This window comes from Myxocyprinus asiaticus, chromosome 2 (genome assembly GCF_019703515.2).
Source record: "Myxocyprinus asiaticus isolate MX2 ecotype Aquarium Trade chromosome 2, UBuf_Myxa_2, whole genome shotgun sequence".
Classification (NCBI taxonomy): domain Eukaryota; kingdom Metazoa; phylum Chordata; class Actinopteri; order Cypriniformes; family Catostomidae; genus Myxocyprinus; species Myxocyprinus asiaticus.
Genome location: NC_059345.1, coordinates 8,381,216 through 8,450,547, shown reverse-complemented (window position 1 = coordinate 8,450,547; position 69,332 = coordinate 8,381,216). Strand labels below are relative to the sequence as shown.

The window sequence follows — 69,332 nt, the reverse complement described above, 5'->3', positions numbered from 1 at the left end:
CTGTAAGTCCATACAATGCAAGTGAATGGTGACCAAAATTTTGAAGCTCCAAAAGCATAAAAGTAATCCATACGACTCCAGTGGTTTAATCCATGTCTTCTAAAGCGATCTAATCGATTTTGGGTGAGAACAGTCCAAAATGTAACTCCTTTTTCACTGTACATCTTGCCAATGCCGTCATTCGGAATGATCATAATTTCAAGCCTGATTGCACTTCCTAGTGCTTGATGCATGCACAGAGGGCTAGATGGCACTAGGAAGTGTAATCAAGCTTGAAATCATGATCACCAAGGAGTCTGCAGATGTCAAGGTTTACAGTGAAAAAGTTACCGTTTGCTCTGTTCTCACCAAAAATCGATTCTGAAGACATGGATTAAACCTCTCTGGAGTCGTATGGATTACTTTCATGCTGCCTTAATGTGAATTTTGGTGCTTCAAAATTTTGATCACCTTTCACTTGCATTTTATGGGCCTACAGAGCCTTAGATATACTTCTACAATCTTCGTTTGTGTTCTGCAGAAGAAAGAAAGTAATATATATATATATATATATATATATATATATATATATAAGATGGCATTAGAGTGAGTAAATGGTGAGAATTTTCATATTTGGGTGAATTGTTTCTTTAAGCACATGTCTCTGTACCGCCTCCGACAGGCTGACATGGGCATGACCTACTCAGAGCTGTCTGTGATTGGCAGACTCAGGAAGATCTCCAAGTGTGGCCCGTACAGCATGTTTTGCAAGCTCATACACTCATGGAAAGAGGCCTTCTCACCTTCACAGGTCAAACATGCCCTCTCACTCTGCTGCATTACAGAACATGCTTGTAATAATTGCAGTAAGAATTCTTGACAAGCAGTAAATACCATTAAACTTTGCTGTCTGCACTGTGCAGTGTTGAATACATCTTTCTCTGGCTATGGTAGGTGGCTACTAAAGTCAAACACTTCTTTAGGATGTACTCAGTCAACAGACATAAGATGACAACTGTTACACCCTCATATCATGCTGAAAGCTACAGCCCAGATGACAACCGCTTTGACCTTCGTCCTTTCCTCTACAACACACGTTGGGCTTGGCAGTTCCGCTGCATCGACAATGAGGTCAGCGTTTCTGCAGGATAAATAGTATATTACAACAAAAGTTATCATTGCAACTTTACACAGATATATGTCTGCATTATTTTGATTATAGTTTTTCATTGCATAGAATATTAAGTATTTTTATATAATGCATTCTATTTTATGTTGTATAGGTGGCTACAATGGAGGGACATGCTGGTTAATGTAGACCTGTTATCTCCATTGATCATTGGTCTAAAGATTTCCCTCATCCACTGATGCAATATTAGTAGTACTTAGTAGTACTCTACACTCTTTCTGTCTTGACAGCATGCAGTACTTACTTTAACGTTCTCCAAAAATCTGTAGAAAGCTGCAATGTTATTGTTTATCTTTTAAATTCGTTTTTAATTTGTAAACCCTAAATACCCCTGCCCTGCAACTTTATATGTCACCATTTGCATTGCAAATAATCAGGTGTATAATTATTGATATACTGTATGGATGATGGATGTTTAAAAATTAAATGAACAATATCAAAATGCTGTATAGATTTACTGGCGGAGAAAAGAGATCTTTATTGTGAATATCTACAGTATCTTTCATTCAGAAATTTGCAAAGGAAGCCACATAGTACGTGGATCAGCAGTCTGAGGCATAAGTGTAAAGCACTGTTAACTATCGGGTTGAAAAAAGCCACACTAAATGACAGAAAATGTTCCCCCAAAACAGACACTGTCATTTACTCACCCCCATGCCATCCCAGATGTGTGTGACATTCATTCTTCTGCTGAAAACAAACAAAGAAGAATATCTCAGCTCTGTATGTCCATACAATGCAAGTGAATGGCGTCCAAAACTTTGAAGCTCCAAAAAGCACATAAAGGCAGCATGAAAGTAATACATAAGACTCCAGTGGGTTAATTCATGTCTTCAGAAGCAATATGATACACTGAAAAAAAACAAAAACATAAAATAATGGTAAATGCATGGCAGCGCAGGGTGCCAAATGTTTACCATAAACTGAAATAAAAGTTTTAGACTGTGAAGTGAATTAACATGTTTAGACTGCAAAATAAAAAAAAAAGGTGTTTCAACCATAAACTGAAATTACATGTTCAAAATGTAATTTGAAAAAACATGTTTCAACTATAATATTAAATTATAAACTGTTCATTTAAAAAAAAAAAAAAAAAACATTGGTATAACATTAATTAAAAAACATGTTTTGACTGTAAATAGAAATAACATTGTTAGAGCATTCTTTACTCAATATCTTGTGTCTTAAAATGTAGCATCAAATTAAGAAGACTTCAAAACATAACTTTAGAAATAAAATCTGTTTATTTCAATGAGCAATATTTACTGAAAAAATGTGAATTTGGAGTGAATAAATGTATTTATGGGGATGTTAACACTTTTATTGAAAAATGTGGAATGAATGTTAAATTATACTGTATTTTTCTGTAAAAATACATTTATTTGTTTACAGTGTAGGTGTGGGTGAGAACAGACCAAAATATTTACCGTACATCTTTCCATTGCAGTCTCTAGGCACGATCATGATTTCAAGCTCTATTACACTTCCTAGTGCTTGACACATGTGCAGAGGGCTAGGTGGCGATAGGAAGTGTAATCGAGCTTGAAATCATGATTGCTAAGGTGACTGCTGATGTCAAGATTTATAGTGAAAAAGGATATTTACACCTATTAATTTAGCAGACACTTTTATCCAAAGGGACAACATAAGCGATTCATCTTAAGGAGACAGTAACACAAAAAGTGCTGCATTACAAAGTTTCAATTGCATCAGAAATGTACTTGCCAAGACAGAGATTAGAGTGCAACAAGAATTATTTTATTTTTTTCATGAATAATTTTTTGGTTAGTCTTACAACCTGTCTACACCGGACACGGACGCAGGGTTGCCACCCGTCCCGTAAAATACGGGATCGTCCCGTATTTATAGATGAAATAATGCGTCCCGTATCGAATCAATATGGGATGCGATTTGTCCAGTATTCAAACCTGGTCAGATGGCATCACGGTGAAATTGTTCCAGATTGCTAATTTAACATTGATATAAATTGTACATTTTGCCTGGGGTGGGTAAGGAACCGTATGTATACATAAACAAGATAAAGAAGATAAATAATCGAAAAAATTATATATATATATATATATATATATATATATATATATATATATATATATATATATATATATATATATATATTGTATATAAAAGATGTTTTTTTTATAAGTCATGGATCAGGAAAGTAATAATTATATCATATAAGAAACCATATACAGATTTTATTATTAATAACTCACATTTAAAAATACAAACGCATTTATTGCAAAATATGTGGAGTATGTGGTAAGGGGCCGTGGTATACTTCATAAGTGGCAACCCTGTGCGGGTGGCGCGTCGTCTCAAAAGCAAAAGAATCCCATCATAATCAATGAAGCGTCCGTTGTAGACAGGGTGTCATGGATTACTTTTATGCTGCCTTTATGTGCTTTTTGGAGCTTCAAAGTTTTGATCACCATTAACTCGCATTGTATGGACCAACAGAGCCTTCATCATGTCATACACATCTGGGATGGCATGAGGGTGTGTAAATGATGAGAGAAGTTTAATTTTTATGTGAGCTATTCCTTTAAAAAATCTAGTGCAATTGTATTGATGCACATTACTTCATTTTTATGGACCTATATCCATATCTGAAGATATGATTTGATTACCCATATGAGTCATATCAGCTTCAGGCAAGTCAAAGGGGTTTGCTGCTGTCTAACATGCAAACAGAAAGCATGAGGGCGGATGTGGAGGAGTTTGGTTTTTGACAAATGACTTCCTTTTGTATGTGTGTAACGGTCAGGACACATTCTGACTATCAACTCAGCCACACACACGAGACTTAAGAAAGTTTTTTTTTTTTTTTCTTCTTCCCAAAGCTTCATTGTAATTCAATAGTATGCTATTTAACTGTTCTTAGACCAGACCGTCTCAAAACCGCTCGTTAAATTCCCACGCTTGCTCAGTCACGCGATATGACGCAAATAAATGCACCATGGAAAACTTAGCGCAGACTGAACATTGTAGGTATTATTCTCTAATAGATTACATTTTAAAGCCAAAGATAGAAACGGGAAATTAATTTAAGCTACGGTGTACGATACAAGGCCAATACCTGCGCTGAAAGGAAGGTGCTCTGTAGCATGTCCGAATCGTTCTTTTGATTTGGTTCTTTTTAATGATTCGGTCGAACCGATTCGCACTGCGGACATGTAGGGACCATAAACAACAGCAAATTTACCTGTATAAACTACATTTATTTGATTATTGGGGGGTTCATACTGTGTATCATTCAGATAACACTGTACATCATAATAGCAAAAGTAATAATGATGTTATTCGATAAATGTAATTGTTTTAAGCATATATATATATATATATAATTTTTTATTTTTTTTTTTATTTTATTTTCTGGAATTTGTTTTAAATACTAAAATCCATTTAACTTCTTGTTCACTTCACATGATGATGTCAAACCACCTGTAATATATTCACAAACACCTTCTTACACATCATACACAACTTGTATTTTGGAAATATGATTTTGTGTATTTTTTTATGAATTTTTGAAATGTTCAAATCCATATAACTTCCTGATCATGTGACCTGATGATGTCAGACCACCTGTAATATATTCACACACATCTGATACATAACTTACACGACTTGTATTTTGTAAATATGATTTTGTGTATTTTTTTATGAATTTTTGAAACATTCAAATCTTTATAACTTCCTCATCATGTGACCTGATGATGTCACACCATCTGTAATATATTCACAACACTTATAACACATCGTACATGACTTGGATTTTGGAAATATGATTTTGTGTATTTTTTATGAATTTTTGAAATTTTCAAATCTATATAACTTCTTGATCATGTGACCTTGTGATGTCAGACCACCTGTAGTGCATTCACACACATCTGATACACAACTTGTATATTGGAAATGTGATTGTGTATTTTTTTTATGAATTTTTGAAACGTTCAAATCTATATAACTTCCTGATCATGTGACCTGATGATGTCACACCATCTGTAATATGTTCACGAACACTTATAACACGTTGTACATGACTTGGATTTTGGAAATATGATTTTGTGTATTTTTTTATGAATTTTTTATATGTTCAAATCTATATAACTTCCTGATCATGTGACCTAGTGATGTTAGACCACCTGTAATGCATTCACACACATCTGATACATAACTTGCATGACTTGTATTTTGGAAATGTGATTTTGTGTATTTTTTATGAATTTTTGACATTTTCAAATCTATATAACTTCTTGATCATGTGACCTAGTGATGTCAGATCACCTGTAATATATTCACACACATCTGATACATAACTTACATGACTTGGATTTTGGAAATGTGATTTTGTGTATTTTTTATGAATTTTTGACATTTTCAAATCCATATAACTTCTTGATCATGTGACCTAGTGATGTCAGATCACCTGTAATATATTCACACACATCTGATACATAACTTACACGATCCAACTTTTGCCTGTCAAGTAACATTACAAAAAGAGAAATGTTACAAATTATAGGAACATTAGGAAAGTTATCTGAAACAGCATAGAGAGAAGTGTGTAAAAAAAGAAACTATAGCCATTTTCTGTGTCCAAATGCTAAATTAATGATTAAATAAACTCATATTATCCTATGTCTCCTTGTAAAGAAAAATCTAAATGTTAGTACTAAATCTCTGGACACTGATAGGTGAAAATGCTCTTTATTTACCAAGAAAAAGCAAAAACCATGAGTCTTTGCAAGACTATACGAGGAGACAAAGTGCATTGTGCAAGTGACAAATTGCATTTCTAAACAATATCAGTTTACTCAAGGAACTTAACATTTTACTTGTCTCTAGATTATAGTAGCTGAATCCTACGGTTCTTGTGATTTCTGGCAAAGATATCCACAAACTCATCCAGATTTAGCGATTTTGCTCTTCTACATTCTATGCTCAAAATCCCCAGATCGCTCAGCCTATCTTCTGCCATGCTGCTTCTGAGATGAGTTTTGATAAGCTACAGGCAGGAAAAGCTGTGTTCACATGCAGCAGTACTGACTGGAATTGCAACTGCAGTTTTACACAGCCTAAAGAATTCCTGGAAAACATCCTTATATGGCTCAACAAAAACAGCTAGGTCTAATATACTGGATGGTTTCTGTATCCTCTGTTTTACCTTTCGATCCAAAATTCTCTTTACTTGGTATAGCTCATGTCCAAGGTCTTCAAGATCAGACCCATACATGCTAGCAAATGGAAACAGAAAATCCTTTTCACAGAATGTTTCACTAGATGGATTTAGAGCTTGGATATCCCTCATTATGTCACAGTTTTGTTCTGAAAATCTAGTCCTCAGCTCATTTAGCATCATGTCCAAAACCTGGTAAAATATCCCTTCTCTGAAAAACACTTTGCTGTTCAGAGCTGCTTGACTTCCTACTGTGGACATGACACAGGTTGATTCTAGCTTAGAGCTTAGCTTCCTCTTTCATTTGGGAATGGTTTCCGTACATATATTATCAGCAATACCCAAAACTGTTGTCCAGACATCATCAAATACTGCTCATTCCTATACATTTCAAATGTGCAAATGAGTGCCACTAGGTCTACTGCTTTTGCCAAATCAAGACATGATTCACAAATAGTTGCAAATTTAGGGACCATCTCTAAAGATACAGGCAACTTTGGAGCATACATATCCAAAACATTTACACACATTTCCATAACAGAGTATACAACTTCAGTAACATTTGAAGCAAATGACTTAAAGTCCTACAACCAGCTCGAAAGTGCGCATGTAGGTGTCAGCAATAATGCACACCTTTTAGATTTTTGATATAATAATAATAAAAAAAAGAAATGTCCAGTTATATATAAGCATTTCTATATTCATCAGTATCGTAATAGGCCTTAGTGTCGGGATCTGGATTTAATTTCTTGGAAAAGTGGATCAAGTTGGGTTCTGAACTCGCGACTACATTGGTACAGCTGGTAAAAACGTGCATCAAATATCCACCCCAACCCAGCCTTATTTTTGTTTGTTTTTTTAGATATGCAGCTAATAACCTACAGACAAGGGAGTCTTAAATAATGCCTAAACTAAAGACTCTGCTAACTAAATTCAGCTGACTCGATACATGTGTTAATGGACTATGATGATGGCCTCCTTGGACATCACATTGTTTCCTAGAGCTGGCAGAAAATCCTCAAACATACACAAGCAGCGTATCTATCAACCACAAATAATATAATATTGAGCAGCAGCCAACGGAGTTGCATTGGAGTGACATCACCTCCTCTCTTCGAATGACTGGCTAGAGGAGGAGCTGTCGATCAAGAACTAGTGGACCAATAGGGACACAAAACGCCCCCCGATTTACATGAAACTCTTCTCACAAGCGCAGAACTTGGAAACAAAAGCAAAGATAAATACAGCGTAACTGTACAAAAAAATGAAAATATGAGAACAATTGTCAGAGAGCACAAAAAACAGTAATATAACCAAGAAAAACATGATTTTGTTTGCAATTCTGTTGAATTTGCTTTAAAAAAAAAATTTTTGCAGCATATTTTAAATGTGTTTATATATTTTTGATTCATGCTTGTTATTTTTTTGATCTGCGCTTTTTATTTATTTTTGCGATTATATTTTTTTTATCTGAGCGTATTATTTTTTGATTCACGTTTATTATTTTGATTCACGCTTATTATTTTTTGATCCGTGACCACAATACATTTGGCGGGATTTTGATACCATACACTGCAATGGTCATAATATGACGTCACACCTCTACACACAGAGGTTTGTGCCATGTGGGCGGTTCGCAGCTGTTCAGCCTGAATAGCGCAGACTTTTTGCATCATAGAGTGGCGAAAAAGTCACCTGTCTGTCAGTGTTGTCAAAATTGCTTTGCACAACAGGGGTGGCCAAGCTACAATCAGGGGTGGCACTGGCCACCCATGGCCACTGCGTAGCTACGCCCCTGTGCATCACACATTTCTTTGCCTAACTGTCCCTTGTGGATGTCACATTCTCTGAATGAAGAGCTTTTAAACAACCAGGGTCGGGGAGTAAGGGAATACATGTAACGGGAATGCATATTTAAAATACAAAATATAAGTAACTGTATTCCACTACAGTTACAATTTAAATAATTGGTAATTAGAATACAGTTACATTCAAAAAGTATTTTGATTACTGAAGAGATTAATTTGCATTTTATTGTCATTTGTTTCATTTAATATTTAGTCCTTTCAGATGGAAAACATTTATACATATAAATGATGCGATCCAAAGTGCATTTGAACAGCGGTGAAACACTTTCTTATGATGTGTTACATTCATTCGAGCAGACAGAGAAGTAAGTTTGAAGTAAGTTTGGAGCAGAAAAAATATAAATAAAGCTTGTGTAAATTGTCAGCTTTACGCTAAGCTAAAATGCTATTTCTATCTATTTTACATGCACGTTACCAGGCATGATCATATTTTTTTTATCAAGAAAATTCATGTCAGATCATAATTTCTTTTTTTCTAGTAAGACCTTTGATATTAGGGCAAAAATCATATTCTTGATAATAATGTTTTTACTGTTTTCCTGTAAAAATATCTAAAAATCCTTAAAACAAGATCAGTTTGATTTATCTTGTTTTAGAAACAACACTGCATAAGATATTTAGGTTTATCAGAGAATGTATTTTTAACATGTGTATTTTGTCTTACTGTACTGGCAGAGTTTTTATAGTCAAAACAAGTGAAAAAATCTACCAGTGCTGAAGAAGTAATCCAAAGTATTTAGATTACATTACTGACCTTGAGTAATCTAATGGAATACATTACAAATTACATTTTACCGCATGTATTCTGTAATCTGTAGTGGAATACATTTCAGAAGTAACCCTCCCAACCCTGTTAACAACACTGTTTAATTACTACATATACATGCACGGCTAAACCAGATACAAAGAAAACATTATTAGAGGTAAAAAGTATATTTCTCAGTTGTTTCTAAGTCTTCACTGAATTATTGATGCATTAATACAGATTTGATGTTGCCGGGTTTCGACTCAGAAGCAGATCAGTAAATAAAGTTATACTTAACTGTTAATTAACTGTTTGTTATGATTTCTATGCCAATAAATCCAGCACATAGGAAAAAAATTATTGCTTATTTTGGTGAGGCAAGTGGCTTATTTTGGGCTTGTTTTTCCAGACCATGTTGCTTGTTTCTCTTGCAAGATCTGGCAACACTGCAATTGGTATTTCACCCACCATTAGCACAGAGTACTGTCATTTTTAAAAGAACCTTATTAACTGTTCTTTTATTTTGTTCTAACCGGTAACCTTTTGGAAAGGAGGCTGCGGGACTTCTGAACCGGAACGAAAAAAATACAGTTTTTGCTCAGAACGAACCGAAATAAAAAACATTTAGTTTTTAGTCCCTGGTTATAACATCATTACATATCCAAGGGAATACGCCATTTATGGCTTTAAATATTATTATTATTATTATTATTATTTTATCATATATTTCTACTTATCTTGTTTGACCATATTAAGTTACATCTGGATAAAGCTACACATGTTTTTATAGCCACAGAGTAATCTGTTTTCACCGGCCTTTGTCCGTTTCACACTTTAGAGACACTCCCTAACTTTGCCTGCCGAATGTAGAACGAATGTGCAATATAAAAACAACTTTACCGCAGTCGTGCTTTTAAGTTTGTCTCTCGTCACTTCTGTACAGATTGTCTGGATGGAAGGTGAGCCGTTACTGGCGGGGAGCATAAACCGGGGTTCATGTGACTATGGATCTCACGATAGTGGTCAACAACATGAAGAATCGCCAAGATTAAGACGACTGTCCCGTCACATTGAAGAGGGTATGTTCAACAAACACACACTCACCTGACACAACTGTGTCCAGACGCAGCCTGTAAAAGTATAAAGTCATTTTCTTTACTCATATTAACAGACTTTGCTTTAGGAGTGTTGTAGCCTACCTGTAGTTTCGTTTTTTCCCTTCTATTGTCACTGTTTATACTTCTTTTTCATGCCATCAAGTTTTTGCAACCCCATTCTGTTAAAGTTTCCATCAAAGTTTAGAAAACTTTCTATGTGATACTGTATTGATCGTATTAGTGCTGATTTTTGAAAGCTGCTTAATAAAAAATAAAATAAAATAAAAAAGTTTTATATAGGCTACAGTAGCCTACATACTGTACATTCACTCAAAAATGTTAGCCTATTTTTAACATTAACAAATATTATTAAATGCTGTAAAAATATGTTGTTCATTGTTAGTTCATGATACCTAATGCATTAACTAATGTATACCTTATTGTAAAGTGTTATCATTAAAGGATAGTTCACCCAAAAATGAAAATTCTCTCATCATTTACTCACCCTCATGCCATCCCAGATGTGTATGACTTTCTTTCTTCTCCTGTACACAAATAAAGATTTTTAGAAGAATATCTCAGCTCTGATGGTCCTCACAATGCAAGTGAATGGTGGCCAGAACTTTGAAGGTCCAAAAAGCATATAAAGGCAGCATAAAAGTGATCTCCTGTGGTTTAATCCATGTCTTCTGAAGTGCTATGATAGGCGTGGGTGAGGAACAGATCAATATTTAAGTCCATTTTACAATGATTCTCCTCCCTGCCCAGTAGGTGGTGATATGCACAAATAATATGAATCACCGAAAACAAAAGGAGAAGAATGTGGAAGTGAAAGTGGAGATTGATAGTAAAAAGGGACTTAAATATTGATCTGTTTCTCACCCACACCTATCATATTGCTTCTGAAGACATGGATTAAACCACTAAAGTCATATGGATTACTTTTATGCTGCCTTTATGCGATTTTTGGACCTTCAAATTCTGGCCACCATTCACTTGCATTGTATGGACCTACAGAGCTGAAATATTCTGCTAAAAGTTTTAGTTTGTGTTCATTAGAAGAAAGAAAGTCATGAACATCTGGGATGGCATGAGAGTGAGTAAATGATGAGAGAATTTCCATTTTTAGTTGAACTATCCCTTTAAATCAATTTCAAAAATGTAATTTATTTTTAGTAAAGATTACTCAATTCAGTTTGATGGAAATTTGTTATGAAATCGAAATGCGTAAATCTTAAAAAAACGTAGTGTATATAGACCCCTATGTAGAGCCTTTATATATACTGTATGCAGATTGTTAGATGTCTCAGTTGCCTCCACGTCTGAGACCGTCAATCCGCACATCTTATCACGTGACTTGTTGAGCGTGTTACCGCGGAGACGTAGCGTGTGGAGGCTTCACGCTATTCTCTGCGGCATCCACACACAACTCACCACATGCCCCACCGAGAGCGAGAACCACATTATGGCAACCATGAGGAGGTTAACCCAACGTGACTCTACCCACCATAGCAACCGGGCCGATTTGGTTGCTTTGGAAGCCTGACTGGAGTCACTCAGCACGCCCCTGGATTCAAATTTGCGATTCCAGGTGTGGTAGTCAGCGTCTTTACTTGATGAGCTACCCAGGCCCCCCACGCCATTGTCTTCTTAAGCAGTTAATGTGCAGGTCATCTAGTTTGACTTCAAAATGTTGCTACTGCTTTGTTGCATGTATCAAATAACAAATGGAGATTATTGCACTGGAGAGGTCGAGCAAGGGCAGATGGTGATACGTTCAGTACTGCAGTATTACGTTGTAAAACAAAGCAGAAATCGGTTTTTGCTCTTGATATGGTACAATGGATATTTATTGTATCTCTTTTCAATCTGGATGAACATTTTATGTTAGAAAAGTTCTGTTAATACCAGTCCAGTGCTGTGTTGCACATTTTAAGCAGTTTGGGAATGGGAACGCCTAAGAGTTGATGTTTTGAATGGAGGTGTGTAAGTAGCATGATCAGACTTTTTTGGATTTTGTTTTGCAACACATTTATGAACATTATGTCAGGCTCACCTTTATTTTAAGCTGACTAATGTTCCGCTATAGCATTTCAGTAACTTCTTTTATTGCCGTCTGAGCTGCATTCATCCAGTGGTTCCAAAGTCAAAGTTTGGATCTTTATTGTTCCACAGAGATCAGTCACACAAGCATGGTTTGGATTTGCTGGGTCATATCCTGTTGAGAAGCTCAGGTTTGGCAAGGGACTCCTAGATATCCTGTGACACTTAAGACTATGAAGGATTCAGTGGGTTATAGTTTTAATTAAAAAAATATGCATTCAGTGTCTTAAAATTCTGCTAAAGACCCAAGCTGGGTGGGAAAAGGGTCATATGTTGTTGTCAGTTGAAGCCAGCCATAGAACATGATTATGACATTCACAATATCTTTTCAACTCAGATTATATCTAGTCTTAGATTGACCCTGTGACTTGTGACCTAGATTTTGCTCTGTGACCGGTTGATTCAGTTTGAGAGTGATGTTTGTGGCAATAATACATTTTACTGGAGTTCTGTTTAGATTACAGAGCTTTTTATATTCCACAAAGATTCAGGTGCTTTTGTCACCGACAGACAGATCTCAGTAATGTCTTGATAGCAAAAGTCTAGCTTTACGGCAATTAAAGAGGGTTTCCGTTCAGGGGTATTTTTGCACAATCAAAAGAAATGCTGTTTTCTGTTAATGTTTTCTCCTTTTACTAGATGGAGACCTCTATATTCAACAGGCGGTTGTATTTATTGAGGATGCAATTCAGGTAAAAATTCTCAATATTTATTATTACTGTATATTAAATGCAGTATTTTTTTAAAATGTTCCTATGTTTGCAATGTCATTTCCACAGTATCGATCCATCAATCACAGGGTTGACTCTGGATCCTTGCGATTATATCGATGGTATTACTCCAGCATATGTCAGTGGTAAGCAAACAATAAGTGATGGCTTTTAAAGCCGAAGTGTGTAATTTCTGAGCCACTAGTGCCACCGAACGTATTAAGCTGGGATAGGAGAAAGTATTTTAACACCAAAATGTTACTTCCGCTTTAAGGGTTTTTAGGCTAGTCTTTTACAGTTCATACATAGCTGTTTAGATTAACTCTTACAGGAATGCTCTGTGTTTAATACAACTAAAGCTCTGTGTTAAGCTGCATTTCACAGATGCTGTCAGTCACCACAGAAAATGTTCACGACTTAATGTGTAGACACAAATAAAATCTAATATATATAGTAATGCTCTTACAATGGAAGTGTATGATCAAAGCATTATAATGGGTTTAAAAGCAGAAATGTGCAGATATATATATATATATATATATATATATATATATATATATATATATATATAGTAATATTATAGTATTTCTTACTTATATTATTGTGTTATCTGAGCGTAAAGTTGTCTAAACCTTTGAAGGATGAACTTCTAATTATGTGTTTTATGTAAAAACAGCACCGTTAATTTTGGGCGAATAGTTGCGTCATGTCTCTTTTCTGGTATCCTTGAGTGTGCCATGCAAAAGTTCTTGGCTTTACATGAGTCATGACATGAGTTGAAAACAATGCCAGATTGGGAGACAAAATTTTACTGGGAAGATTCTTGCGGCCCAGTGAACATAGGTTTCACCATAGATATCTAATATACAGTACTGTGCAAAAGTCTTAAAATTTGTCTTAAGTACATTTTTGCATTCGACCGTGCTGTTTTTTAATTGTTTTCCTAAACATGCGCTAGACGGACGCCTTTAAACGTTGTGCCGCGTCTCGCTGTTGTTCAGTGTCTCGTGCAGGAACGCTGCATTTTTTTAGACACCGTGACAAGTTAAAAAGATCTTACATTTTTAAAAATGCCTCTCAGTACACCTGCGTTCTTTTCTGTTCTATTCGTTGCGCTACGTCTTGCTTTTTTGTAGCACAAGGACGCATTCAGTGTAAACAGCCCCTTTCTCGATCCTCTTTGATCCGGTGACAAATATGGGCGTGTGAAACATTTAGAAATGTAGAATGAATTATACAGCAACAAAATAATATTTTAAAGGAGATTTATTTGTTTAATTGGCTATTTTTTTTTGTTATTTATTTTTTATCATAATATGCATCAGCCTGCTAGCTGCCCACCGGGGAAACGTACCGACTCTCTCGATGGCCAATCTGACCCTGGTTGAAAAACTGGCTATAACATTAAAAAGACAAGTTTAGCAAGCGATTCACTCATATTAATCTCCTATAAATCTTGTGGCTTTTGAAACCTGTATTTTAACATTTATGTATTTATGTATTTTAACAAGTATACCAGTGCAGTTCTTTGTCCTATAGACTAGTAAGTGCATTACTCTATTTTCTGTTTGTTTTACAAATAGGAGAATTTTTGTTTTTTCCGGGGTAAGTGACAGCATACCCCAGATGTTGTTGATAGAGCTTAACTTGTATTAAACCCAAAACATAATAAGAAAGACCTGTAGCTGCATGTTTGGTTAACTGTACATGTTCCTCTTTGCCTACTTGAGCCAAACACAGATTTGTCATTTAAACTGTGCTTTCACACACCACCTCTCTCTCAAAGGGGTCTGGGGTTCACCATTGCCATTGTGCTGGCTCTGGCCTTCATTGAGAGACCCTCCTCTCTGACCTACACCTCGGACATACGTTTCAAACCCCAGCCCTGGCAGCCGCCATGTGGACTGACGGAGGGTATCGAGATGGTCTGCCTTTGTGTCTTCATCCTAGACGTCACAGTGAAGGTACACTGAAAAACATAGGAAAACGCAGGTTGTCCGATTTACTAAATCATATTATTTGTGATCTCTTCTAAACTTGCTTTCTTTGCTTTCGATGAAAGTAATTCTTTAAAATGTGCACTCTACTAGAGTACATTATGTAGGGTGAATGTGAGCTAATCAAGTATGTTCAACAACATGGGCAACTGGATGAGGGCAGGGAATTTGTAGTTCTCAGAATGCTTTGCTTCGGAGTAAAATTTTTGAAATTAAGTGTTATTTTATGCATTTTTGAGCAAGATAAGTTAGAAAAGGGGGTGACTTAATAGTGTTTAATGTTGTTATTTTAGGATTTTGTTACGCTGGGTCACCACTGTGAAAAGTGGAGCTTTTCCTTAGGTTGAAGACGGGTACACAAACAACATGCTGTATGTTGCTTTACTCAAGGAGCAATTACTACTTACCATTTAGCATGTTAATGTATGCTTTTGCTAGCTAAAAGTTAGCCAACTAGCATAACCTTACAACATAAATCAGTAATGTGACACAAACATAGTATGTAAAACTAAGGAAATTAATCATGTTAGGGACAAATATAAAATCACTTTGAGGCTACTTAATTGGGCGATTTTATTCCATTATGTTGAAATTACGTGAACTAATTATGTTTCCTGACAAAGAAATAAACAGTTAAACAAAGAGAAAAAAAATATGTTGATGCAACTTAATTGATTCATGTGGAACAGATATACATGATTAAATCGTGTAAATTCAATGCATTTTTTTTCAGCGTAGAAGTTCTGAAATTATTATTATTTTATTATGTTATTTTGACTAATGTGTTACCCTCAAATATATACTATAGTTACTGCTAAAACTAATTTGGTAATGTGGCATAAACAAATATTGTGTTGCTTTATATCTTTTTGTAATATAAGGCCTCTATTTTGTTCTGCAGAGCTATCTGATAGGATGGGAGGAGTTTCAGATGAATAAATGGCTGATTGGCTATGTAATAGTCATTGCAGCATCAGTTATTGATTGGATGTTGAGTGTTAGCATGATGTGCAATGAGGTGAGTTAATGATACGTAACTGTATTACAAACCTGTTGGAATATTGACAAAACCAATAACCAGTACATTTCTCTGTGATGCCAATTTATATATATATTAGCATTTTTATTATTTTTTTACTACTATTTATTACTAGGTCTACTAATAATGTAGGTTAAGGCTTTTTTTTTTTTTTTTTTTTTTTTTTGCTACTGTACCTTTAAGACTTAATACCTTCTAAACTGTTTTATAATATACTTCAAGAGTTGCTGAAGTAAAAAATAAACTTGAACAATAAGCTCTTATTTAAAAAAAGGAAGGAAAATGAGATTTTTCATGATTTGACCCATTTAGAGTTATGCAACTAAATTTAACAAAAGCTAAAAATACTGTATTGTCTGTCAGGATCTGAAAACTGTCAGTCAATGAACTGCTCAACCTTTGAGATATGAATTGAATCAGTCAGCATTCAGTACCAGCATCACTAGTTGCAATCTTGTCATTTTGATCCACAGAGTTTAAGAGTCAGACGACTGATTCGCCCATTTTTCCTCTTGCAAAACTCCTCTCTCATGAAGAAAACTCTAAAATGTGTCAAAAGAACTCTTCCAGAGATAGCAAGGTAATATCCTCATTCCTGTAAGAAGTGTTTTTCTCCTTAAAATTACTCCAGTGAATTCCATATATACTGTAGGCAACATTTTTCTCTTCTCAATGTGTGCGGTCTCATTATGAGATTGTAATATGAAGGGTTATGAAATAAACATTGACTCAAAGCATTCTCTTTCTTTCTCTGTTTCTGTTTCAGTGTTATCCTACTTCTTGCGCTACACCTTTGCTTATTCACCATGACTGGAATGCTGATCTTTGCTGAATCAGATGCAAGTGCTCATATGCTTATCATTTTTGTGTTCTGATACGGGATAGTTCACCCCAAAATTAAAATTCTTTCATTACTTTTTCATCATTATGTTGTTCCAAACCACTATGACTTTCTTTCTTCCGCAGAACTCAAAAGTAGATCATAGGCATAAAGACAGTCTCAGTCAACATTCACTTTCAATGGATTTTTTTTTCTCCCACACACAATGAAAGCGAATGGTGACTGAGACTAACATTCTGCCTAACATCTCCTTTTGTGTTCCACAGAAGAAAGAAAATCAAACAAGTTTGGAACAACATAAAAGTGAGTAAATGATTACAGAGTTTTGATTTTTGATTTAACTATCCCTTTAATAGAAGTAATTTTAAAGTCTCTATTCCTAACCAATTGAAACTGTATGTTTTTGTAGGACCCTAAGAAGAATGGAGAATGGAAAACATATTTCAAAAACCTGCCACAGGCCTTGTCCTCTCTGCTAGTGCTGCTCACCACAGCCAACAACCCTGATGGTACATCTTGGTTTGCCTTTGATCATTACAACTATAACTGCTTTAAAGTTCCTTAGGAGGTGTGAGTCTCTGAATGAGTCAGTAACGATATGTATGACATTTTAGCACGGCTGTGTCAAATGTTCTGTCACCTCAGGCTCGTTGCTGTAGACACTGTGAGACATTTGGTTTAATCACATGACATGATGTCTTGTGGCTTGTGAGAATGGCCTGTTAAAGTTTCACAAGTATCTGTATGTATATTAAACATGAAGCCGCATGATGAGCTATCACCTCTCTTTTAATGTCCCCCTCTCAACAGTCATGATTCCAGCGTACTCTCTGAACCGCGGCTATTCAATATTTTTCATTCTCTTTAGTGTGTTTGGTAAGTTTTAGAGCACTCAAATTAGATTTTTGCATAAAGAATTTTCATTACTCCATTATTCTTAATGGTATTCTCATCACTGTAATACAAGGATTATTTTTATTTACATCAGCATAAATTCCATAAATTAATTTCATAAAAACAGTGCAGTTGTCATGATGCAGAAAATGTTAATGGTCAAAAATAGGCTTCATTTTCTTAATGCATTTACGCATTGATGTATTTTCTTATGTTTTTCTTTTGATGTTGGGGTGAAACATGATCCAGACATATTGTGTTCTTGATTCACCCACTATACAGATTGCATTATATAATCCATGCATTCAGAATTTTACACCTGAGGTAAACACATTCATTTGCTTTTGTTTCTTTTAGGAACTTATTTACTGATGAATTTAATGACTGCTATTATTTATAACCAGTTCAGAGGATATCTTTTGGTGAGTGACATATATTTGACACTTGTCTGATAAAGGAATAGTTCTATCAAAAATAAAAAAAAAAACATTTTGTCATCTACTCATTCTCATATTTTTCTTCCTTCTGTCGAACACAAAAAGAGAAATTTTGAAGAATGTTCACATTGCCCTTTCCCATACAATAATAATAATAATAATAATTCCTTACATTTATATAGTGCTTTTCTAGGCACTCAAAGCACTTTACATAGTATAGGGGGAATCTCCTCAACCACCACCAGTGTGCAGCATCCACCAGAACACCCACCACACACCAGCTATCAGTGGAGAGGAGAGTAGAGTGATATAGCCAATTCAGGGATGGAGATTATTTGGAGGCCATGATAGACAGGGGCCAATGGGGGGAATTTGGCCAGGGTTATACCCCTACTCTTTACAAGAAGTGCCCTGGGATTTTGAATGACCACAGAGAGTCAGGACCTCAGTTTAACATCTCATCCAAAAGACAGTGCTTTTTTACAGTATAGTGTCCCCGTCACTATACTGGGGCATTAGGACCCACACAGACCACAGGGTGAGCACCCTCTGCTAGCCTCTCTAATACCACTTCCAGCAGCAACCTTGGTTTTCCCCAAGAGGTCTCCCATCCAGATACTGGCCAGGCTCAACCCTGCTTAGCTTTAGTGGGCAACCAGGCAAGAGCTGCAGGGTGATATGGCTGCTGGCATATAGGCACACAGTGACCAGGGGCTGTCAAGTGTTAAAAATCACAACAACAACAACAAAAAAAACACCATTCAGTTACCCCAAAAGTAGTCCATATGACTTGTACACCATATTCCAAGTCTTCTGAAGCTATACAATCTTTGTGTGATGAACAGACCATTATTTCAGTCATTATTCACTGAAAATCTTCCCCTTTACTGTAGCCCCAAAATCTAATTTGCGATAGGTCTTTTGCATGTAAAGTTTGAATTTCCACAAATGATTTTTGAGAGCAACACCGGTTTAAATTTAAGTTTGTTCCTCACAAGCGATCATATGGCTTTCTGGAATATAGTGCAAGAGTCATATGGACTACTTTTATGATGCTGTTTGGTCCTTTATGAACATTCTGCTAAATGTCTTGTGTTCCATGGAAGAAAGAAAGTAATATGGGTTTTAGAACGGCAGGAGAGTGAGTAAATTAGGTCACAACTTTAATTAATTATGGTATCTCTGTCAATCTGTTTAGATGTCAGTTCAGACATCTATAATTCGGAGGCATCTGGGTATCCGTGCTGCTTTTGAGGTGCTGTGCTGTCCAGGACGAGGACACACCAGTAGTCAGTCTGAAGGCCATGTGTAAGATTTCACTCATTCACCCTGTTTAGTGCAAATATTCACTCACGTTTATTATGTGGGGTTTTTCACCTTTGACTTTACTTCTCCTGTTGCTGTTCAGGGAGCGAGTGGCAGTAAACACCTTTCTGCAGGTCATGGGTAGAGTTCACATGAAGTCATATCACAGACAAGCTATCATTAAGGTAAAGAGATATTTAGGATAGTTTATTAAAGTAGCAGTGTATGCTGTGAGTGTTTGTTTGACCAGTGTTTTTGTCTCTCTCAGGCTGCTCAACGGTTCCCAGACGGCTTCATCGACGGCAAGGCCTTCCAGAGGCTCTTCAGTGAGCTGGACAAGGACTTTCTCAAAGAGGTTTGCCTCTTTTCTCTCTGAATCACAAAAAAACATGTGGATCAGTTTACATCAAAGTCTGAATTTTAATGAAAACAAAAAACAGTAATACCAATCTACTTTTTTGGTACTTTTTTGTTAGTGAAGTAATTTGTTTATTATAAAGAAAATATATATCAAACTGCATTTAATAAAAACCAAAATTTCCTAATAAATTCTAATTACAATAATGTATCCAGACCTTTATTTTTTATTTTTGTAATTCCCATTATTCTTAATGGTGCTTCTCATTCTTACTGTCTTACTCTCTAATGTGATACAATGATTTTTATTTATTTAAATCAGCATAAATTAAAAGCAGAACAACAAATACCACCATTATATTTAAAAACTTAACAATTTAAATAAGATACATGTGAATACATGTGTGGTGTGTGCCACAATGAAACGACTCCGGGCGGACACACCACAAAGATTCCGCCTTTCCAACCAATGTTTATGCTGGTTTATACTTTATTAAAGGAACAGTTCAACCAACAATGAAAATTGTCTCATCTGAAAATTCTCTCATCATCTACTCACCCTTATACCATCCCAGATGTGTATGACTTTCTTTCTTCTGCTGAACACAAACACGAAGTTTTGAATTTTTAGAAGAATATTTCAGCTCTGTAGTTCCTCACAATGCAAGTGAATGGTGAACAAAACTTTGAAGCTCCAAAAAGCACATAAAGACAGCATAAAAGTAACCCATAAGACTCCAGTGGTTAAATCCATGTCTTCAGAAGCGATATGATAGGTGTGGGTGAGAAACAAATAAAAATTGAAGTCTTTTATTACTATCAATCTCCACTTTCACATTCTTCTTCTTGTGTTTTTAGCGATTCACATTTGTGCATATCGCCACCTACTGGGCAGGGTCGGAGAATATATAGCAAAAAAGGACTTAAATAATTCTAACTTAAATTAGAATCATATTGCTTCTAAAGACGTGGATTTAACCACTAGAGTCTTATGGATTACTTTTATGCTGCCTTTATGTGCTTTTTGGAGCTTCAAAATTTTGGCAACCATTCACTTGCATTGTGAGGACCTACAGAGATGAAATATTCTTGTAAAAATCTGTGTTTGTGTTCAGCAGAAGAAAGAAAGTCATACACATCTGGGATGGCATGAGGGTGAGTAAATGATGAGAGAATTTTGATTTTTAGTTGAACTATACCTTTAAAACAATGAAACTTAAAATGCGTAAATCGCAATTAAGAAAAATGTAAACTTTTTAAATTAATAGCACGCATTAACGTGTTAACATTGACAGCTTTATTATTATTATTATCATTATTATTATTTTTGCATTACAAATAGATGAAATAGTTTTTTTGTATTACAGATTTACAGCAAAGAGAGTTTAGGTTGAAAATGTGCTTAATTGTCATAAAAAATAATGCAATTATCACGATGCAAAGGATCTCAATGGTCCTAAAATAGGCTTCATTTTCTTTAAGCAAAACTTAATTTCTCATTTCTTGCTTTTGATTTTGGAGTAAAGTATGGCACTTTTATTGTAAGTGAAGTCACTTCATTTGAATTATTTGTGCAAATCAGTTACCAGGAAAATTAGAGTCATTCGTTTCCTGTGCCAGCTGCTGTGGTGCATAGAAACTCAAGTGTTGTGTCTAATTTTGTGTTTTTTCCCACAGCATCCGCCAAAGCCAGAGTACATATCTTCAGTCATGCAGCAAATCCAGTATATCTTCAGTCACTACTATATTACTGTGTTTGGAAATGTTGTCACTTTGGCTAATGTCTTGGGCATCTGTGTGAGAAACCGGATTTTCTTTTACTTACCCACCACATACACCATCTTACACGTACAACCCTATCAACATAAATAGATTATTTCTAACCCTCCATCCTTACAGAGTTCGGAGGATTAAACAGGGTTTTTCCAACAGGAGGTTCGCTGACCTCTAGGGGTTCACGTTGTAACTGCAGGGGTGTTTTACGATAGTGATACAAATGCCAAAACCAAATTAAAATAAATAAAAAAATGATCATTTCAAAACATGTGTAAAATCAAAACATGACAATTTATTCTGACCTTATTTACTAAAATATAATCATTATATTGTGTATTAATTTTATTAATTGAAATATAAGAAACTTACTTGAAATCTTCGGGAGTACTAAAAGTAAATAACTGGGGTCTTAGGGTTTCCTTTGACAAAAGGGGTGGGAACCACTTGTGGGACAACATGTAACCGGACATGGAACTTTCTGTTTATTTGTGAAAGGGTGCCACCTTGTGGACAGTATATGATTAACACTTGACTAGAATTTTTGCTATCCACCTGACACAGTATACTGAGTGATTGTTCTGGTGCATATCTAATATCTGTTGAATTCTTTCTGCAGACCATCTTGGTTCTGGATTCAGAGAAATCCTCATCAGAGAGAGATAACTACTACATAGAGGTGACAGTCTAATGCATTGAATACATGAATCACTGCAGAAAGAGAACAGTTTCATATTGGCTTTTTAAGGGAAACTAAACCGTAAAGAAAAATTCTGAGTTTAATGAAAGACTTGTGCTTTCTTTTGTGTAATTATAAATATTTTTTATGCTACATTTTACACAATATTTTGTGTTTTTCGTATATTGAGTGTAGATTACCATATATAGCTGAAGTATAAATGCAAATACCTGTATCTTTTCTGTCTTTTAGATCATCAACTGTGCTTTCATTATCTACTATTTAATAGAGATGTTACTGAAAATAGTGGCTTTTGGTTGGAAAGGTTATCTGTCTTATACTAGTAATATATTTGATGGATTCCTCACTGTTCTCCTGCTGGTAAGACATCTTATATGAGATTTAATTATATTTAACATCATTTTTAAAAGTTTGTGCTCAGATGCTCAAGCAACAGTTTTTTGTTCTTTTATTCTCAACAGTCCCTTCAGATTGCCACATTCATCACATACAGAATTCCCGACTCTAAAGTGTGAGTGTGTGGAATTTATGTTATATGCATAAAAATGGATTTATTGTACAATTGATACAACTCAAAGAAACACATCTCCCATGCTGTTGTCTAAATGCTTTGGTGTCAGATGATGTTAAATATGATTTTTCTGCCCACACAGGGATCCGGTTCCACAGCATGTGATGTCTTTGTGGGAGATGGTTCGATTGGTCAACATGTTGATTGTTTTCCGCTTCCTCAGGATAATTCGAGAAATCAAGGTTGGCAACTGGGTTCATACATGAGAGAATTTTTAGACCTTGTTAAGGAATGCACACATAGAGACGCTACTACAGTACTGTATATATACTGTAATGGAGGTTTCTAAGGCAATCATCACTATTAATATTGTTTGTACTCAGAGTTAGTGATTTGAACATACCCCTAATGATAAGTATTAAACGGCGGTGCATAACTTATCCTGCGTTATTTGCACTATGAACATGAATGATACCAAAGTCCCTTTAAGGCAAGTCACATCACTCAGCGGTCATATTCGTAACCTATATTAACTTGTATGCAAGCACAGACTATCTACTTTAATGGGGAAAGACCGAAATCTCCAAAAGTGTTGGTCAAGATTAGGTTTAAATAACATATTTCAAATTATGAAACAATATATTAACAATGGCATCATAAGTCGTGCTTCTTTTGGTCAGTTCTAGCAACAAAACACTATTTATCAGGCTGGTCCAGCTAATACACATGTGTGCTCTTGAATAAACAAATATAGTAGGTGATTGGCTCTTTTGGGCTCTTTTGACTTTTCAGTAAGCAACAATCTAGCAATCACGCAGAACACCCTGGAACTGAAGTCTTAAAGGGATAGTTCACCCAAAAATGAAAATTCTCTCATCATTTACTCACCCTCATGCAATCCCAGATGTCTAATACTTTCTTTCTTCTGCTGAACACAAACAAAGATTTTTAATAGACTATATCAGCTCTGTTGGTCCAGACAATGCAATTGGATGGGTACCAAAATTCTGAAGCTCCTAAAAGCACATAAAGGTAAAATATAAGTAATCCATACAACTCCAATGGTTTAATCCATGTCTTCTGAAGCGATCCAGTTGGTTTTGGGTGAGAACAGACCAAAATATTACTCCTTTTTCACTGTACATCATGATTTCAAGCTTGATTACACTAACTAGTGCTTTACACATGCACAGAGCGCTAGATGGCGCTAGGAAGTGTAATCGAGCTTGAAATCATGATCGCCAAAGAGACTGCTGATGTCAAGATTTATAGTGAAAAAGGACGTATACATTTTGATCTGTTTTCATTCAAAACCGTTTAGATCGCTTAAGAAGACATGGGGTGTTTCTCAATTCTAAGAACACAAAGAACGGCTTGTCTTGTCAAGCCACATTGGAAGAACGAACATGGGAAGGACAGGAGGACATAGAGCGCATCTATTGTGAAAATTGAGATGCGCTGCAATCTTCCTGTTGCGCATTTAACCGTCACAGCACATTTGAAGGCAGTGAGAGAACTACTGGCATTATGACACCAGTGACCACATTATTATCATTACACCAGTGAGGTTTTGCAGGACTAATAACACGTTAAAAGAATAAAGTCTGTAAACACTCGCCTCCTTCATGTGTTTCTTACGATATTAAAATGGTGCCCTACAAAACAACAAATGTTGACTGAGTATTACGACTCTAACGAGCCGTCAAACTTTCGTGAGCTTACAGCAGGAAACTCTTGAGGTAAAACTACTGATATATCAGTGGGTAAAACACAACGATAAATGTTCTTTGTCTGACACCGTAGCATCTGATGCAGCTCCGATATTTGGCCTGATCAGGAACACATTTTGGGGTAATTTTATGCATTCTCTGTACTTGCAATCTTGAGTTTGGAATTGAACTTCGACAATGGATGATGACGTCAAACGAGTCCATGAGAACGTTAGAATGCAAAAGAACGCATATTGAGAAACAGACATGGATTAAATCACTGGAGTCTTATGGATTACTTTTATGCTGCCTTTATGTACTTTTTGGAGCTTCAAAGTTCTCGTCACCATTCACTTGCATTGTATGGACCTACAGAGCTGAATATTCTTCTAAAAATCTTCGTTTGTGTTCAGCAGAAGAAAGAAAGTCATACACATCTGGGATGGCATGAGGGTGAGTAAATGATGAGGGAATATTCATTTTTGGGTGAACTATCCCTTTAATGTCTATGAAACAATTTCAATTTGTTTTTCCTTTAGTTGATGGCTGTGATGGCCAGCACTCTTGTAGACATGGTGAAGAATTTACGGGCATTTGCTGGTATTCTATTGGTGAGAGAACAGACTCCCTTTTCAATGTAACCAGTGGGCCATTATTATTGATTGTGAGGTCATTCCCCTCATATCTGCATGTCCTCTTTGACACAGGTGGTATACTATGTGTATGCAGTTCTTGGTATCTGGCTTTTCCAGGGAGCTATAACCGCCCCAACAAATATGAGGTATTGTTGTTTACCATCTAGTTTAACAGGAAACATCATTTTTGATGTCTTTTTCAATACATATGTAGTTAAAGTGTTGCATACAGTATTGTGGATAGTAATGAGTAACAAGATAACACTTAAAGGGATAGTTCAACCCAAAATTTAAATTCTGTCATCATTTACTCACCCTCATGTTGTTCCAAATCTGTATGACTTTTTTCCCCTCCGTGGAACACAAAAGCAGACGTTAGGCAGAATGTTAGCCTCAGTCACCATTCACTTTCAATGAATGTGAACGGGAACTGAGGCTAACATTCTGCCTATTATGTTGCTTAAGTATTTTCTGATGATTCTCTAATGAATGTGAACCTCTTCTCAATCTGTGCTCTCTCAGTGAGAACTCCAGCTTGGAGAATGTCACAGGTGCCTTTACCATGGATTGTGGCTCTTTCGAACAACTGGAGTACTGGCCAAACAACTTTGATGATTTTGCTGTAAGTTGCAGAAAGAAAAGTTTGAGCCCCAGACGGCACCTCAACTTATCAGGTTCATGGATCATCTGATGCATATTACACACAAAAATGGCAAAAGCTTTTCCAAATTGCAAGCTTGAGTCTTCTACACAATTTCCGGGAGTTAAAATGCATAGGATTTAATTAGTCTTCCTGGTAACAAAGTGAAAACAAATATATTTCAGATTCACCCGTCCCTAAATGGCAAAAGCAAAAAAAAAAAAAAAAAACGAAACTGTCTTTGGTCACTTTGCATGCCAGTCAGACAGTTTCTTACTGTGTAAGTGATTGTTTTTTGTGCAATGTGGACCAGACTTTATGCGGATAGCCAAAAGTCTGGCTACACAAGATACCTGGCTACACTGAGAAGTTCTTATGGGCTTGCCGAACAGGAACGCCATTTTTTAAAAAGGATAAAGAATAGAAATCAATGTCTTGCTCTTCTCATATTTTTGTGTTTACTTCCTATCACGTTCCCATTTTCTTCTAGGCCTCTTTGGTCCTGCTTTATAACATCATGGTGGTGAATAACTGGCATGTTTTCACAGATGCGTACACCAGATACACTACAGAGTAAGCTAGCAGCTCCAACAAAACACAAACACCTCTCTGTCTCAATTTAACAATTTAGTTTGCTTTGGCCAGGAAGTGTTTCATTATATTGTAACCATAATATTCCCATCTCAGGTGGTCTTTGGTGTACTTTGTGGCTTGGTGGTTAACATCGTCAGTCATGTGGGTCAACTTGTTTGTGGCCCTTATTTTGGAGGTATGATGAAGGTTTTTTATTCAGACAATTAAATATTTGTTGGTAAAAAACATTACTAGAATAAACACACTTCTGTTATACATAATGGTCTCTTAGATGTCTTTTTTATTAGTCTGATGAACAACTGAAATATTTATAAAATTATTAAATTAAATCTGTTGCTAAGCGTACTAGTTAACCTTGTTGCTTTGTCCTGTGTTCAGAACTTCACATATAAATGGGACCGCAGTAATGCGTTGTCTGTTGGGGAAGTGGAGAGGATCGTCTACCAAAGCACGGTGCAGCTGATGTTCAGGTTGGATTTTTGTTTCTTTGACGACTTGTGCTGTCTGGACTTTGATAAGCTCTTGAGCAACGGCGATTTTATTATTTCATTTTGCTTTGTGTTTTGATGTTTTCTATGTGTATGTGGGCATATGTGGGTATGCATGAGCTCTGATATTTAGAAAATTCAAATTCTGTAATACTGTAATTTACTCACCCTCATGTCAATCCAAACCTGTGTGACTTTCTTATGTGGAACCCAAAAGGTAGAAAATTATATTGAATATACCAGTCTGCCTTTTCAATACAATGGCAGAGGATAGTGACTCACTTCAAAGTTATAAAAGGACCCAAAAATATAATAAAAGTAGTCCATGTGGCTTGTGCATCATATTCCAAGTCTTCAGAAGGTTTTTGATAGGTTTTGGTGAAAAACAACCAGAAATTTAATAATATTATTGCCCATCACACATTTATGAGCATTATAAGTGAAGCTTGTCCACAGTATAGCTGTATCAATACAATCAAATATTGATATGTCGCAATATTTTTTCATGATATTGTATCGATACTTTAGAGCCATGTATCAATATTCATATTATGTAAACAAGCACAAAGTTGGGTGTCTGTGACAAAAACTTGATGTTTTGAGCTACATGCTCTTCATCAGACATCAGTATATAGCTGAAATATACCCAAATGAATTGGATTTGAAATTTGGAATTGATTCGTAATCGACTCAAATTATGATATAGTGATGTATTGCAAAATATCGAATCGTGACGTGTATTGCAATATGTATCGTACTGTGAGGTGCCAGGCAATACCCAGCCCTAGTTCACAGTCAGTAAGTTTACATGCACTTTAAAAGTTCGATTTTATCGAAATCTCATCAGTCTGATTTTTGCGAAGTTGGACTAACAGACCTAGATAATGCGATTTTAGCTCCAAAAGGGGACGCACTGCGTGTATTTAACACTTTTTCAGCTGACATCCTTGCTTTAAATACTTGATTACGCATTTTGTCAAGTATACTTGGACTGGTGGATGAAGACAGCAGCTCGATTCAACTACGCGAAAATGCACGGTAGCTTGATCATAAAAGCACATATAAACATATTGACTGACATGCATGTTTACCTAAGACCTTGTGTAGTTTAGCTACAGTTTATCCACCTTATTTTGCAAAACGGATGTTAACAGCGGGTGTATTTCTGGTGAATGTGACAAAGTTCCGCTGTCATTGACCGCAATGTAAATAACTAGAAGGATAATAATACTAGAATTTAGTGATATAAGTTTATAAACTATCACACAACCACAGGATGTACAGCAGAATAATGTGCCAATGTTGGATAATTTTCAAACGTCAGAATTTATAGTAAAAGAGTAAGTAAATCATTCACTTGTTGCTGTGTGTTGTGGTATTGAAGAGACGGTAATAAAATCTGCTTCTTTCTTTACCGAGATTGTGACGATGCAGTGTTTCTTGTCTCCATGTAAACATCTGTTCATATGTACATGCATAACCTCCGATGATGCCTTTATTTATTTATTTATTTATTTCCAAAGGCGATGTTTCATAAGCCATGCTGAATGCGTGATCTGCGTGTCTGTTTACTATACACCGCTAAGAAAGACAGAAATCTTTCTGACGAGAACGGAGTGTAAAATGCGTTTATTATTTTTCCAAAATGAAACAAGATGCAGTTTAGATGTAAAGAAAGATGTATATGTACAGTATATATATATATATATATATATATATATATATATATATATATATATATGCATGTATCTCGAACCCCCCAGGTGTCCCAGTCTGAGATTTTTTTCAAAATCTGGTCACCCTATAGTAAACGCACTAGCCGTGTCTGGGACTTCAATTATGACACATTTGAACCTTTATTGGAATGACTGTTCATTGTGTTGCCAATGCATGATGTTAAAACAAAGAGAAAAGGTACAATATCCAGTAATTTATTCTGAATCCCTCTCTCTCTTCCACACACACACAGTCTTTTCTCTCATTCTGTCTTACATCGTCAGTCAGTGATTTGTTTTACGTTTCATTTAGAATTGCTATAGAGTTTTGTTTGATATTCAATTTTCAGAGTTGCGACAAGACTTACTTTCTCATGTCAAATGCACTAAAGAGGACTTTGTGGTTAAAGTTCGGTAAAAAAGAAGCATTCTTAAAATGGAGTTATGTGTTTTCTTCTACTGTAATATCAGTAATGATTTTTAAGGATTATTTACAAACTGTACATTTGGGTGTCCAGCTATATGACCCACGTTGTACAAATGCCTGTTTTCCCAATTCTATATGTATAACTTGATATAAAAACTAAAACTAAAATAAAAAATAAATGTAATGAACTAAAACTAAACTATAAAATATTTAAAAACTAAACTAAATCTAACAAAGAACTAACAAACTAAATGAAAACTAAACTAAATTGGAGTGAAAAATTTCAAACGAAATAGAATTAAAAAATGTAAAACTATTATAACCTTGGTTGACGTCAACAGTGCGGCTCAGTGACACTCAGACTCGGAGTTCAACTGAATGACATCAATATTAGATCAATAACTGTGATCAGACGGCCTAGCCAAACCCTAACTCCAAACCTAGACCTAAGCCAGAAATTTGATTGATAGGAATGTTATTCCAGGAACATTTCGTACTTGAGTAAATCATGTTGTGATTTTGAAACAGCATATCTTTAGCATTATGTTATCTATCTTACTTCTCCCTGTAAAACAATGTCTGTAATCTCAGAATTGTTCTATCCTCTTTTCAGAGAGCATGTCCAAGAGCCGACAGAAGAAGAATTACTAGCTAAACTCCAACAACACCCTCATCTCCACCTCGGCTGGTGACCCTCAGCACATACACCCTAATTTTCATCTCATGTGATGCCTTTTATACATACAAGGACATAATTGCACCAAAACACACCCAGAATCCTCCAGGACTCCATCACGTCTGTGTAGGCCTCATGTTTACATATCCATCAATTTCTGAGGACCTGTTTTCCATTATGGGCTCTGTGGTGCTTCAGGTTTGCCTGGGAAAGGATACATGTGGAACTTCAGAGATCTTGTTTTATGCTCAAGACATTAGTATTCAGTTAGCACTATCAGTACGAATATTTTTTGTTTTGTGAGAAAGCAATCACATTTTCGTAATACAATAATGATACCGTATGTTCCTTAATTTATTTTGGTGAGCCTGTTACAGTCTGAAAAATGCAGAAATGAATTATTTTAAAACCATTGAAAACAAAGGGATTGTGTTAAATGCAATATTGTTTTAGCTGTTTTATTAAGTCCTAGATTCTAGTTTTGACTGTGTGCCATATCTGCTTTTATTTACAATTTACTGTGTATTTTTCTGGAATTTGAATATGCCATTTACATTTCATTGACCTTGGTTATTGTTGTAACTCTCAGCAGGGAGCATAGTGGCACAGTAGCTATATTTACAAAGTTGTAGTTTAGTTATCAACAGGTTTTGCTGTACATTTTTACATAAAATTTGCCAAAAAAAAAAAAAAAAAGGTTGAGTTAGACCACTGCGTTTTCTTTCTTTTTGAGTACGTGTTACATGGGCTCTGTAATTTGTCTACAGGCAAATCATGTTTTTAGGTTTTAGTTTTCTGGAGCATGCTTTACATCAGACAAACTATAGATGACATAACATATTACCATAAAAGCACACAGACATATATTGTACTTTAGTTCTTACATAACTATCCCATTACCCTGTAGCCTAGTTGGGAAAAATCCCAGGTGATCCTACGGTGTTCCTCAGTCTACAGGAAAGTTCAGATAATTTCAAGATGAACACACACTCTTTCAACAGTTGATTTAGAGCTAAATATACAAACAAACCCTCTCACACAGGGAATGTTTTTCTCAATCCAAATGTTGTGGTCTTTCTGACCTTGTGTTAAACACACATCAAAGTAACAAGGCTACCTCCTCTTCCCCATCCGCACACACACAGCCATTCCCCCAATCTTCCTAACATATACACAGAGTTCCCCTTCCACTGTTTATTTACTTCTCCTTTAGGTTTGTAGCTTTAGTGAGGGGGTCTCCCACTACTTCACGTTATAATGAGGTATAACATGTATTTTGTTAAGCTCCGTTACTAAATGCTAAATAGGATTTTACTAATGACCTCTGTTAAAACCAAACCATATAGTTATAAATTAACTGAAAATTAACTGCTGTGAACTAATTGTGAATTAACAGAAATCGATGCAAATTATAAATTTGATCATTCACCAGTCTCAAATGATTTGATATGGAATTCCTGAAAGCCAGGCCTTTTTTGAATTGTATTTTTTGCAACAAGAAAATGGCTTTGCCAAGAAAACAATCACAAATGAGATTTCCTTTTTTTTTTTTTTTTATCGTCTTTTTCTCCCAGTATGGAATGCCCTATTCCCATTACTTAGTAGGTCCTCGTGGTGGTGCGGTTACTCACCTCAATCCAGGTGGCGGAGGACAAGTCTCAGTTGCCTCCGCTTCTGATAGAGTCAGTCCTCGCATCTTATCAAGTGGCTCGCTGTGCATGACACCGCGGAGACTCACAGCATGTGGAGGCTCATGCTACTCCGCGATCCACGCACAACTTACTGCGTGCCCCATTGAGAGCAAGAACCACTTAATCACGACCACGAGGAGGTTACCCCATGCAACTCTACCCTCCCTAGCAACCGGGCCAATTGGTTGCTTACAAGAACAAATGAGATTTCTTAAATATATTACTGGTAATTGTTTCTTCTAGAAAGCAATAAGATTAAATGGAGAGCAAATCTGAATTTCACTAGAGTTTCGGAAGAGATCTCAACAATGTCACATACTGTGCTCAGATTTGCCTAGATACCAAAGTCTGAAATCAAAAGTCAATATTTCTCATAATCTTCTTCCAAGACCAAGTCATGTGAGGTATGCCATCCACAGTAAAGGGATAGTTTACTCACCCTCATGCCATTCCAGATGTGTATGACTTTCTTTTGCTGAACACAAACTAAGTTTTTAGAAGAATATCTCAGCTTTGTAGGTCCTTACAAAGTGAATGTGTACCAAATTGTTTAAGTTCCAAAAAGCATATAAAGGCAGCATAAAAGTAATCCATATGACTTCAGTGGTTAAATCCATATCTTCAGAAGCGATATGATAGGTGTGGGTGAGAAAAAGATCAATATTTAAGTCCCTTTTTATGATCAATCCCCACTTTCACTATCTTCTTCTTTTGTTTTTGGCAATTCGCATTCTTCGTGCATATTGCCACTTACACGGCAGGGAGGAGAATTTATAATAAAAAAGGACTTAAAAATGCATCTGTTTCAAAATAGTTGTGCGTTCCCTTGTGTAACGGTAGCCAGCTGGTAGGTAGTTGTGCAATGTGTGAACCTCACTCCCCTGGCCTCAAGAGGTGCACTAGTGACTGACACTAGAAGCCTCCTCGTTAGTGTGCCCCCCTCCCTTGCCAAAGACCCCAGTTGAAATCCTGCTTGGAGCAAGACTGGTTACAGTAGTGCCGTGACCCAGATGGGAGTAAGGTTTGGGGTCTGAGTGTAACGGTAGCCAGCTGGTAGGTAGCTGTGCAGTGTATAAACCTCACTCCCCTGGCCTCAAGAGGTGCACTAGCAACTCACGCTAGGGGCTGTAGGGCCCCTCCTCATTAGCACGCCTGCCTTCCGTTCCAGAGACCTCGGTTCAAATCCCACTTGGAGTGGGTCGAGCAGGACCGACTGACGCTAGGGGCTGTAGCGTTTAGCCTCCTCATTAGCACACCCACCTTCCATACCAGAGACCCCGGTTAGAATCCCGCTTGGAATGGGTTGAGCAGGACCGGTTACAGTAGTGCTGTGACCCGGACGGGAGTGAGGTTTAGGGGTCTGAGTGTAACAGTAGCCAGCTGGTAGGAAGCTGTGCAGTGTGTAAACCTCACTCCCCTGGCCTCAAGAGGTGCACCACCGACTGACGCTAGGGGCTGTAACCTTTAGCCTCCTCGTTAGCGCACCTGCCTCCCATGCCGGTTCGAATCCCGTGTGGAGCGGTTAGAGTAGGACCAGTCACACTCGCAATAAGTTTTGCATCGCCTCGAAATAGTTTTGCGTTCCCTCTAAATAATTTTACCATGGTTTTACATGGTTTTACTACAGTAACCATATTTTAACCTTGATATTCATAGTATAACTATAGTAATAATACAGGAAAATGAAAACTATGTTAATAAAATTAATAATTTTGTGGTTATTATGGTTTTACTACAAATACCATGGTAAAACCATAGTAACCACAATATTAACCCTGGTTAATCCATAGTAAAACTCACAGTTACTTCAATCACATGTACTACAGTTTTACTATAGTAAAACCATGGCTTCTGCCAAAAAACTATGGTTACTACAGCCTACAATATTACTATAGTAAAACCATGTTTCCAGCAAAAAAAAACAAACCCAAAAAAAAAACTAAACAAAAAACAACAACAACATGGAACTGTCATGGTTACATATAGTAAAGCCATAGTTTTACTACAGTAACCATAATTAAACTATGGTATTTGTTTAGTAAAACCATAATAACCACAAAATTATGATTTTTATTACCATACTTTTTGTTTTCCTATATTATCACTATGGTTTCACAACTAATAACAAGGTTAAATTATGGTTACTGTAGTAAAACCATGGTAAATGTATTGCGAGGGAACGCAAAACTATTGCAAGGACATGCAAAACTTATTGTGAGGGAATGCGAAACTTATTGCAAAAGCATGCAAAACTATTTCAGACAAAAAAAAAAAAAAATGTAATAGGCTCCGTAGTTTCTCACCCACACAAATCATGTTGCTTCTGAAGACATGGATTAAACCACTGGAGTTGTATGGATTACTTTTATGCTGTCTTTATGTGTTTTTTGGACCTTAAAAGTTCTGGCCACCATACACTTAAATTGTGAGGACCTACAGTGCTGAGATATTCTTCTCAAAATCTTTATTTGTGTTCTGCAGAAGAAATAAAGTCATACACATCTGGGATGGCATAAGGGTGAGTAGATGATGAGATAATTTTTATTTTTGGGTGAACTGTCCGTTTTATACACTTACTGTGTCAACAATAGTCTCATTTGGTTCTATTTTACCCCTAATGAAATTTTAAAAGAAGCATCAGAGACAAAGTTGATACTTGAATGAATCATAACTGAGAACCCCTGAGCTACAAAAGAGCAAATTCTGAGAGATAAAAATGTCCTTCTGGGTGGAAAACTCATTGTGCGCCATGGTTTAATATGGATGAACTGGTCGAAAAACTTTTACTCTGTACTAATCATCCGTCTTGCACTGAGAATATCACAGCTTAACTCGGGACTGCCATGGTCAGAATTGCCCGGTGTTGCTTCATCAATGGCCTTCATTGATGACATTCAAAACTAAGTTATTGATTCTTTTAGGTTTAGTTTACACAGCCTGATTGTGCAGCCTTTAAACAATAAACAAACTGTTCTGTCAGAGGAATGCCCTTGACAGCTACGAGGAGATCCATATTGCTTTGGAATGTTTGGAGCTGCCAAAGAGCTTTTCACCTCAGTTGTCAAATATTGCTTCTTATGAAAGAACGGTTTGCCTAGATAATTTTACTAACCATTAAATGTTTTGCACGGATATTATCTGGCCCCAAATGGTACACATTTGCTGTATGATCACCCAGACCAGTTTTACTTTTGGGATGTGATAAAAATACTGAACACACCTTTAAAATTAATTTAATAACATTGCTGATATACCCTATTTCTTAAGGCCAAAACACACTGACCCAACAAACATAGTTGAAAAATGTCATCCAGACAATGGAAAGTGTCGAGACAATTTGAAATATGTTTCATTAAATACTGAAAAGTATTAATTAAAATCATTTCAAATAATTAAAAATAAATTATTTCACCCAGTATTTGTGTGTGCAGTGTATTTTGATGCTTAACCTTAACTGTAACCTCCTAAATGCTTTTAAACTGTCAATAAAAAAAAAATTACTCAGAGGTCCTTAGAGGACAAAAATGTCCGCGTCAAAAACTGCCATAATAATATTATATATTAATATTATTTTTCACTTTCAATGAGTAAATTTTTTTAACCAACATCAGTCCTGATCATAACTACCAAATATTCATTCATTTTCAGGATTTCAACCTTTTAAATGCCAGTTTGTTTATATAATGTCACTATTGTTTTTCACACACACATGCACACCCACACACACACACACACACACACACACACACACACACACAAGCACCAACACACCCACACAATTTTAGCTGCATCATTTATTTAACTGGCCTGCAGTGCTCTATAATACAGCAAACAGAAAATAGGAAAAAAGCATGTATTTTCTCCATAGGCTAAACATGAGAAAAATGGCACCATCTGGTGGAAAATATTAAAAATGTAAATTTTGAAGCCAGGTCTCCGGAATGAAATCATAATATCACAGAATTCATGATTTTATGCTTTAATGGCACTGGGATCAAATATTGCAGTTTTAATGGGTTTCAATGGGGAAATGTTTGTCCTGAAGGTCCTGAGTGTAACTATTTTGTGTACACAGTGTATTATAGATGCAATATTGGAACTGAAGTTGAAATATCAAAATTCCCCCAAAAATACACACCTTTGGCAAAATTTATGCCATTAACACAGCCAAAATGATCGAAAAAGCAAAAATAAAAAAGACAAAAATGTCCCGAAGGTCGCACAAGTGTTAATACTAGAGTTATCAAATAGTTAGTTTAGCAGCATGCTAGGTCAAACTGAGCTAGCCAAGTTTCTTAAGTGCTTATTAATCATTTATTTTGTGAAGTATTTTGGAGAAAACTGAAAAATTATTTCCAAAAGAAATCCAAGATTGTTGTTAATTTTGAAGAAACTGATGAAATGTTAAAATTGTTTTTTCAACTGACAATGATAAAAAAAAACATTGTGCATGTACAGTATGTGTGATTTAATTATTATTATGGCTCGTTATTATATAGGCTACATAAAGTTAAATGGACTGAGAAATACCTGTACTTGAACAATTAAAAACTGAAATGAAAACATATTTGGAAACGATGTCTAAAAGTACAAATCTGAAAGCAATACGAAATATGCAATGGTTTATTATGTACAATATTTTTCTATAATGTAATTTGTGCTGCTTCACTTTCATATAATTGTTCCTGATATGTTTATTATATATCTATTTTTAATAAAAATAAAATATCAAGTTCTTCACGTGACGCTCGCTATTTCTGTTCCATGCGAACGCAGCACTTCCGATATGCGAATGAATCACTCGTTTGAGTCAGTTCTGATCTATGATTCGGTCAAACGGATTAGCAAAACGTTCTGAATCAGTTCGGGATTCAGTCAGCATCATTCGAACAGCTCATACACTCAGTTAATCATTTGTAGCATTTTCTCATACAGTAAACAGAAATGGAAAACTTTATATGGAGAGCAAATAGAGTGCTGGACAAAACAAAAATCGTTTGCCAGCGATGAAGTCTTTCGCCTTCAGGACATTTAACGCCTGCACGTGCAGCTTGTCAATGACACTACTTCGGGTAAGGATATTTTTTTCAACTAAAATAGTACACGAAAAACATTTAAAGTAGGCATTACCGTTTTTTTATTTTTGTTTTTTTTACCTTGGCAATTCTATGGTATTACCGCTAGGGCCGTAGCAAGGTAATCTGGCCCCCTGACTGTACATTGCTCTGTGCCCCTTTCCTATTAAAACATACAGTTTAGAATTTGTTGCAGGGTCCCCTGGACCTTTGGGCCCCTAGAATCGTTACCACCTTTCACCCCACTAGCTACGGCCCTGATTACCACCTGATACTATCATTAGGGTACCGCCACAATAGGCTACAATATCAAAAGGTAATTTTGAGAGAAACTTTTAAATTTGACATCTGGTTTGTTTCTCATCAGCTGTACTGTACTAACAAGCTTACACATAAAAATGAGTTTAGACTGAAGGGTAACCAAGGCCTTTCATGGAAGCTTCTCAGACCATTGAAGACCAGATAACATGTCCATGCTTCTCTTTTAGCTTTTCTCAAGCTCAACAGGTGGCAGTAGTCTCTGTGTTATGGTGTGTGAGTATCTTGGCTTACTCAGTCCATTAGTCTTCCTCTCAAACAGATGGAAGTCAATGGGTTGGGTTCCCCCATCATTTGTTGGTAGACAGGTTAGAACAATGTTGACAGCTGTAAAAAGTGATGTCAGGCAGAGTGGTATGTAAGCTATGTGGCTGTATGTTAGTTCTCCCATGCTTATCTTGCCTCTGTGAGCTGCTTGTTTGATGATTGAGATTTTTCCCATTACTACTTTCTTTTGAGGTGTTTGCATGTGGAATTTGGAGCTTGTAAGTCCTTGCCTCCCACTGCATTCTTTACTAGCACACACAGAGAGTTCTCATTACATAGCGCTGTATTTCAAGTGTCCTGTCTTACTTCTGTCAGCTTACAGCTGTTTGTGCAGAAACATTTTCTTCATGGCTTGATGACGGTGTTTAGAGGCAATACAGACCTTCAAAGCTGATGTATGCTGCCAGAAGGGTATTTATTACTTCATAATACTTATTTGTAATTGTACTTGTAAAAATGATCCGATTACAATAAAACAATACCATCTGATGTGCGAACATCGTCATTACATAAACATTTGGCATTATGTATGTAATGTCATTACATAAACATACATTATAATTTCTCATCCAAAACCGATTATATCTCTTCAGGAGACATGGATTAAACCACTCGAGTTGTATGAATGACCTTAATGCTGCCTTTATGTCTTTTCTGAAGCTTGAAAGTAGGGCTGTCAACAAGGCTGAGAAAGTAAATTGGAAATGTACACTTACATATTACCGTGTAAGGGGGTTCAGTGGAAAGGAGGAGGCGAGAACCGGCTTGACAACTTAAATAATAATTTAATAAACAATTTAAACAAAAAACACACAACCAAAAACACACAGTACAGCTGCCTGCAATTCTCTCTCTCTCGAAATGTCGTCCCCGGCCGCCTTTATCCCTCGCGCGCCCTATCAGGCTGATTGGGGACCGGGTGTGTCTCATTCCAGCCCGGCCCCGCCCTCCTCGGCTCTACACACCAAAATTCTAATTATATTCAAATTTTAAAGACATTATTTCAGGTAGGGGAAAACATATACAAGATTTTTAAATTGACGTCGTCTCCAGTGTCCACAAGACGGTGCAATGAATCAATATAAACCAATCAGCACTGTGTTATAGCTATTGTTTTTTTTTTGCAAAGAACATATCTGGCTGTTAACAAATGTGCGTAAAATGATAAAGTCAAAAAGATTTAGCCAGCACATATTCTCAAATTTTAAGTAAAAAAGTAAAACGAGAAAATAAATGCTTCAATAGACAATTTTATGTTAACTTAGTGTTGCACAGTAGCCTGTACCGGTGCCATAGAACTACCATATCCTCAAGCTTCATAATACTGGCAATACCACAGTGTTTTTCATTAAATACAGTTGTATGTACATACCAAATGCTTATGCAACAAGACACTGATGAGAGCAATGTATAGTCAAGACACAGCCGCCAGGGGCCGTTCACTCGGAATGTGTCCGTCTTTTTCGCTGCGCTGTGTCTCGCTGTTATTTCAGCGTCTTATGCAGGAGCAATGCATTTTTTTTAGATGCTGTGTCAATTTAAAAGTAGATTCAACGTTTAAAATGCATCTTGAGACATTTTATTCGTTGCCCTGAGTCTGTTTTAGCCCAAGAATGTGATTGTTCTGAATGGCCCATAAGTCATCGTCAATGGTTGGCAGACATATAAAAATGTGCATTTTTATCTTAAAATTATCTTGAATTTCGAATTTTAACCCTTTAATGCATACATCTGGTCTTTAGTGACCCGGGACCTCATTCCACCCCCGATACCTCATCCATTTTATGTCCACACCTCAACCTTTCTGTTCTGAATCATGTAACAAAAAAAAAGCTTTTTTATAACTGCTTAATTAACAAAAGTGTTTAGGGTCATTACGACCCTAGATATGTAATAGTGTCAGGTTTTTTTGTGCTTCCATAAATCATATTTTTATGATAATCTCATAACTATAGTTTGCTATAACAAGATATATATATTTCTTTGTTTATTACAAGACAAATGAGTACTATACAAATGACTAAGTCACGTTGATTTTCTGTGTGACACTGGTGTATTATCAGTACATGTGTTCACATACATATGCTATTTCTTACTCAAGGAGGCACTAATGTGTCGGTAATTGACTTGATTTAGGCCACATTTGACATTGCTATTTGAGAGGAAGCAATGTGAAAGTAAACTATAGCAAGTACAACACATGAACAGTATGATTTGGCTATTGCCAGTTGGGTTTACTATTGAAAGTTTTGCATCTATTTAGACTTAAAAAGTGCCTGATAAAATACATAGCCTATGTGTAGCTTATGTGTAGATTAGCGTATGTCTTATGTGTAGCTCAGTAGGTGTTTGACATCCAGTAGCGTCTCATGAAATTTCAGCATGGAAGTAATGAATCCTGTTTTATATTTGTTGCATCATCTCTTTGATATATATAAATCAAATCTGTCAATCGATAACATTTTTTAATCAAATTAATTACATGGTATGCCGATTAATTAATCAAATTACTCGCATACATAAATATTTGCTGAGAAAGCCCCTCAAATAACAATAATACAATATATAATAATTAAATAATTATAAATAGTTATATTTAAATAATTATAAGTATATATATATATATATATATATATATATATATATATATATATATATATATATATATATATATATTATAAAAATAATAATGCAGATAATTAAAATGCATTACATTATTTTAGCACACAAGTTAAGCATTAAAAAAGACAATACAAAAAAATGGCTTTAGAATGCAATATATTGTTTATTTCCATATACTAAACAGTCCGAGATTTATTATGAGGGCTTGTTTAAGTATGCGTCAATGTACACCTGTGTCAGATGGACGCTTTTGGAGCATCTCGGTTGCGTCGCGTCATAAACATACCGTTTTTAAGTTATTGTGTCAAGTTAAACGAAGTTTGAAACTTAGAAAAACACAAGATCCCTGCCTTCGGATCTGCGCTCCATCAAGCTGTATTTGAATGAAAGAAGGTGTTCTCATCTTGTGGTGTCTGCTGTCGGTGAGCGTGGTTTGTTCTCTGTCTGTATAAGCTGCGTGTTGCCTATAGTGCTGGGCGATAAAACGATACCGATATCGGAATAGTTTTGTTTATTTATATCGCTGATACATTTTTTAGTAATTTTCGATATATTTCCTGTTCTACATCTAGACGATCGGTTCAGGTATGTGTCGCTAAAAAACGCAGCAGTTTGGCAAAGTTAAACACACAGCTATAGCTAACTGAATCACTGTCATTCTGTTAGCAATGAGGTTCGGAAGCCGCCAGCTAGCAGCTAGCTAACCGGCTAATTTAAAATCATTGTGTACCGAACAAGACAGCACTGACAATCCAATACAGCTATCGACTGAATACAACAACAACCCTGACATCAACACCATTGCTGTTTATTTATGAACTATTTAGTTAAAAAAAAAATTCATGAGCCAAAGCGCTGTCACGGGCAAGAAAGTGTTTCTTCTTCTTGTGATGTTTATTGACGGTTGGCAATCCAGTTTATGGTGCAGTACTGCCACCTACTGAGATGAAGTGTGGCGCATCACAAAGACTTTCAGTGGAGTCAAACGTCAGCTAAAGATGATGCAATTGGCGAAATTTCATCAAAAAGAGGTCACACACCTTACGTAGGATTAAATCTTGAACTGAGTGTATTTTAAATGTAGCTTACCCTCTAGAGTTTACTTGTAAACAAACAAGCTACATTTAATTCATTCTTAAGGTCTAAAAAACATGTGGAATGCAGTATCGCCCCCATTAATGGTATGAAATGTATATCATGATAAATATCGATATGTAACGATATGAAAGAAATATTGTGATACATTTTTATTTTTATTTAATTTATTTATTTCTTTTTGCCATATTGCCCAGCCCTAGTTGCCTATACAGCTATAGTTTCACTTACTGCCCCCTGGAGAAACTCCAAGCTTGAATTGCTCAGATGGAAGCAATATTCCTTATTACGGTCCGGGGACATGAATAATTGCTTTAATTTTTTTACGCTGAATTTTTTATATATACAACAGTTAATTCCGGTCCTCGAATCTGATTGGACGAGAGACGTTCCATGAGTGCTGATGTCTCAGAACAGCAGTAGTCAGACGCTTCACTCTCTGTAAGTGCCTCTTTTTGCGATTTTTGCCTTTTTTAAAGAAAAGGAAAGATGAGCTGAAATAATGTTTAGTGATAATCAGTGTTACACCACAAACTCTGTTGATTGAGCTTAACTTGTATTGAACCTAGAATATTCCTTTAAATTAGTAAGAATTGTTGCTCTAGTTACTACTTCAGTTAATTATTCCAGAGACCATTTCGCAGAGACAGGCCACTTCTATTAAAATGAATGGGAGAAACTGGAACGCCCAACGGCAGCCAAATGATATAGAATGGAAGTCCCAACTTACAGTTAAAAGAGCCAATCACCTTTTAGATACAGACATTGCCTGTCAATCAACTCGAGAACACGCATACGCATTAGCTGTACAAGCCGGGAAAATTGCAGTTTTTTTTTTTTTTTTTCGTAATCTGAGGTAAAGAAGCACAATTTATGAGACCAGTGTTGTCAGATTTTACTGCTGATTTGAAATATGTTCTTTGATTGTAATCTTGACCAACCGTTTTGGAGATTGTGGTCTTTCCCCATTCAAGTAGATAGAAGCTGCACTGTCATGTCTGGAAATAGCCTCCCGAGAGCATCACAAAGATGGCTGACAGTGGACTGACTTGGTATAAACATCTGATAAACATCTTAAACAAAGCCCACATCCACACAAATCTGTTTTTGTTTGAAAACTCCAGTTTCAGTTGCCTAACAACATCTTTTTCCAAAGTATGCGGTAATGGAGAGCATTTTAGTATTGATGAGATGTATAAACATTTGCAAAATTAATGCATTTTCAAATGAAAATGTATTAGTGTGGAGGGATGCCACGGTGTGAGTTTTTGACAAGAGCATATTCACTACATTCCAAATTGTAAACATCACTAAAAATGTTTTGAATATCGTTCTAACATCTGACAGGGAATGTTTTGAAGTTGAATAGCAGACCAAAAAAAAAACAAAAAAAAAACACACATCTAGATGTCTGCGTCCCAAACCGTATACTTCTGCACTATTCAATGCCATTTTTTTGTTGAAATACAGTGAAAGGAAGAGTACTACAAGTGCCAGAATGATGGACTACTGCAACCAAAAAAACAAAACAAAAAAACAAGTGTGGAATGTTGGACACTTTTTGGATTCAGCAGGTGTGGCTTGCCCTACGTAGTGAATGGGTGGAGTTACTTGCTAGCTGCAGCACACAGTGCGTCATTTGGAACACAGCTAAGGTGTGCAGTGTATGCTTTTTACTCGTTAACAAAGACTAAAAGTTTAAATTAATCAAACCAAATGACCTGATGCTGGGACACTTCACTGTCATGTTTGTAGGGGAGTTTAGCTATCTGCCTATTTAAGCACTAATGATGCTCTTCATTCTCACCCCCCTCTCCTTCTGCTCGTCCTACTCACCCGCCCCACCCCACCCCGCCCAGCACCTGGACCCTGTTCTTGAATCCTGGTCCTGAAAGCCTGGCCTTGTCATCTTTTTTTTCCAGGCTGTAATTTAGGAGATGGATAGCCAGGCTCTACTGTATTAGGAGTGAAAGAAACGTCCAACCTCACCCTCTGGCAGGGCATGGCAAAGAAAGGGAAAGGGTGTCACTGCACCCGCACAATGCAGTCAGATCAAGGAGGGTCCCCCGATTTGACATGTCAAGATTGGACCATCCACTCCACTTGCTCCTCCTCTATTCTCCTTAACTGCTGCAATTCAACGCCCTCTCCGCCAGCTTCCTAACTGTAATTAGGTGGCTGTCCCTGCAGTGTCGAGCCTTTTTGACTATCTGTGTCTGCGGCGGCCCCAGCAGATGCACCTGCCCCATGTCCTCCACCACTCAGGTGAGCCGGGGCAGTTAATCTCATGTGACCCCTGGCAGACTCTCAAACACCTGTCTGCCAGGTGCCACTTTATCACCTGGACGCTCCCCGTTCTAGTCTGGTTGAGGAAAAGGAGGGTGGGAAATAACCAGAGACAATGTGTGAGAGAAAGTTCAACACTCTTCAGCTCTAGCTCAGCCCACACCTTTCTCTTGCTGCCCGCTCTTTTGTGAACAGCAGCTGCTTAGGTGTGTGTATGTGTGTCTTTGAGTTTCACATTAGACTGTGTGCTGGAGTGATGAGTAGTTTTGAATTGTTATTCTAAATAAGCTGATTGGAAAAGGTTTAGTAAAAGTGAGTTGTAGGAGTCTACTGATGTCTTGGTTGACCACTTCATAATTGAATATAAATATTATGTTTTTACGTGGCTCTGATAAATCGTAGCATTCAGCGGTCAAAATTTTTTATGAAATGACTGATACACTATACACTTGAGTGCATAAGTCCTTGCAGAATCTGCAAGATGTTTATCATTAAAAAAAAAATTAAAAATTGCTTTTTGTACTACCCTAATGAAGCTATTTGACATAACAGATATATACATATATTCCACAAGACAGAATAATAATTGATATACAAAAAAATTTATGAAAATAATAATAATCTTAATATGGTTTGATGCTTCCTGGATGATAAATGACTGTTTGTATCTTTTGTGCATGAGTCCCTGCTTTGCCATGAGCAGTGAAGCTGCCCACTGTTCTTAAGACAAATCGTCCAGGTACTGCAAGTTCTTTGGTTTCCCAGCATCTTCTTCCCATTTCAGTTCTTCCCAGCAGTGGTTATATGATGTTGACATCCAGCTTTTACACTTGTGGCAATTGAGGGACTCTTGAACAACTATTAAAAAAGGTGCAAACATTCTCTGATGCTCAAGAAGGCAACACACTACATTAAGAATCAAAGGGGATGTAAACATTTGAACTGGACAATTTGAGTAAAATTTGTATTATTTTGTTTTGTGGAGTGTGTAAATATCTGTTACGTAGCATCTAATGGGCAGTTCTAAATAAAAATAAATGAATTTACACAAATGCTCATGTTTAAAATAGTGCTGTCAGTCGATTAAAATTTTTAATTGCAATTAATCACATCATTTTTTGTAGTTAATTGCTATTAATCGCAGACAGTGCTGAAATTTGACACTATATATATATATATATATATATACTGTATTTACATTTATGCATTTGGCAGACACTTTTATCCAAAGTGACTTACAGTGCACTTATTTCAGGGACAATCCCACTGGAGCAACCTGGAGTTAAGTGTTTTGCTCAAGAACACAATGGTGATGGCTGTGGGGATTGAACCAGCAACCTTCTGATTACCAGTTATGTGCTTTAGCCCACTACGCCAACACCTCTCCATATATATATGTGTGTGTGTGTGTGTGTGTGTGTATGTATGTATATCATATATATATATATATATATGATATCAGGTATCATTATTGTAACAATGCTGGAAACAGGCAGGCGAAAAGACGATGGTGAAGTGATGAACCCAAGTGCAGTTTATTTCCAAACGTGGGATCCAAAAACCCTGACTACTAACGTGAACAAAATGAAACATAAACAAAATATCACTTGACTAAAACTTGACTTGGCTTAACTTGACTTCATGATACAACAAAGTTACATACACAATACCTAGACACTAGACAATGGCAAACATGAGGGCTTAAATACAAGGACATAGGTAACAGGTAAACAAGACAACCAATCACAAGATTAAACTGTAAACAAGATAACAAGACAAAATTAACTTAAACCAAAGCAATCAAAAGCTAGAGCATTACAAAAATAATTTATCAGTGTACAAAAACATCTCCAAAGTGTCCAAAAGCCTCTCCAAAAAACAAAACAAAAAACAACAACAAAACATAATAATTGTACATAAGGACTAATTACACATGCAAACACAACAATGACTAAATGTTTGCATAGCTTGCAGACATGATTTTAGTAATGAGATTTCACAGAATGAGTGCCATTTGACTCAGTGATTCTGCATCACTGAGTCTGTGTCATTTACTTGGTGCCATTTCCTGGTGGCCATATGTAACAGTCACCAATCACATGTCTCTCTGCCCAAATATGAATGATTTCTGCACTGATCTGAACCCAAGCTGATTGGTTTAGTGTTCTATGATGCTACATCATTTCCGATGACATCATCTGATCCAGAAAAGCTAAGGTGTTTTCAGACAGATTACAAGATGCCAGTAGGGCTGGGCGATATGGGCAAAAAAATTATCAGTTGTTTTTTTTTCATATCATTCGATATCGATATTTATAACGATATGCATTTCATACCATTAAAGGGGGAGGAAATGCATTCCACATGTTTGTTAGACCTCAAGAATTAATTAAATGTAACTTGTTTGTTTACAAGTAAACTCTAGAGGGTAAGCTACATTTAAAATACACTCAGTTCAGGATTTAATCCTACGTAAGGTGTGTGACCTCTTTTCGATGAAATTTCGCCAATTTCATCATCTTTAGCTGACGTTTGACTCCACTGAAACACTTTGTGACGCTCCACACTTCATCTGAGTAGGTGGCAGTACTGCACCATAAACTGGATTGCCAACCGCCAATAAAATTTACAGGTAGACACTTTCTTGCCTGTGACAGCACTTTGGATCATGAAAAACATTTAACTAAATAGTTTATAAATAAACAGCAATGGTGTGGTTGTCGGAGTTGTTGTTGTATTCAGTCGATAGCTGTATAGCATTGTCAGTGTGTCTTGTTTGGTACACATCATTATCATATTAGCCAGTTAGCTAACTGCTAGCTGGCGGCTACCGAACCTCATTGCCGGTTTCCATGACAGCAGGGCTGCCTGCTAATACTTCCCAACAGGCTGATTTCATGACAGTGATTCAGTTAGCTATAGTTGTGTATAACTTTGCCGAACTGCTTGCGCTTTTAGCGACACGTACCTGATCCGATCGTCTAGATGTAGAACATATGCTAAATATAGAAAATGACTCAAAAGTTCTATCTATATTTAATTTTTTATTTTTTTTGTGATAAATATTGATATTGTTTTATTGCACAGCCCTAGATGCCAGATAGCCAGATGCTGTGTACAAATTGTGTACATTATGCTTTGTGTCAATTATCTAATGCTTCGGTTACCTTTTGTGTGGGCTCGTTTCAAAGATAGTCACCTCTAAATAATGGTATGGGATATTTTATGTTCTGTTTATTTTTTGTGAAATTATAAGTGAAAACGTGGCATATAAGCAACACCTGTTCACATGAAACATAAATGTCAAAGACATATACTAAGCTATTACTCGCTATATTTTTGCCTCTAAATAAAACTGGTTGTATTCTACTCTTTGAGAGCTATCCAAAAACATACAGTTGAAGTCAGAAGTATACATACACCTTAGCCAAATACATTTAAACTCAGTTTTTCACAATTCCTGACATTTAATCGTAGAAAACATTTCCTGTCTTAGGTCAGTTAGGATCACTACTTTATTTTAAGAATGTGAAAAATCAGAATAATAGTAGAGAGAATTAATTATTCCAGCTTTTCTTTCTTTCATCATATTCCCAGTGGGTCAGAAGTTTACATGCACTTTGTTAGTATTTGGTAGCATTGCCTTTAAATTGTTTAACTTGAGTTAAACGTTTTGGGTAGCCTTCCACAAGCTTCTCACAATAAGTTGCTGGAATTTTGGCCCATTCGTCCAGACAGAACTGGTGTAACTGAGTCAGGTTTGTAGGCCTCCTTGCTCGCACACACGTTTTCAGTTCTGCCCACAAATTTTCGGATTGAGGTCAGGGCTTTGTGATGGACACTCCAATACCTTGACTTTGTTGTCCTTAAGCCATTTTTCCACAACTTTGGAGGTATGCTTGGGGTCATTGTTCATTTGGAAGACCCATTTGCGACCGAGCTTTTACTTCCTGGCTGATGTCTTGAGATGTTGCTTCAATATATCCACATAATTTTCCTTCCTTATAATGCCATCTATTTTGTGAAGTGCACCAGTCCCTCCTGCAGCAAAGCACCCCCACAACATGATGCTGCCACCCCATGCTTCACGGTTGGGATGGTGTTCTTCGGCTTGCAAGCCTCACCCTTTTTCCTTCAAACAAAACGATGGTCATTATGGCCAAACAGTTCAATTTTTGTTTCATCAGACCAGAGGACATTTCTCCAAAAAGTAAGATCTTTGTCCCCATGTGCACTCGCAAACTGTAGTCTGGCTTTTTAATGGCAGACTACAGTTTGGAGCAGTGGCTTCTTCCTTGCTGAGCAGCCTTTCAGATTATGTCGATATAGGACTCATTTTACTGTGGATATAGATACTTGTCTACCCGTTTCCTCCAGCATCTTCACAAGGTCCTTTGCTGTTGTTCTGAGATTGATTTGCACTTTTCGCACCAAACTGTGTTCATCTCTATGAGACAGAATACGTCTCTTTCCTGAGCATTATGATGGCTGCGTGGTCCCATGGTGTTTATACTTTCGTACTATTGTTTGTACAGATGAACGTGTTACCTTCAGGCATTTGGAAATTGCTCCCAAGGCTGAACCAGACTTGTGGAGGTCCACAATTTTTTTTTTTCTGAGGTCTTGGCTGATTTCTTTTGATTTTCCCATGATGTCAAGCAAAGAGGCACTGAGTTTGAAGGTAGACCTTAAAATACATCCACAGGTACACCTCCAGTTGATTAAAATTAGCCTATCAGAAGCTAATTGCTTAAAGGCTTGACATCATTTTCTGGAATTTTTCAAGCTGCTTAAAGTCACAGTTAACTTAGTGTATGTAAACTTCTGACCTGCTGAAATTGTGATATAGTCAATTAAAAGTGAAACAATCTGTCTGTAAATAACTGTTGGAAAAATTACTTGTGTCATGCACGAAGTAGATGGCCAAAACTGTAGTTTGCTAACATTAAATCTGTGGAGTGGTTAAAAAATAAGAGTTTTAATAACTTCAGCCTAAGTGGATGAAAACTTCTGACTTCAACTGTATGGCACATGGCTCTCTGATGAGTTTGATGTTTTGATTACAATAATATGTACAGTGCAAAAGTTTTCATAAATGATCAAAATGGAACACTTCTGATTTGTCTTCAAATTTCAAAGCACTTGTTCTGTTTTGGTTATAATACCTACATGCATTGTAAAGTAAAGCTTCTAAGCTTACAAACGATGTGTTGGTCAAGACTGCAGTTATCTATATATATATATATATATATATATATATATATATATATATATATATATATATATATATATAAAAGATTCTCACGGGCCCAATCCGAGCTTAAAGGGTTAAATATACAATTCTTTATTTCGTTCTATCTTTTGTACTTTCTTTCTCTCTCTCTCTCTCTCTCTCTCTCTCTCTCTCTCTCTCTCTCTTTCTTTCATTTCTTCATACTTTCATACTTCAGTTCTTCCATACTTTCATTCTTTCTTTCATTGTTTCATTCTTTCTTTCCACTCCATTTTTGTTTCTGTCTTTCTCTTTCTCTGTGCCCCTTCCCTTCGTTCCTCAGGTTGCCTGCGCTCTCTGAATGGGCACTCTTTAGGGGAAATAGCTGGGGTTCAAAGCGCTGCACTCCGGCCGCCTGAATGGAGTGAAAAGGATCTTTTAACAAACATTCCCTGTGCGCCAGGCGCTCCAAACTCTCCAGTAATAAATTAACTTGTGGCCAAAGTGCGACGAACATTCTGCGGCAGCGGAAGCAATCTGCTGCTCTCTCACCCTACCTCTCCCAGATTAATGAAACAGAATGCTGGCTAATTTGCATACAGGTGAGAAGAAGAAAACGCCAGAAAGAAGCAGGTCTAGATAAAGGATGGGAATGGGGTGATGAGCTTTGAATAGCAAAAGAGGGATACTTTCATGTACGGGGACGAGAGGGGGAGAGAGAAAGAGAGAGAGAGAGAAAATAAGAGAGAGTTTTTTCCTTTTCTTTTCTCTCTCATCCTCAAAGGCAGAGGTCAGTGCTGGCATTTGAAGAGACTGCCCAGCAGCTGTCTACATAGCTCCGTCATTAGCTGCAAAGGGGGCCATTAGTCCTTGTCAACACTGTTCTGGCACACACAAGCACAATGCTGTTACTCTAGCCGCCACTAGAGGTCACTATGTACCATGCCAGTAGCAACAAGTGTGCGACAATCAAGCCACACTCCCTTTGTTCTAAATAAACAGAGAAGTTTTGGTGCATGTGGCGGCAGTTGATTAATTGAGCAAGGGTTGTGTGTCCAAAGAAAATGAAAACTCTCGTTTTACTTCTTCATACTCTGTTTTGCAACTGTGCACAATGTTATGTAACAAACCACCAATGCAGTTCATGTTTGAATATGCATCCTGCTAAACTAGTCATTTAGCCACAGCATGCTGTAAATACAGGCTGCTTCGAGAGATAATAGAGCAGAGCTGCATAATCTCCCTCTATGTAGTCAAGATAACGGTGACCTTTTGCCTTCTCATCTTTCGCCCTATCTGAATGAGCGACTTATCTGCCTCCCTGCTGAGAAGCAACAGGTAGGCCACGCTGTAAGAATTGATGTTCACACCTGGGCCAATTGATAAAGCACAGTTGCTCTTCATTATTTGTGTGTACTTGTGAGGCCTTGTTTACACCTGGTATTAAATGGACAGTTTACCCAACACAGGAAATTCATATTGTTTCAAACCAAATGTGACTTTTCTTTCTTCCATGGAGCACAGAATTTTAACCTTTCTATATGGTGACCAGAATGTCAGAATGTGGTTAACTGACAGGCAAGTAGGTGCTCCTTCACTGTTATTCAAACGCATTCAAAGAACAATGTGTTTTGGATAAAATGGATGAATCTCAAAAAGTTTTGTACCAGTTTACACCTGTATTTAGCATTGCCCAATTTCAAATGAATCACCCTAATTGAATATTAAACGAGGCCTGAGTTTCTGAATGTGTGTCCTCATGCATGTGTCCTGCAGTGCATGTGTGTAGATATTAGGGGCAGATTTCGGTGTTCTTGTGGCAAACGTGAGAAGCGTCATTGATACAGCATCTTAAGTTTCCTGATAATCGCCCTTGAAGGAAGTAATGTGGCTTTCCCACAGAGACAGGACAATAAGCCCAGTCTTGAGCGGTGAAACACAGCTACCTGGACCTCTCTTCACTTGCACAGCCCATCCAGGCTGTCCTAGAGTATGGAATGCATGTATCTGCTCAAATTCAGCTACTTGCAATGTATCGAGAGGTGCTTGAAACCTCTAAACAGACATTCAGTATTTCTGTTGAAAATGTTCTGAAAACAAGTTGTCTGATGTTACAATTTAAGAAACTCATGGGTTTCCAAAACTGATTATTATACTGGATGTATACTTATGCAATATATTGCAATACTAGGATCTAATATGACCCAATACTTCCTGTAACCTGTACTTTATAACAGCTTTCACAGTGTTGTGTAAAAAGTAAGTGAACCCTTAGATTTAATAACCGGTCGATCCTCCTTTGGCAGCAATAGCCTCAACCAAGCATTTCTGGTAGCTGCAGATTAGACCTGCACATCGTTCAGAAGGAATTTTGGACCATTCTTCCTTACAGAACTACTTCAGCGCAGCCATATTCTTAGGATGTCTGGTGTGAACAGATCTTTTGAGGTCATTCCACAGCATCTCTAATGGGTTATGGTCTGGGATCTAACTGGGCCACTCCAAAATGTGGATTTTCATTTTTTTATGCCAATCTGTAGTGGATTTACTTCGATGTTTAGTTCCTGCTGTAACCCCCAACTTCTACTGAGCTTCAGCTGGCGTACAGCCACCCTAACATTATCCTGAAGGATATATTGATAAACTTGTGAATTCATTTTTTCCTTGATGATGGCAAGCAGTCCAGGCCCCGAAGCAGCAAAGCAGCCCCAAATCATGATGCTCCCTTCACCGAACTTCACTGTTGGGATGATGTTTTCATGTTGGTATGCGGTGCCCATTTTACGCCATGCATAGTGCTGCGTCTTTTCCCCAAACAATTCAACCTTAGTTTCATCAGTCCACAAAACATTTTCCCTGTAGCGTTTTGGAGTGTCAAGGTGGTGTTTGGCAAATTTCAGGAGCACAGCAATGTTCTTCTTGGAAAGCAGCGGCTTCCTTCGTGGTGTCCTGCCATGCCTGTTTAATGTTTTGTGTACAATAGACTTATGAACAGAGATGTTAACTAGAGCCAGACCGATATGGGATTTCTGAGACAATACCGATTTTAGAGGGGGAAAATTCACAGATTACCAATATGGTGGCCGATATAGTTAATTTTTGAGTTGGAATTAAAACAGACCTTTTCTATGTGGACTGTTCACCAATTTTGCACCAATATGACTATGCAAAGGTACTCAGAAGGCTGCTTTCTTAAACAAATATTTTTATCAAAGAATATTTGACATTATTATTATACATTGTCAACCAATTCTAGAAATGAACACAGAGAAAATAAAGAATAAAAATACAATAAATAGCTTAATAAACATCAGTACTGTATGTTCAGTATCAGTCAGTTGCTGACCATTTAAATAGAGTATAAATTAAAATGATAGCTAAATAAAAATCAGTACTGTATGTTTCGTATCAGTCAATTGCTGACAATTTATATAAAGAATAAATACAAATAAAATAAATAGCTAAATAAAAATCAGTAGTACTGTTTAGTATCACTCAAATGCTGACTATTTTAATACAGCCCGTCAATTAAGGGCAGGTTGTAAAACAAGAAGCACAGCTTCTCGGCATTTACACCTGCCAAGTCAAGAGATAAACAGCAGCAGCGGTGTTACACTGTATTCTGCTATACAAGTTTAGGGGAAACTTTCAATGGTGGAAAACCAGACTTTTAAATATTACATTTTGTAAATGCAATGACTGGAATTGTTCGGTTGAAGGGGGTACCAAACTGCGAATCCTGAACAAAACAGTTTGGTGAATACATGTTTACACATTAGCTTCCACTCAGCTGACAAGGTATGAAAGTAGCTACGTGGTTTGCTAGTTAGCTATAAGCTCGTTGTCACGGAGAGTAAAAGATGGACGTTGTTTGTTTACTTTCCAGCATTGCGTCTCATCAACTAGGTAACAACGTAGTGTGAAATCAACACTCAACAGACACAATCCACCACCACACTGTTGTCTGCTGAGCTGCTAAAAGATGCTCTGCTTACCTTTCAATCTGCTACGTTACTGACTGCACTGACAAACTATAGCTGGCTAACATAGCAAACAGATGTGGTAAACATGAGTGACATGGTTGTCAGGGACAGGGTTAATGTATATTAGTTATATTGAAAAGGGAAAATTATGGGGTCATTGTTTATTAACTTTCCAGTATGTATTTCACAAACTAGTTAGCAACTTACCGTGAAGACACCGCTTAACTCGGCACCGCTTAACACCGCACTGTCAGCAGAACCACTGTCAGCTCAGCTCTGTAAACAATGGAATTGGAGCACGCTCTGCTGGACAAACTACGTTATGACACCAATTCTAAATCACCCCAACCATTGTTTTCTGCATTATATGTTCTGAAAAAAAAGTTTTCTTATCTGCGCATATCGGAAAACATATACGCAGATACGCAAGGCACTAATGTTAACCAGTTCCAATGATTCCTTCAAATCTTTTTGCTGTGACTCTAGGGCTCTTTTTACCTCATTGAGCATTCTGCTGTGTGCCCTTTGAGTCATCTTGGTTGGACGGTCACTTCTAGGGAGAGTAGCCACAGTACTAAATTGTCTCATTTATAGATAATTTGTCTTACTGTGGACAGATGAATATCTAAGCTCTTCGAGATAACTTTATTACCCTTTCCACCTTTATGCAAAGCAACAGTTCTTGATGGTAGGTCTTCTTTTTTCCAGGCATGATCCACATCAGCAGATGGTTCTTGTGAATGGCAAACTAAAAATGTTTGAGTGCTTTTTATAAGTCAAAGTAGCTCTAACCCACACCTCCAATCTCGTTTCATTAATTAGATGCAAGGTTTGACAACTCCTGACACAAATTAGCTTTTATTGACGTCATTAGCCTAGGGGTTCACATATTTTTTCCAACCTATAATGTGAATGTTTGAATGATGTATTCAATATGTACAAGAATAATACAATAATGTGTGGTATTAGTTAAAGCAGTTCACGTTTGTTCATGATTGTAACTTACACCTTGTCCTAACCAGACGTTATGCGATAAGATTCCAGCGACATGCAATCAGTCTGTCCACACCAGGCGCGACGCGACACCACAATATTAATACACTAAAATGAGATAAATTGACAATAAAATGTAGAAAACAGAGCAATCACAGATGAAACAGTCTGTTTACTGAACAGTCTGCAACTCATTTTCTCACAGAAGCTCCGAATGGGCATTCGCTTTCTACAGCAAACCCAGAGGGGATAAATACACAATCACACACATACACACGGCAAAGTTACTTTATGAATTGCATCCTAATTCAGGATATGTTACGTTTATGTTCACGTGGTACTTCTGTTGTTATTTCACCAGTCTCCTCATAACTGGGAAGAGGAGAGAAAGTTGGAATGAGCCAGGATCTCCCCTCTGCCATTCTGAATCTGAACCGGTGTGTGTGTGTGTGTGTGTGTGTGTGTGTGTGTGAGACAGCGCTGGCTAAAGAGAGCAAGACTTTAAGCACAACATTCGGTAGGTGTGTGACACCCTTGGCCTAAATCAAGTTGTTGTGAACTGGCTAGTGAGATGCCGACTTTAATATACTGCAATAAGAATAATTTTAGACAATTTGGTGACTGCACTGGCTTGCGCGATGTCGCAGAAATAGAAACCATTCCAAAAATAGAAAGGCTTGTCGCTGTCGCTCATCGTGTGTCGCAGCTGGTTAGGACAAAATACATTTTATCGCGTCATGGTGTTGCGTCATGTCTGGATAGGACACAGTGTTAGATGAAGATCAACTAACTTGGTACATTACAAAAATAAAATTTTTTGGGGCCTGGGTAGCTCAGCGAGTACTGACGCTGACTACTACCCCTGGAGTCGCGAGTTTGAATCCAGGGCATACTGAGTGACTCCAGCCAGGTATCCTAAGCAACCAAATTGGCCCGGTTGCTTGGGAGGGTAGAGTCACATGGGGTAACCAACTCGTAGTCGCTATAATGAGAGTTTCTCGCTCTTGGTGGGGCGCGTGGTGAGTTGTGTGTGGATGCTGTTGAGAATAGCGTGAAGCCTCCACACGCGCTGCGTATCCGTGGTAATGCGCTCAACAAGCCACATAATAAGATGCGCGGATTGACGTTCTCAAACATGGAGGCAACTGAGATTCGTCCTCCGCCATACGGATTGAGGCAATTCACACACCACCACAAGGACGAACTGTGCATTCCAAATTAAAAAATTAAATAAAATAATATATATATATATAACTGTAAACTTAAAAGTAAAAGATGTATCTTGGGATTTAAAAAATCAATTTTGGGATCATCCAAAATTAATATCACAATTAATAAGTGGGGTGACTTTTGACTTTACCTTTTCTGAAACAAAATTTCTAAAAGCGGGAAGGACAGCTCCTACGCCCTTGAATTAGACTTGGCGCTGAAGGAACTGATGCTAAAAAATGTATTAGCTTATGCAAAGAATGTGCTGTCTGAGCTGCTGCTGTTTGTAGCGGTTATATTTGGGTATATCCGACTGCGTCCTGCTAAGAGATTGTTCTGTGTCAAGCTAATATCAGCATTGTTTAAGACTGTTAATGGTTTAGTTGTGCTCTAGTAAATTTCACTACGAGTGTCAGGGCAGTCTAAGCTCATTACAGTATTTGTAAGCACACTGTGGTGACTAGCAGTCAAGCCTAGTGACCCTGACGGGTCAGGGGGTTACCCTTTTTTGGGTCAGAGGAAAGACTTTGCAGCTTTGATGGCCATGAGGAAAGAGAGTGTTCTTTGGTCACGCAGGATGAAATTGTGGGTGTTCTTTGCTGTTGTCCAAATGCTGAGTCAGCTCAGCTGTGTGATTGAGCTGCTAAGCCCTCCAAAACAAAACAAACAAAAGCCAATAATATATATATAAGGATATTTTTATGAGATTTGTCATGAAGACAAGTTGCAAGGAATATATGGGGGATAGAAGGTATACCATGAGGTCACTAATGAAGTCGGGATGTAGTGCTGGCCTCAAAATGTCTTGTGGGATAACCAATCAATCAATCAATCAATCAATAAAATTCCATTGAATTCCTCTTGGTGTTAGCTGATTGAAAGTGAACTATTTCCAGATGTATCCAGATGCTTAAGGTCAAAATGTTAAAATGTAGCTAAGACAAACCATTGCATGTCCAGGCTCAGGCAGAATATGCTTCTTTTTTTCTGCTCTGATTTTGGAGGAAAATCTGCAGAGTACTGTGGAATTTGGATTTAACCATGGTAAAATGTGTTAAATGCAGCTGAGTGTACACTTCTGTTTGTTTCTGAAAGCATTTGGTCTAAATTAACTAAAATATTAATTACCAACATGCAACTTTGTTGCAGCGGGGGTTCTATGGCGTTCAGATTCAGTGTGGGACTGTTTATGTCTTATTAAAGGAATGCTTCAGGTTCAATACATGTTAAGCTTAATCGCAGCATTTGTGGCATGATGTTGACTACCATAAAACATAATTTCTCTCGAAAAAGCAAAAATCATGGTTACAGCAAAGTACTTGCAATAAAAGTGAATGGGACCAGTACATGAACATTAAAATACACAGTTTAAAAAATATAGCCACAAGACCAAAATTCCAAAATATCCAAAATTACAACTTTGTTGTCATGACATACACAGGTAAACCCTATAGTCTGTTAAATGGTAAATCACTGATTTTATTACACTAAAATAAACGCTTTTGAAACAGTGTGTATTTTAACGTATATCAATTTTCCCCATTCACTTCCATTTATAAATGCCTTACTGTAATCACAATTTTTGCTGTTTTTAAATTAACGAGGGACTAGTGGAAATGTTTTTTTTTTTTTCAGTTTTTTTTTTTTTTTTGCCAATCAACATTATACCACAAATGCTGTCAATTAAGCTTAAAGCTGAAGTATGTAATTTAAAAAAAAAAAAAAAATTAAATCAGCTTTCTGAATACACCCCTCATCTGCAGTTGTTCAAACAGCTGGATGGTCCCGCCCCCAACTTACGCGTTTGGGTCTTAGCGGATTGCTCAAAACAAACAGGAATTTTTGTAGCTGGGTTTTCATCCATGTATTTTTATGCACATTTTGAGATATCACATAAAAACTGCTGGATGGATACACCAAGATGCAAATAATATCTCCAAAATTCACATCAAAAACGTATACACTTGCTTGAAGTGGATACATTTTTTATTCAATAAGAAGAAATGCGTATAAACTGTGATGGAAACACATTTGCCGAAATAACTCCTATTGAATTTATTAGGAATACATGATGCGCATTAAAAAAGTCATGTGACAGAATATTTCATTCATAACTGGACTAACCAGCGGGCCAATCATCACATCTGAAATGTTGCTCTGGTCATTCTAAAATATCGGTGTACTGAAAATCCAAAGCCTGTATAGAGTTTGCGGAGAAAAATAAGTCGAATACAAACTTGAACTGTGCCACAGAGCAGGTTTATTGACACTTTTGAAAAAAATAATATAGATCCACAAGGTAAAGACATAAGGACGGAGAAACGCACACACATTGCTCTCTCGAAACTGCATGACATGCTGTCGCTCTAAGACATGAGACAAATTTCTTTACAGTGTTTTGTCTGCGTGCTCTAAAACGTGAGTGTTTCATTAAAAAATTAGTACACTTTCCCCAAATCTGACAGTTTTGTTCTTTTGAACACATGAGATGGAAATGCGGCCTTATTCGCACTTTGTTCTTGGGATATAATTTTTTTTTGCATAAATTAAATTCACAACTTGGATGGAAACATAGCTACAGAGACACAGTGCTTACGGTTTTCAAGAAAATTAACCTATGAATGGCTTACGTATAGTTGATCCTTAGGCTGGGTAAAAATATAGATTTTCAGATGCATCGGGATCTTCGTTTGATCGATCTCGATATCGATTCTTAAATCCCAAGATCGATCTTTCAGGGTGCTTTCACACTAGCACTGATGCGCACCCGAGTTCGAATGATGTCAAAGTTTGGTTTGTTTGGGTGGTGTGAACACTGCTTTCCGAATTTGTGTGTGCACCCATGAAACGCACCCGAGTCACCTTGAAAGGTTGGTCTGGGGTACGGTTCATGTGAACTCAAATGCAGTTCACTGTTAATTTGAATGCAATCGTACCAATCACGGAAGTGAACCCTTATCGATGACATATAATTAGCTTCTTTGCAGGTTCCTGATCGCAATTATTATGGTTTAATGAATTTCTCATACCAGCTTGTGTGCAAACAAATCACCATCACTCGGGGCAAAGAAACACTAATATTCTTCATATCATTGCACATTCAATGCATCCATGGCAGACAAATGTAAAGTTTTGGTGGTAAATCCAAAGAGATGAATACTTCAATAACATAGCGAAGCTGATGTCTTCTTGAGTTGTTGCCTAGTTACAGTGGTAAACAGCTGCCGCTTGTACTCACGTTGATGACGTAATCGGACCGTGGTTCGGACCCAAAAAATATTATGTAAACAGAGACCAGCGGGGGCAGGAGGAGGGGGAGGAAACGAACTCGGGTTCGATCCAAGCAATTGAATCAAATGTGAAAGCACCCTCACTCTATGTGGCATGTGCAACCAAATCTCATGTAATGCGACTAAAATGTCTACGAGTAGCCACTGGCTAGTAAATGTTCAGATTTCACTACCAGTGATTGAGTAGTATTATAGAGAAGTTATTAGCACAGGTCATTTCACTGTGTGTTTGGTTCTGTGTCCAAAGACAAGATCCACGGATCCATATGTCATTGAATAATGTCTCATTTAATACTCTTTCTGTTTTTTTACAGTCAGTTGTTGGTTAAAAGCAACAACAACAAAAAAAAAAACCATTTAATTCTAATCATTCATGGATGCACTAAAGAAATTACGCACGACTTCTCTTGTTATATGCGCTCACTGGCTGATGCCGCTAGTACCAATTAAACACGTGTTCTACATATCAATGTTTAAATACTTGTAAACAGTACAAATTGTGCAAGTAAACAATACAAGTGTAACAAAAATATACATGCAACATAATATATGCATTGACATTAATTGATGGAATAGACAAAATCTGAACATTTTTCAAAAGTTAAAATGTGACCAATTTGATGAAAAACTAATGGTAAAATATATATTTTTTTAATTAATATTTTCGAATTGTACCTAGAAGTGTTGCCTAGAAGGTTCCTTTTAATTAAAGAGCATTAGCTGAGAGAAAATGTATTTTATATGTAAGCAAAATGGACATTGTTACAGAAATGTACCCATATGAATCGAAATCGAATCGAGATCAGAATCGAATCAAATCGAGAGCTTGTGAATCGGAATCAATCGGATCAAATCGGAAAATCTGTATTAACACCCAGCCCTAGTTGTCTCTGCATATTAAGCTGGGATAGAAGAAATTATTTTAACTGAAAAAGTTACATACTTCAGCTCTAACTTGTATTGAACTCGGAACACTCCTTTAAAGCGAGGAAGAACAGTATCAATAGCCCTGTTCATGCAACCAAGTAAATTACAGGAAAATCATTTACTGGTAAATGTACCAAATGTGCTGTTCACAAAAACCATCAATAAGGATATGTACAGGTAATGATACAACTTTGCATTAAGGAAAATTGCCAGAGCAAAATTTACCAGTATTTTCAAAAGGGTTGTGTTCACACATGACCTCTAAACTGGAAATTGTAGGCAATTTTCTGGAAATGGCTGTATGTGTGAACGCGACTAATGTGTGTATTGAGAATATTGAATGAAATATTTATGATTAAAAACTATATGATCAGCACTTTTCTGATTTTTCCCACTCATTTACAGAGTTCGTCATCATTTATCAATTCTTTTGGCCATTCATGACCTCTCTTTATCATCCTGTCATTCATTGGTGTTGTGCCCCATTGATAAGACACAGTAAGTCTAGCTGTCTGTGACACCAGCCTGTCTTCTGAGAACTTTGTCACAGTTTAACCCCCCCCTGTGTAGAGGCCATTGCATTTGTGTATTGGATAAATTAGGAATGAGCAGCTTTACGGTTGGGGCCAGTGATGGGCATAAGGATATGCAGCTGGGGTAAAGTCTTTAATGAAAAATTTGAGAGAGTGTAGATAATGCTGGTGAAACAAATAGGCTGTGTAAATTGAGAAAAGTAAGACAAATAATCTTATAGGGATGGGACCCTGGACAGGGGAGGCTGCTCTATTTCCCGCTTACTGGTTCCATTAGCATGACCCCCCCACCCACCATCACCACCAATGCGACACATGCATACCTCACACAGTTGCCATCGTTAGCGAACACAGCCTGTCAGCCACTGCGTGTTAGTCCAGGCCGTGCTGGGTCCGCGCTGGGCCAGGCAGGGCCCCCTTTGTGCCAGAGCATGGAGGAGGGGCCGAGCGGGCCTGACGGCAGGGCCTTGCAGCTGTCGCGAGGGTCGAGCCATGGACGCCTGTGATCAGCCAGCCGTGAAATCTGCCCTGAACAGGACTGCATTCAGAGGCTGACCCTCTCACACACACTCCCAAACACACACACACTCGCAGCAATACTCCGCTCTCTTTGGTGCTAAATCTTCCCCAGGCTTGTGGAGCTCGTCTGGCGCCAGCTATTTGTTGCGCTCTGCCTGTCAATAACCCTTGCTTCCCCAAAACCCCCACTCACACCTCCTTGCTTGCCTCTCGTACAAACAGTCCCCTTTCCCATTTATTAATGTGCAGATCCCTACAGTAGATTTATAGAAATCGATTGACGGGCAACAATGATTTGCCACCAAAATAAGAACAAACTGATGTTCCAAAAAACCTTTAAAGAATTCAGCAGGATTTTTGTTGTTTTTGTGGGTATTTTACACTTTTTGGAGGAGTGGATAGGGTGATAAGTATTTTTATACAGTAACTCATATTTGAACTGTTTCTGTACCTCACTGCCCCTGAAAAACCCAGAGGCCAAGAAGTGATTTGCATGAAGCAGTGGCAGTTAGGAAATGATGGTTGATAAATACACATTTCTTTTTTTTCTCACAGTGGGGATCTCCAAAGTCTGCATCATTTCAAATATATAACTTATCAGTGCTACCATTTTTGTGGTCGACTATAGATTTTCATTTCAATTAAATTATAGTTTATCAATTTTCATTTTACATTTTTGCCAAAGTTCTTTGATTTCTTAATGTCAGATGTAATAGTTAATGTATAATTGTACCTGCTCTGACTAGACTGGCATGAAACTAATGCCTTTTAGAATGTGTGATGTGAGAGGCTCTTGGACTGGAAGTAAACTTCCTGGTCAACTGAACTGTGCATTAGCGCACCACTTGCCTTGTAATTTGGCCCAATTATTCCTCTGTTTAAAAACACGCATTCAGATTACCACAAGCGAGTAGCATCTGGCTGGCTCCAGAATTGCCTGACCATGAGAAAGTAGCACAGTGTTATTTGCCAAGAAAACAGTTCCATGGGATACATTTTGGCAAGTTAGCTCTTCATGAATTGGATTACAAGGAATTTATTCCTGGGTAAACAAAAGCAAAAGGTTGGGCAGATTGATAAACTGTACACTGTTTCTTTGTCATCCAAATTCACACCAATAAGTGTTTTGGGCCAGCTGAAGGAACTGTCACTTGCCCAATCGGTCAGTACGTCTTACATGTGTTGATCAAACGGAAACATTTGGTTTTCTGTAAATGTATTGAACATTTTTGCAAATGGAATTCTCACAAAACTGGTCAAGAAAATCTCCTGGTCATCTTTAACCCAAAATTAATACAGAGAAAACAAATATTTTCATTGTTTTCTATGATTTTGTCGATGTCATTTTGTTATATATATATATATATATATATATATATATATATATATATATATATATATAATCGTTATATATATATATTGGGGTAATGAGAATATTCTAATTACATAATGTCCTAATTTTAAACCAGGACATTTTCTTGACAGGTTTCGTGAGAATCCCCCTGCTGATTTAAACTTGCCATCAAGGTTATGTTAGCTAGCTTAAACACACACACACACACACACACACACACACACACACACACACATTTTGTCGATGTCATTTTGTTATATATATACACACACACACACACACACACACACACACACACACACACACACACACGTTGAAGAAGTTTATATACACCAAATAGTAGAGAGAATTATTTATTCCAGCTTTTATTTCTTTCATCACATTCCCAGTGGGTCAGAAGTTTACATGCACTTTGTTAGTATTTGGTAGCATTGCCTTTAAATTGTTTAACTTTGGTCAAACATTTTGGGTAGCCTTCCACAAGCTTCTCACAATAAATTGCTTGAATTTTGGCCCATTCCTCCAGACAGAACTGGTGTAACTGAGTCAGGTTTGTAGGCCTCCTTGCTCACACACGCCTTTTCAGTTCTGCCCACACATTTTCTATCAGATTGAGGTCAGGGCTTTGTGATGGCCACTCCAATACCTTGTCTTTGTTGTCCTTAAGCCATTTTGTCACAACTTTGGAGGTATGCTTGGGGTCATTGTCCATTTGGAAGACCCATTTGTGACCAAGCTTTAACTTCCTGGCTGATGTCTTGAGATGTTATTTCATTATATCCATATAATTTTCCTTCCTCATGATGCCATCTATTTTGTGAAGTGCACCAGTCCCTCCTGCAGCAAAGCACCCCACAACATAATGCTGCTACCCCCATGCTTCTTTTTCCTCCAAACATAACGATGGTCATTATGGTCAAACAGTTACATTTTTGTTTCATCAGACCAGAGGACATTTCTCCAAAAAGTAAGATCTTTGTCCTCATGTGCACTTGCATACTGTAGTCTGACTTTTTATTGAGCAGTGGCTTCTTCCTTGCTGAGCAGCCTTTCAGGTAATGTCGATATAGGACTTGTTTTACTGTGGATATAGATACTTGTCTATCTGTTTCCTCCAGCATCTTCACAAGGTTCTTTGCTGTTGTTCTGGGATTGATTTGCACTTTTCGCACCAAACTACGTTCATCTCTAGGAGACAGAATGCGTCTCCTCCTTGAGCAGTATGATGGCTGCATGGTCCCATGGTGTTTATAATTGTGTACTATTGTACAGATGAACATGTTACCTTCAGGCATTTGGAAATTGCTCCCAAGGATGAACCAGATTTTTGGAGGTCCACAATTTTTTTTTCTGAGGTCTTGGCTGATTTCTTTTGATTTTCCCATGATGTCAAGCAAAGAGGCACTGAGTTTGAAGGTAGACCTTAAAATACATCCACAGGTACACCTCCAATTGACTCCAATTAGCCTATCAGATGATAATTGCCTAAAGGCTTGACATAATTTTCTGGAATTTCCAAGCTGCTTAAAGGCACAGTTAACTTTGTGTATGTAAACTTCTGACCCACTGGAATTTAGGGGTGTAACGATTCATCGATCTGGATCGATGCATCGATCCAATAACCAACAATCCAATGTTATCGATACAAGGCGTAAATATCGAGATTTTTTTAAGATGTACCTTTATATTAATAACGAATGCATTTCCACGTCCGTACGCATTTCCGTCAGGCGATGAAGCAACCTTATTACATTAATTTCACTTTATGAGCACTAAATACACTTTTCATGTGGGACACGGATGTGCGTGGGGTCTGTGAAGCCAAATTGTGCTCTGCAATCTGAGCGGCGTGCACGCGTCAACCAGGCACTCCTTAAAATGTGAGCTCTCATGACAAATGCAGAGCGGCTCACATCCGTGATTAATTCGGGCTTCCATCGATGTCGTTGCACATGCGACCCATTTGAATTTTACAAGAGAATTTGCTATTTTAAAGTACCATGGAGAAGTTCAACCATCATGTGAAATGTCTTGACAATGCCAACATACTGAACGGCACTAATGAGAGAAAGAGAAATCACCTGCTCAGCTCCACCATCAGTTATAAGACTTTACTCATCTACACATCAACACCCTTACTAACATTAAATCCCAGTTAACTGTAACAGAATTTTTCATTACAACTGTGGAAGATGTAGCCAAGAAAACCACGGATAGCACGGACAGTTGGAAACAAGTCATAGGTAAGTATTTTGAATTGGATTAAACTGAAAAATGAAACGATTGATGATCACTTGTGTGTGACTTTATTTTTGATATTATTATCTGTATATTTTTTTTCCAACATCTGAAGTACCTTATTTTGTTGTGGATGACCCAATGTGGACACTAAATATGAACTTTTCAGAGAGCTGAATAAAATATTCATATTATATTTTGGGTGCATTTGAGGGCACATTTTTTTTATTGATTGTGTAAAATAGGCACATAATATCAGAATATCGATCGCAGGGCCCTGAATCGAATCAAAACGAAATCGTATCATGGCAGACTTTGAAGTATTGGCAAATATCGGACTGCAGGCCAAGAGAATCGATATAAGATCGTATAGTGATGAAATGTCCGATTTACACCCCTACTGGAATTGTGATATAGTCAATTAAAAATGAAACAATCTGTCTGTAAACAATTGTTAGAAAAATTACTCGTGTCATGCACAAAGTAGATGTCCTAAATGACTTGCCAAAACTATAGTTTGCTAATATGAAATCTGTGGATTGGTTAAAAAATGAGTTTTAATGACTTCAACCTAAATGTATGTAAACTTCTGACTTCAACTGTACACTGTACAGTGTATGTGTCTATATATAAATATAAATATATATATATATATATACAGTGGTGTGAAAAAGTGTTTGCCCCCTTCCTGATTTCTTATTTTTTTTGCATGTTTGTCACACTTAAATGTTTCAGATCATCAAACAAGTTTAAATATTAGTCAAAGATAACACAAGTAAACACAAAATGCAGTTTTTAAATGAAGATTGTTATTATTAAGGGAAAACAAAATCCAAACCTACATGGCCCTGTGTGAAAAAGTGATTGCCCCCTAAACCTAATAACTGGTTGGGCCACCCTTAGCAGCAACAACTGCAATCAAGCGTTTGCGATAACTTGCAATGAGTCTTTTACAGCGCTGTAGAGGAATTCTGGCCCACTCATCTTTGCAGAATTGTTGTAATTCAGCCACATTGGAGGGTATTCAAGCATGAACTGCCTTTTTAAGGTCATGCCACAGCATCTCAATAGGATTCAGGTCAGGACTTTGACTAGGCCACTCCAAAGTCTTCATTTTGTTTTTCTTCAGCCATTCAGAGGTGGACTTGCTGGTGTGTTTTGGATTATTGTCCTGCTGCAGAACCCAAGTTCGCTTCAGCTTGAGGTCACGAACAGATGGCCGGACATTCTCCTTCAGGATTTTTGGTAGACAGCAGAATTCATGGTTCCATTTATCACAGCAAGTCTTCCAGGTCCTGAAGCAGCAAAACAGCCCCAGACCATCACACTACCACCACCATATTTTACTGTTGGTATGATGTTCTTTTTCTGAAATGTGGTGTTACTTTTACGCCAGATGTAATGGGACACACACCTTCCAAAAAGTTCAACTTTTGTCTTGTCAGTCCACAGAGTATTTTCCCAAAAGTCTTGGGGATCATCAAGATGTTTTCTGGCAAAAATGAGATGAGCCTTAATGTTCTTTTTGCTCAGCAGTGGTTTTCGTCTTGGAACTCTGCCATGCAGGCCATTTTTGCCCAGTCTCTTTCTTATGGTGGAGTCATGAACACTGACCTTAACTGAGGCAAGTGAGGCCTGCAGTTCTTTGGATGTTGTTGTGGGGTCTTTTGTGACCTCTTGGATGAGTCGTCGCTGCGCTCTTGGGGTAATTTTGGTCGGCCGGCCACTCCTGGGAAGGTTCACCACTGTTCCATGTTTTTGCCATTTGTGGATAATGGCTCTCACTGTGGTTCTCTGGAGTCCCAAAGCTTTAGAAATGGCTTTATAACCTTTTCCAGACTGATAGATCTCAATTACTTTCTTTCTCATTTGTTCCTGAATTTCTTTGGATCTCGGCATGATGTCTAGCTTTTGAAGATCTTTTGGTATACTTCACTTTGTCAGGCAGGTGATTTCTTGATTGAGAACAGGTGTGGCAGTAATCAGGCCTGGGTGTGGCTAGAGAAATTGAACTCAGGTGTGATAAACCACAGTTAAGTTATGTTTTAACAGGTGGGGCAATCACTTTTTCACACAGGGCCATGTAGGTTTGGATTTTGTTTTCCCTTAATAATAACAACCTTCATTTAAAAACTGCATTTTGTTTTTACTTGTGTTATCTTTGACTAATATTTAAACTTGTTTGATGATCTGAAACATTTAAGTGTGACAAACATGCAAAAAAATAAGAAATCAGGAAGGGGGCAAACACTTTTTCACACCACTGTATATATATACACACACACACACACACATACATACATACATACACTGGCGGCCAAAAGTTTGGAATAATGTACAGATTTTGCTCTTATGGAAAGAAATTGGTACTTTTATTCACCAAAGTGGCATTCAGCTGATCACAATGTATAGTCCGGACATTAATAACGTGAAAAATTACTATTACAACTTAAACTACTTCAAAGATTTCTCATCAAAAAATCCTCCACGTGCAGCAATGACAGCTTTCCTGTAGCACTTGCCATAGATGTGTCTGTCTTGTCGGGCACTTCTCACACATCTTACAGACTCGCTGATCCCACAAAAGCTCAATGGGGTTAAGATCCATAACACTCTTTTCCAATTATCTGTTGTCCAATGTCTGTGTTTCTTTGCCCACTCTAACATTTTCTTTTTGTTTTTCTGTTTCAAAAGAAACTTTTTCTTTGCAATTCTTCCCATAAGGCCTGCACCCCTGAGTCTTCTCTTTACTGTTGTACATTAAACTGGTGTTGAGCGGGTAGAATTCAATGAAGCTGTCAGCTGAGGACATGTGAGGTGTCTATTTCTCAAACTAGAGACTCTGATGTACTTATCCTCTTGTTTAGTTGTACATCTGGCCTTCCACATCTCTTTCTGTCCTTATTAGAGCCAGTTGTACTTTGTCTTTGAAGACTGTAGTGTACACCTTTGTATGAAGCAATTTCAAGCATTGTATAGGCTTCATTCCTCAAAACAATGATTGACTGACGAGTTTCTAGAGAAAGCTGTTTCTTTTTTGCCATTTTTGACCTAATATTGGCCTTAAGACATGCCAGTCTATTGCATACTGTGGCAACTCAAAAACAAACATAAAGACAATGTTAAGCTTCATTTAACGAACTAAACAGCTTTCAACTGTGTTTGATATAATGGCAAGTGATTTTCTAGTACCAAATTATCAATTTAGCATGATTACTCAAGGATAAGGTGTTGGAGTGATGGCTGCTGGATATGGGGCCTGTCTAGATTTGATCAAAAATGACTTTTTTCAAAAGTGATGGTGCTGTTTTTTTACATCAGTAATGTCCTGACTATCCTTTGTGATCAGCTGAATACCACTTTGGTGAATTAAAGTACCAATTTCCTTCCGAAACAGCAAAATCTGTACATTATTCTAAACTTTTGGCTGCCAGTGTGCGTGTGTGTGTGTGTGTGTGTGTGTGTGTGTGTGTGTGTGTGTGTGTGTGTATAATATATATATATATATATATATACACACACACACACACACACACAACTGATCATATATATATATATGATCAGTATGTGTGTGTGTGTGTGTGTGTGTATATATACACACACACACACACACACACAACTGATCATATATATATATATATATATATATAATTGTTTTTTTAAAAAATTTTCTGGCATAAATTAAATACCTAAAAATAAAATGTTTCTCTTTTTTTGTTTGTTTTTTGTTTTGGTGGGGAAAGTAAAAATCCAATGAAAGTAAAAATCTGAACAGCAGAAAAAAATCCTTGTTATTGAGCCCTGAATAATGAAAAATAATACACACATGAATTGTGACTAACTGGACAAAAGGGGTTAAGTAGGGATAGATATAAGCATACCCTGATGCCCATTTACCCTAAGAGGCCAAGGCATATGGAGAGGCTGGTTTAACCCACCCACACTGCTGAGTCAGCCCACATCCTGGGACCTGTGCCCTCATCTCTTGGCATTTAAGTACGGCTTGGAAAGAAACCAAGATGGCTGCAATATATAGGGCCACAGTGGCCCTGTCAACTTCTGCCAGTTGCACTCACGTTTTTGTGTTCCACTTCCTTTTATTTTGGTCGACTAAATTCTGTCTGCCCTGCTTGTTTACATTTATTTAGCTTAGATATGAATTTATTCCAAACGTGATCTTAGTCTAAAGTATAAGTGGCCGTTCCGATAAGGGATGTACCGATATAAAAAAAATTTGGCCGATACCGATATTTTGCCACTTACCTTATTTTGTCATCAGATCACTGTTTTGCTCAGAAATTATGTTTTAAAAATGTACAAAGATGTACAAAAGCTTTTAATTGTTCTAAAAATATATAATTTCCATTGATTGGGTCTGTTGAACACATGGCAGGCCAGAATTTTTAAAGAGAGCCACAATGAAAGATAAATAGAAGATAAAAATATAAAAAAATATATTCAGGAATATCTAAATATCAAAGCATGATAGCTGATGTGAAAAAATATTATTTTGTAGCCTACTTCTAAAACAATTTTGCACTTCTTTTTTTGCTGTTCAAAACAACAGAACTCACATTTAACATGTTTGTACTGTATATAATAGAACATCACAAATTCATATTATGCATATGTTGAGCAGAGACGATCACATGCAAGATTACATCAGGGTTCCATCGATATCATGGCATATGCAACACATTTGAATTCTACATGAGAATTTTACATTTTAAAGCGCCATGGAGCAATTCAATCCAATTCAAACGACTAAACAGCCCCAACATTCTGAACAGCGCTGACAAGGGAAAGAGAAAACCTCTGCCCTGCACCAGCATCAGTTACAAGACTTTTCACAACACCCTTACTAACATTTATCACAGTAAACTTTAACATAATTTGTCAATACAACTGTGCAAGATGTAGGCAAGAAAAAAACGCAGATAGTGCATACTCTCCTGTGGTGGGTATGTAAGTATTTTGGAATGAAAGACATGTTGGACTTTTGTAGAGATGAGAAACTGTCTCTGTAGTGTTTACCTCATTCCACAAGGCAATGAGATGTCATCAAACGATTGATGATCACATGTATGTCACTTTATTTTTTATATAAATTTTTTTTTCTGTATTATTTTTTCAAATAACTAAAGTGGCCTACCTTATTTTGTTGTGGAAGTCCCAATGTGGATACTGGATTTGCACTTTTCAGAGAGCTCAATAAAATATTCAAATAATATTTTGGTTGCATTTGTGAGATAATACATTTAATTGAGTAAAATAGGCACCTAATATTGATCGCAGGCTCCTGAATCGATTCGAAATCGTATGGTGGCAGACTTTGAGGAATCGGCAAATATTGGATCGCTGACTAAGAGAAACGATTTAAGATTGTATTGTGATGAAACCCTATCAACCACATCATGGAAAAATAAAAAGTTACAAATGAACAAAACACCCTTTTAAGTTCTATTGTGGTATAATGTATAATGCCATACACACCGCTAAAGGGCGCCGCTTGCTTACACAATGCTGACTGAAGCGCTGAATGCAGTCTATTTTTTTAAGATTTAAAGGTTTAGTAAACAAGCAAGCCAAGACCATATTTTGATTTCAGTCTTAACTCAATCAGTCGTGCAGCCTTAATGGATAACACACCAATGTCAAGGTTTGCTAGTTTCAAAGCGTTTTGTATAGTTTTACCTCATCATACATAGGTAAGAGCCGCTTTCAAAACTGTCACATCTGTAACGGCGGTTTTTCCTCATTAATGTGAGAACAAATATTACATGTTCTTAGGAGTGCCAATGCTTCTACATTCTGTGGCTGTCATTTTTTCTGGATTTGGCATTTGAATTCACAAAGTTTTAACAAAGTGTGATAATAATTAATTATAAATAAAACTGATTTGCTGATGAGTTAAACTTGGTCAATAATTGGCAGATAAATATTGGCGTCCGATGCATCGTGCATCCCTAGTTCTGATTGCAAACATTCTTGAGCTAAAAAAGGTAGACGCAGCTCAATTAATATAATGCAAATGCCTTTAAATGTGCTTTTAAAAGTTGAAGTTCTTTTAATGTGATACGTAATCTAAAAG

The 69,332-nt window shown here is 37.0% G+C and overlaps 2 protein-coding genes across 3 annotated transcripts in view; both read left to right on the top strand.

Moving 5' to 3' along the window:
* Positions 1-1,973, top strand: part of LOC127413559 (glutamine-dependent NAD(+) synthetase-like) — a 16,916-nt gene extending 14,943 nt beyond the window's left edge. Inside the window, exons 19-21 of the mRNA XM_051650805.1 lie at positions 662-790; positions 934-1,110; positions 1,263-1,973. Of these exons, the coding sequence (XP_051506765.1) occupies positions 662-790; positions 934-1,110; positions 1,263-1,292 (336 nt within the window). The 3' untranslated portion in view covers positions 1,293-1,973. The remainder of the gene's footprint in view (positions 1-661; positions 791-933; positions 1,111-1,262) is intronic.
* Positions 1,974-9,846: 7,873 nt separating this feature from the next.
* LOC127415023 (two pore channel protein 2-like) lies at positions 9,847-30,565 on the top strand. 2 transcript variants are annotated; one of them, XM_051653490.1, is made up of 25 exons: positions 9,847-10,060; positions 12,821-12,873; positions 12,961-13,037; positions 14,678-14,855; positions 15,790-15,906; positions 16,401-16,507; positions 16,694-16,766; positions 17,178-17,277; positions 17,579-17,644; positions 18,020-18,084; positions 19,298-19,407; positions 19,508-19,589; positions 19,673-19,759; positions 21,439-21,558; positions 22,154-22,213; positions 22,466-22,594; positions 22,696-22,745; positions 22,888-22,987; positions 24,994-25,065; positions 25,162-25,235; positions 25,612-25,711; positions 26,220-26,302; positions 26,417-26,498; positions 26,702-26,793; positions 29,567-30,565. In XM_051653490.1, exons 1-25 carry the CDS (start codon positions 9,934-9,936, stop codon positions 29,643-29,645), a joined length of 2,283 nt encoding a protein of 760 aa, XP_051509450.1. In that variant the 5' UTR covers positions 9,847-9,933; the 3' UTR covers positions 29,646-30,565. The 2 variants fall into 2 exon arrangements, 1 of the variants encoding a protein (XP_051509450.1); XR_007892893.1 differs by lacking the exons at positions 26,702-26,793; positions 29,567-30,565 and having other exon boundaries at positions 25,612-25,763.
* Positions 30,566-69,332: the final 38,767 nt, after the last annotated feature.

What these genes read in the sequence shown, in the direction of transcription:
- LOC127415023 (XM_051653490.1), top strand. Translation starts at nt 9,934, where the DNA reads ATGGAAGGTGAGCCGTTACTGGCGGGGAGCATAAACCGGGGTTCATGT. An exon ending in TACTCCAGCATATGTCAGTG is followed by an intron (nt 13,038 to 14,677) that starts GTAAGCAAACAA and finishes TCTCTCTCAAAG; the next exon opens with GGGTCTGGGGTTCACCATTG. An exon ending in ACTCTTCCAGAGATAGCAAG is followed by an intron (nt 16,508 to 16,693) that starts GTAATATCCTCA and finishes TTTCTGTTTCAG; the next exon opens with TGTTATCCTACTTCTTGCGC.